Genomic DNA, 66,387 nt, shown 5'->3' with positions numbered 1-66,387 from the left:
GTGGAAGGCATTTGTGGCGAAGACGAGGATCGTGTCTGACCCCAGTCAAACCCATCTGGTCATCTTCGACGACATGTTAGGAAAAGACGAAGAAGAAATTAAACTGTGGTTTCCGCGCAAAGGGCATCATCGTAATGGCATTGTCATTTACATCACTCAAAATTTGTTTCAACAAAATAAAGCCCATCGCACCATCAATCTCAATGCTTATTACGTGGTCTTGTTTAAAAGCTCTACAGATAAATCGCAAGTGCAAGTCTTAGTCAAACAGTTAGAACCGCCGACGATGCCACTCAAACCCCTCACGCCTGTTTACTCGTGGATTTTAAACCCACCACCACCGATTATTTGCAATTTTGTACCCATTTGATTCACCACTGGTGCCAAGACGGAGGGCCTGTCGTGTACACGTCCCCGTCTCGACTTAACAACAACATCTATAAAAACATCGGAAACTTTGGGTCGGTCTCACACAGCGTCAACATGACGTCCCTTCAGTCTGATCTTCCCGTCAAATTGAAACGTGCATTGTCGGCATCAGTCGCGAAAAAAATCCACAAATACGTATTCGTGTCTTAGAAGCCAATCTCAGTGGATAATATAGTGTGTTTGTGTGTGGATAGTGGAATGTATGCGTGCGCGTACGTTTATGTGAACAGTATAGTTTTATTGATAGTAAATGTTGGGGTATTTTTGATAGTAGATATTTTTTTTTTTTACCCTTCCCTTATGTGTGGATAGTCGAGTGTGTGTTTGTTTGGATAGTAGAGTGTGTGTTTGTGTGTGTTCGCGTACGTTTGTGTAGATAAAATATTTTGGGGTTTGTATGCGTGTGCGTACGTTTGTGTGGATAGCAGAGTGTGTGTTTGTGTGGATAATAGAGTGTGTGAATGTATGCGTGCCCGTACATTTGTGTGGATAGCATATTTTTGGTTTGTGAGGATAATAGAGTGTGTGTTTGATTGCGTTCGCGTACGTTTGTGTGGATATTAGATATTTGTTTTTCATAGTAAATATTAGGGTATTTTTGATAGTATATATTGTTTTTTTTTACCCTTCAGTTCTGTATGGATAGTAGAGTGTTTTTTTGTGTCCACGTCCCTCTGTGTAGATAGTATATTTTGGGTTCGTTTGTTTTTATTCTCTCTGTGTTGTGCTTGTCTGTGTATGTGTGTGTTTGTATGCATGCGCGTACGTTTCTGTGGATATTAGAGTGTATTTGTGTGAATAGTAGTGTGTGTGTGTGCGTGTGCGTATGTTTGTGTGGATAGTAGAGTGTATGTTTGTGTGGATTGTAGAGTATGTGTTTGTATGCGCGCGCGTACATTTGTATGAATAATATGTTGATTTTTTCTCCTCTTTCCGAGTGTGGATAGTAGAGTGTGTGTGTTTGCATTCGTTCGCGTACGTTTGTGTAGATAATATATTTGGGTTTGTTTTTCCTTCTCTTCCCATGTGTGGGTAGTAGATTTTGGGTTTGTTTCTTCCTCTTCCCTCTGTGTGGTGTTTGCGTGTATTTGTGTATATGTATGCACTTTGTGTGGATAGTAGAGTGTGTTTGTGTTGATATTAGAGTGTGTGTTTGTATGCGTGCGCGTACGTTCGTGTGGATAGTATATTTGTGGTTTGTTTTTTCTCCTCTTCCCGTGTGGACAGTAGATTTTGGGTTTGTTTTGTCTCCTCTTCCCGTGTGTGGATAGTACATTTGGGGTTTGCTTTATTTTGCTCCTTCCCGTGTGTGGATAGTATATTTTGAGGTTTTATTTTTTTTCTTCCCGTGTGTGGATGGTTAAAATTTTTTTTCTTCTTCCCGCGTGTGGATAGTAGATTTTAGGGTTTGTTTGTTCGCTCCTTCCGGTTTGTGGACTGTATATTTTTGATTTGGGTTTTTTCTTTGCTCCTTCCCGTGTGTAGATATTATATTTGTTTTGTTTTTCTTCTTTCTCTTATTCCCGTGTGAGGATCATTTATTTTAGGGTTTTTTTCCTCTTCCTGTGTGTGGATAGTAGAAACATATTTTTCTCTTCTCGTGTGTGGATAGTATATTTGATTTGGGTTTTTTTTGGCTCCTCTTCCGTATTTGGATAGTATATTTAAGTTTTTTTCTTCTCCTCTTCCCGTGTGTAGATAGTATATTTGGGATTTGGTTTTTTCTCCTCTACCCCCGTGTGTGAAGAGTAGATTTGGGGTTTGTTTTTTGTGCTCCTTCCAGTGCGTGGATAGTATATTTTGGGGTTTGTTTTTTCTTCATCCCGTGTGTGGAGAGTAAATTTGGGTTTGTTTTATCTTCCTCTTCCCGTGTGTGGATAGTATATTTGGGGTTTGTTAAGAAAGGAGGAGAAAGAATAAGAAGTTGGTGGAGAAAAAAAAAGAAATTAAAAAAACAAGAAAAAGAAAACCAAAGGTCCTTTTCAGGACCACTGATATGGCTCGAAAAGATATTTATTATCTTTGCCTAAAAAATTTTTTAGCTGATTTTTTATTAATTCGGTGTTGCATATATGTTGTTTAATATGTCTATGTATATATCCCGCCAGTCCCCCTCCCGCCATGCGTCTTTTATTGATATAGTTTATGAACTAGCTGGACTTACCCGCCACCCGCTACCCGCTGAACTAGTTGAACTTACCCGCTTCCCCCTGTCACTGTTTGCTGTTTGGCCCGACTGAGGTCAGCTCCTTGCCACATTATTGCCAATGTCTAGTACAGTGACGCCACTTCACCTATTCCATTCCTATTATCCCTATACAAGCCCAGTACTTTTTGTCCCTCTATAGGCCCATGTTTAATTTCCATTGTCCCTATAAATATAGTCCCTATACAGCAAGGGGGGGGGGGTATTTTAATAGTAAGTCTCATTGTACAGCCCCCATTCACTACTGATATATGTCGGCGCAATAATTTACAGAAATTAGTACATTTTGATCGCGAGAAAGTTATTCGCAACAAAACAAAACAAAACGAAAAAATTTTTTTACCCCCCTCCCCGGATTTTATTCCGACCACTTTGGTTATTTATACGTTTGGATGACTATAGGTTTGACAGAGACGGACTAATAAAAAGCAAAACAGTTCGTTCATTCGTAACTTCTCGATCAATCTCTTATTTCATAAAATTACCGTAGTAGTCAGAATGGCAGCAACCGGAATATCCACGGTCTTTCTGTCTGGTCCTGAATAATGCATCGGATATGATTAGACGTCATTTGAGAACTATATTCTGAACTTCTTTAATTCCCATGGAACAAGACGACAAAGTCACAATCAGAACACGTTTGTCCTTTGCTGTAGTAACATGAGGCGATTCACTAAACACATCAAACTGATGTCTATTCCTACGACTACTTTTTTCACTTCCTGACGGATATGGCCGAGAAATTCCGATCGATGCATTCGCTGTTGAGCCGTATTACTAAAAAGATTACCTTAGTTACTTATGTATGAGTAGATTCTAACTTTTAGGTCGCCTTCAGTTTGATCCTCGTCTTAAGGAAGTTTGCATACATAATATAATAAAACATCCCAATCATGTAATGACGTTTTGCGTATCATATACAATTTTCAGTTTTACAAAGCAGAGAGTGACAAATTCACATAAAATATTAATGAACGTAGATCGTGTAATTCAAAATATGCAGTATGAAATTATAAATGCAAAAATTATGATAAATAGTGCACATGGAAAAATAACAGCGTGTGATATGATAAAAATGCACAGTATACATCTGCATATCATGTATTAAACACATGGATCATGTAACAAGAAATGAAAAACATATAGTAAAACACACCCAGCATGTAATAAGGAATGCAGACCATACAATAAACAATTTACAACGTACTATAGTAAATGCATGTATTAAAAAATGAACCATGTAAGAAAACATGTGCACAAATAATAACAGTTGTATGCTTTCGTTCCTATCAATGACTGAGAGACCTTTCAGTTATGATTTTCTGTTTTAGGAAAATTGTGATCAACCAGAGACAATGACGTTGATACTTTTAAGTAATGATTTTCTGGAACGATATCTCAACAACTTATTTCATTGCATTTCTGTAAAATAAATCAAAATAAGTGAAAACTTCTACAAAATATTCTATTTTTCTATTGAAAAAAGTTGTTGCTGTTTTGACAAAACAAAGTCTGTTGCATATCTTGTGAAACTTAACACCGAATACAATAAGTGTCGTATGTGTAAATTAGACTCCTGTTCTGGGGATAAGGGTTTTTGTTACAAAGTACACTCATTCAAGACGTAATGAAGATTCTGCGCGTACAATAATTCTTAGACGACAGGTTCTTTCAAGATAAATTTCATAAAAGGTTTAAAGTGTATTAATAAGTAAATAAATATCAAAGTAAGAACATTCAACAAAGCTTATGAAGTTTTTTATGGTTTCGAGGTAACCCTAAATCAGGAAAACTTTTATACAGCTGTTTGTCTATATCACTTTGTCTGGTATCCTCTGCAGACAGTTTAGATGGCGTGATCATTTTCCAATTCGCTCCATTGTGCCTTTTTTTCATTTGTGACAAGCTTGAACATTTTGAAAGTTTTACGCCATTTTAATATTTTTACGCTGATCAAGGCAGACTTTTTTTAAATTTCAATTTTAAATTCGCAGCGATTTCGTATGGTAAATGAAGTCTGCGTTGCACGTTCAATTAATGATTTTCAATGAAAAATTATAAAACAGTATAACAGGGACACAATTCTATTAATAATAAGAATATGTACTACTAGGAATTTTAAATATTTCAAAAGCAAAATAAAATGGAAAATTAGATAAAATAGTACCAAAACTTGAGTTACTATATACTAATAAATTTACTGTACACGGAACATTTAAATAATGATATAGGTAATATTCGATTAGAGAGAAGACATTAAGTTTCTGCCTTGGTCACGCATTATCCAATCGATGGCAAGTGTAATCTTCATCATTAAAATATAAATTGCCATACATGGAGTGTTATGATTTCTTATTGTTATTTTAGCTGTAGCCGTAATCATCTGTATTTCAATAGATCATGTGCTAGTAAGATTTGCTCTTTATGGAGTTTTCGTTTTACTACCACAATCGGTCACTACATTAGACTCCATATGATAAAGTATGCATTACGTGTCAGTTTCCTCATAGATAAATATAGAATGGTGGCCATAAGTACATGCAGAATGTATGACAAAAAGATGCCTGGTCTTACATATTGGTCAGTTTTGTCAATGAGTTTTTATTATTTAAAAAGTTCTTAATTTCCTTAATGTGATACAGTTCGCATAAACAAATAACAAAACTGGATGTTTAAAGGATGCGAATAACAAAACAATCCATGGTTAAATAATGTTACATGTTCAGGTAGCCAATCTTTTCGGCTAATAATTCTAGCAAACGTCCCTGGAATCATCTCTTCGGCTACGTAATTCTTAGAAACGTCACTGGAGTAATCTTATCGATCGGCTAGTCACTCTTGAAAACATCCCTGGAGTATCTATCAGCTTCATAAATCTTAGAAACGACATTGGAATCATCTTTTTGGCTAATAACTCTTGAAAACTTTCATGGATACATCATTGAGGCTGAGTAACTTTTAGAAAAGTTCATGGAGTCATCATTTCGGTTACGTGACTCTTAGAAACACCCTTCGAGTAATCTTTTTGAATAAGTAACTCTTAGAAACATACACTATGTCATCTTTAAGGCTAATAACTCTCGAAAAAGTCCTTGGAGTAATTTCTTCGGCTACGGAACTTAAAAGTCCCTTTATTAATGTTTTCGGCTAAATATCTCTTTAAACGTCATTGGAGTCATCTTCTCAGCTAAATAACTCTTGAAAGCATCACTGGAATCATCTTATCGGATAAATAACTCTTAAGAACGTCTTTAGAGCCATCTTTTTGGCTAATAACGCATGAAAACGTCAATGGATGTATAATTTTGGCTACGTAATTCTTATTAACATCCCTGGCGTCATCTCTTCGGCTGAGAAACTCTTAAAACATCACTGGGGTCATAATTTAGGCAACGTGACTCTTAGAAACATCGCTGGAGTAATCGTTTTGGATAAGTAACTCTTAGAAACGTCAGTGGAAAATATCTTTCATGCTAATAACGCTTGAAAAAGTCTTGAGGTAATCTCCTTGGCTAAGTAACTCTTATCAATGTTTCTGGATTATTTTTTTTCCAGCTCAATAACTCTTTAAACGTTATTGGAGTTATCTCCCGGCTAATAACTCTTAAATACGTCCCCTGGAGTAATCTTTTCGGCTAAGCAACTCTAAAAGCATCGCTTGGGTAATCTTTTCGGCTTCGTAACTTCGGAAACATTCCTGTAGTCATCTCTTTGGTTTCATAACTCTTAAAAACGTCTCCTGATTTCTTTTTCGGCTAAGGAACTCTTTAAACGTGATTGGAGTTATCTTATCGTCTAAGGAACTCTTCAAACGTCATTGGAGTCATCTTATTGGCTAATAACTTTTAAAACGTCCAAAATGCAGTAGTTTTGTGAAACAGTGCAAATGACGGAACAAATAAATCGACAAGTTGTTACTAAACTCATCACTGAGGTATTCAATGAGCGAAATAGGCAAGCGACATAACGAAATTATCAAAAGTGTTGAAATTTATCGCCGTACAATAATAATGGTCATCATTTTAATAGTAAGTTGTGATTTTTCAGACTTTTTGTGGTAGAAGTTTTCTCCCTCAGTACCTATTTCATTTCTTTAAGACTTTATGTATTGTGAAATAAAGACTATTAAAAAGTGGAATCAGTTAAACTTTAGAAGTTGGGTTGGTGTGTTTTTAGTTCAACTCAGGAGTATAACTAAACTTACAAATGATTCTACTGTTCACATTATTTAAATAAAAGATTTTATAAAGTTCTTTTCAAAATCCACATACAGTCAATACTTTCTCGCAGCAAATATGAAACTAGAATGATTACACTTTCTTCACAATTTCCATTAAAATATTTTTAGATATTGTTGTTAGGTGAAAGGTAAATAGCTTATAATGAAATAAGCTGTCTTAATTATTTTTGTTGCATATACATATTAACATTAATTTAAAAATGCCCACCGTGCATTTGACGAAATTTCTTTCCAGGATCTCGTTAAATGGTATATGGTTATTTTGAATAGTCCATCCAAAGTAATAGCAGGTGTGTGACACTGAAGAGGACTTTACAATTTTAGGTGAAAAGGTGAAATGAATATCTGTTATAAATACACTCGAGAGCTCTTGTGCTTTTCACCAATATAAATCCGTGTTTGCTAATTCTAATTAAGTATTGCGACGATTTCCTACTACTCCAATAACACATTTTATGTGTCAAGTTGAACAAATAATCGATGGGAGGTTAGACGTATACAAATATGAAATACTTAATTGAAATAAGAGCCAGTAAAATGATATTTAATGGCACGGTGTTTGCAGTTTTTATAATCTAGCAATGTGGCGTAGGCTGCGATACCTATGAAGGTAAGACTGCATTACAACATACAAATCGGTGACAAGATAACAAAAGATTTGGACCTGACATTAAAAACTCGACCAGGATTGGCACTTAAAGCGAGTAATTGGTAGCTAGGCTGTTGTTTGTGGCCTCGAATAAATATTTGTTAGCCCCTTTAACAAGACCCAACTCCATGTCCTTTGCCACACAGGGAAGTTAGTTCAAACTTTCTCTCTCTCTCTCTCTCTCTCTCTCTCTCTCTCTCTCTCTCTCAAGTTTATCTCTCTCTCTCTCTTTATTTTTATTATTATTATTATTATTATTATTATTATTATTATTATTATTATTGTTATTATTATTATTATTATTATCATTATTATTATTATTATTATTATCATTATTATTATTATTATTATTATTATTATTATTATTATTATTATTATTATTAATACGTATACGTACGTAAGAATCTGGAGTTTTTAGAGAAAAAAGAAACATGCGTTTAATGTTAATAAGTCTTGGTTGGATTGTACTGTATAATGCTTGGAGAATGTATTATCCTTTATAATATAAAACGTGAAGAAAATATGTCACTGTTTCCTTGACTTTAAGTCCGTTGATCCTTACTGACGTAAAATTATTTATGAATGAGTTAAGACAGAAACAATATGTCTTTAAATACATTCAGCTAATTGAAAATAATATAAAACAACAAATGGACAATTTAATTAAAAGTAAATGACCTCTTGCTTCACCTGGTTATCGTTATTGCAACTTTACTAATCTAACATCCATCAGTTTCGTTGCGAAAATATCTACTCGCTTATAAATCGAATCAAACTGCAAACAACAACGATTCTGATCTGTCGTAGCATAATGCGAGCGCTAATCATGGTACATGTTGCTTATTCTACTGAGTACTCCCAACAAACTGCACAGACCCAGATCTGCCGGTTTTCTAGGATACCTTTCATCGAGTTACCGTCAGTCCTTTCTTTCTAGATGCTCCATCTTATCTTACTCCTAACAAGACATTACAAAACCTCGCTAATTAAAAATTGTATTTTATTTTAAATCTCTAACCATTTGAAATAATATGGGAATATAAAGTTGTTCTTTCCATAGCTTATATTGTTTACTTATTGTTTGTCATTCTTTTTACCATCGGGATAGTTTTAATCAGAAAATTTTGTAACGATTTGAGACTATTTGACATGGGACTGTTAATTTGCAGCCCTTGTACTGTAAGAGTAATCTCCCTGAGACCTCCATTCCGCAGATACGTTACTTCGTCGTTCAGTTGGTAGAGTGTCTGATTCGTAATTCAAGACTTGCTGGTTCGATACATGTCCAGGTCATCCCAGAAAGAAACACGGTTCCATTTTCCTTGGCATGATATAGACAATTGATTGGTAAAAAAATAAAGTTGAACCACCACAACCAACAACTAAATTATTTCGTCCTTTTGACTGCAATAAAAAAACAAGAACTGAATAATAATTTCGATTTCGTCAAGCAACATCGAATCGCCTGTAAATTAAACACTTTATAAATTGCAAATGAATTGGGGTCAATGTTCCCAGAACAAATCTTGAAATTCGCTTAAGGCATATATATATATATATATATATATATATATATATATATATATATATATATATATATATATATATATATATATATATATATATATATATATATATATATATATATATATATATATATATATATATATATATATATATATATATATATATATATATATGTGTGTATAACAGGCTGTACTGGTTGTTTCGATAGTTTTTAAATGAATACTGGAAGATACAGATATATTTTGGGCTGTAGACAGACACTATGATCAATGATATAAACATTATCTGCCAATATCTCTCTTATAAATTACATCTTTAAAAGATTTGTCAGATGATTCTAGAAGTGTACTATGTATATTATTCATAAAACAAGTTTCTATGCATTCGCATAGAAATATATATATTTATATATATATATATATAGGGGTATGCTATGGTGGAGATTTTAGTATATGCCCTGTTGGAGTTTAGTGATCTAAGTTGGTGCGCAGTTTCCCATGTATTAGGTAGAACTAAACTTCATTTACGTGAGTTGTTCAAGTAGCCATGTGGATCGTCCATTTTTAGAAACTATTCAGCCATTGACTCTTTATTATATTGACAATAAATTTCTATTTTTAAAGGAGATACCACACTGGGTTGGCAAATTGCGCTAAATATGTCATTTGCAGAGTCTATTGAAAGGGGAGGAGCCGATAACACTCGAAAGTAAATGACAAATAGTTGAAAATCTGATTAAGTGCCATATAACCGTCTTGCGCTAACCATAAATCAACGACGACTTTTGTGCGGTTGTTTGCTTGTGTCACTTTTTTGTACCCCATGCAGACAAATAAAACAAACAGACCAAAGCCCCATATGTTTCTTGTGTGGCCCTCTTGCTCTCATTACAAACTGAGCATTTGCATGGCTTTCGAGTATGAGAGGCAGATTTCTCGCTGTCTAATTTGACAGGACATGTAGTGCTTTTGTACGGTTTAACGAAGTCCATGGTTTACGTCTCAGGATTAAATTACGAGAGATGATTATGACGCAGCATACTGAACGTGTAAATCCATCAAACTACATGTTCCCCACTTTGAAAGTAAAGTATCTGAGATGCAGACAAATGTTTGATGTATAAAAAAAAAACATAAAAAAACAACCGTGACAATGACATTAAAATTCATATTGTCCACATTTCCCAATACAAAAGCCTGCAAATGTACAAGAAAACTTTTCTGTACCGTTTCGCATAATATGCTATCCTTTTTTCCCCAATCTTAGACTGGCTTAATGAACATTATTGATGTTCAGAAACACATACGAAATTCAACATTTTCTCTTCGTGTTTGAGTTTCAGGTATAATACCGTACATTATTGATTTATCATTTATTGTCTGATTTGCTATTTTATTTAAGTTTTCTTTCCGTTCTAATAATGTTCCAATATAAAGGTGGACTTTATTTACGTTTTATTTTCTGGGTAAATAAACTCAAGCTGCATGTACCACATGGGTACATTTAAATTGTCATTCTAACTCTATTTGACGTCTGAAAAAGTCTTTAACAAGATAACGAGGTATCAATTAAAAAAGATAAATAAGAGTGTAAATTTTAAATGGATATTTCATATGCAGTTATGTAGATAAATATAATTTAGGATCGCAATTGAAAGTTAGCAACTCAACTTCTAAATAATTTAAAAAGAAATTTCCGATTCCGAATTGAAGGGTTCCAGGTTTGTTAAATACAGATTCTGCCAATTTAAGTATATTTATATTTTTTATCTGTCTAACGATTGTCTGAATACGCACACAGAAGAAAATAAGAAAAACGTAGTTTTTCTACTTTGGTAATGATTACACAACAATACATACAATTAACCGTGCACACTGACAGCAACAACGAGTAGGAGCTACAGAGAACATTAAGATAAAATAAAAGCATTTATTCCATTAATAAGACCATGTTACGATAAAAGAGATCATGCTTATTTTACATGTTTCTTTTACAAGATAAATAGTTTTTCTCATAGCCGTCTTCATTTATATTCCTTTGATCTAAAGAGATTCACAAGCCCTGATTGGTTTGAAAATTTTCTGTGTCTAAGTTCTAGTCTTCTTGGAATGGTCACATTCTTTAGTAGACAGCGTTATTGAAAAAAATAAGGATTCAGTCAGAGGAGACCCAAATGGCTCAGTACAAAGTTTATTATGAGCAAAATACGTGAGCGATATACCCAAAAATAGTAAGCGTTGAAATTTGTCGCTATATGCTTAATTCTGTATGTTTCTTTTGTTATGTGTTTGACTCCAACAGATCCTCTTCCGAGATGACCGGAAATTTAATTTTCCCTTCTTGTCAATTATTTTAAATATGATTATTGGAAGGTTTACGAAAATTGATAAATAAAAACAGTTGTCAGAAACAACCGGAAACATTACAATATTTATTTTATTTTACAATTTGCTTTCTCAAAACATTTTGCTCAACACTTGACTTCTCGGATGAAGTATTTACTTTGATGACAAATTTTAATCAGTACACAAAGCTAATCCGATGTCCAAATATAGTATATATAGTTAAGTAAGTCCGATGTCCAAATATAGTATATATAGTTAAGTAAGTCCGATGTCCAAATATTGCATATATAGTTAGGTAAGTCCGATGTACAAATATTGCATATATAGTTAAGTAAGTCCGATGTACAAATATTGCATATATAGTTAAGTAAGTCCGATGTTCAATATAGTATATATAGTTAAGTAAGTCCGATGTCGAGAGATAGCGAGGCAGTGAAATGAATGAATGAATGAATGAATGAACGAATGAACGAACGAACGAACGAACGAACGAATGAATGAATGAACATGTACCACACCAAAGTGTAAAATAAATAAAACATTACCAGAATGATATTGTTTTGGAGGTTAACACTTAGGAAATGACTCATAGACCTTATATTCCTTCCACATGAACAGATTTTAGGAAGGAAAATTATTTATGGTTATTCTTGGAGAAAATGTCTTCAGTAACCTTTGTTTTCAGTTGCATGAGTGAAGACAATAATTTGGCAAAAAGGGGAGATAATTATTCAAAGCAGAATTGGCATCTGATACTAAATAGAAATAATAAATATTGAAATATTAGCAGACGCTATAAAAATAGTAGGACTTTAGAATTACCTCTAATAAACAGTTTATTGAAGTTATGCAGCTTCTTTGTTGATAGTGTCTGACCATAAATGAGAGATTAGCTTTAAAATATTTTCAGTCATATCGCTACGATGTCTGCAATATGGCAGATTTATAGTGAAGTCTAGCACTGGGACATCATGCCGCAGACATGTAACATGATGTCCCAACCAGTCACATTATCCTGACATTAGGCTGATCAGTCCTAACACTAACCTCTTAACGCCTTGCAAGGCAGCTGTTAGTTCCATTTTTATGTCTTGGGTATGACTCGGTCGGGGTTCGAACGCGCGATCTCCCGCATCCGAGGTGGACGCTTTAACCACTGAACAATATGAATAGTTGAGACAGTGCCGCGCCCCTTTTTTTATATTGTCTATATTGTAAATTGAGTCCAGATATAAACTGCACATAGCCACATCTGCTGTCGAATAATTCGCCTGCCGATCTCAGTCTATGCAGTTTTGCTTGGAGTACTCAATATAATAATAAAAACATCGACTCTGATCTTCCGGCGTATAAAAGGGGGGGGGGGGGCTGATTATAGTCTATGTTGTTTGGACTAGATTTACAATTAGGGATAAATTGCAATGTGATTGTAAAGGTCATTAAAAAAACAAAAAAAAAAAAACAATGCGTTCAAACTTTTCAGGTTTGGCAAAGTGTGCGAAGAGCGCTTGAGTTGTAAACTTTGTAACTTTGACATTGACATCCGTTTAATACTATTATGAACATATTCTATACATAAATCAATAACTGAACATAGCACGTGCAGCCTAATTAGGAACAATGTATGTATGTGGAGACACACATTTCGGATTTCTCCTTCTCGAGAGCTTCTGCGTTCTCAGAAATCAAGATATACCCTTGAACTCACGTTGACCTGCAATGATAACATATGAAATCTTGTTTAAAGCCACTTGTTACAAGATCTAATTTTAGATTCAATTCAATATAATGGATTCAGATTTCTTAATATTAAAACAACACTGAAACCAAAACAACCGAGATATCTTGTTACAATAAAAATTTAAAAAGGAACAAGTTTGTTTTCAATTTCTGCAAAATTTAATGTTTCATGTTTTAATTCCTTCAGTAGGTATAATAATTTCAACTAATTGTGGAATCATTTTAATAAATATATAAATTGTAACACACGTAGTTACTATATTTTGACCATAAATATTTTGCAGCGAATTTCTTTTAAGCATAAGGTACATGAAATTAATTCAGAGCGTTTGAGGGTAACTAGTGATTGAGTTACTACACGACTTACTGTTCGAAGGTACATACTGGCTGAATTTCTACGTGAGTGATTAATTGGAAGGTAACCATTGACTTAATTTCTACTTGACTGACTGATTGGAACGTACCCAGTGACTTAATTTCTACTTGACTGACTGATTGGAAGGTATCCAGTGTCTTAATTTCTACTTGACTGACTGATTGGAAGGTACCCAGTGACTTAATTTCTACGTGACTGACTGATTGGAAGGTACCCAGTGACTTAATTTCTACGTGACGCATTAGGCCGAAACATATGTTTCCTATTGCACTGGTTTTTAGATTAGGGTAGGTGTTTTTTTTTTGTTTTTTTTTTAACACTATATATTATAGTGATAACTATATATAATGTACAAAGCACTTAAAGTACTGGGTAAAACCAGCTTAGTTCAATGCACAAATCAATTTAGAATGGGTTATTATTATTATTATTATTATTATTATTATTTACCCGGGGGATGTGCTGGGGTTGGAACCAAAAAACAGGGGGCGGTCGGCCGACCGGAAACACATTTTTTGGCCTTAGGAGGTACCTAGAGACTGCATTTTGACGTATCGGATTGATTGCAAGGTGCCAAGACTGAATTTTGATGTGCTGGACTGGTTGTGTGTTACCTAGAGACTAAATTTGTATGTGCCGGACTGGTTGCAAGGTACCTAAAGACTGAATATTGTGTGGGACTGGTTGGAAGGTTACTATAGACTTTTTCCGTTACTAACTGTGGGAAACTATTCTTTTTTTTCTTTTTCTTTTACATACAAGGCATTTATTACGTACTATATACTTTCTTAACCTTGTATATTCAGCCTTCTCAGCAAAGTGTTATATACTTCAGTCTTTGACTTTTTAGAATTCATCGACTTATAAAAATCTCGTGACTTCTTCTGTTTTTAAGGGTTATACTTTTTCCTTGGTAGTTACAAAGACGCCTGTGTTGTATGAGGTCATAGTTTATACCTGATCAGTTATAGAAGGTTTTGTTTACATGATTTTTGTGGCCAGAAACGTTTCCAAACTTTTTATTTACTATATATAGATTTAGAAGATCAGTATCGAGTGTTCTTTATAGTTTAGAAGGTGAAAAAATCTGTGAAAAATAGTTGTTAAATTAGCCATTCCATAATTTTAAAATGGATACGTATACTCAGATGATAAAAATTAAATGTGAACATAAGAGTATGATTGAATTTTTGTCAATAAAGAAAATCTGACGGTCAATTTTCTTAATCTAGTATCACCTTTTTAAGTATCAAATTTCAATGTCATCTGATATTTTTATATTTTATTTTGCAATTACCATATTTGGTGCAAAATAGAGATAGGTTATTTAATACATTTAAGGGTATAGTAGATACTACCGAGCTCATTTTCGGTAGCAACACAGAATACAAAGACATTGACAACTGATGAAAATCGGCATCCAAGCTTGAAGTAAAGAAATAATGACTGCGGAAAGATTTATAATTTAATATTACTTTTTGGAAATATAATTTCGGATATTACTAATATATTCTTGACAGACAATAATTGAAAAGGTAAATTTTTCAAGTGCAACGCACAATGTAAAGTCAACTACTTCATTAGCCAATTTTACGTTCTGTGGTACTCGTGCAATAGTTGGCACGTCAAAACTAGTCATTTACATGTCAGGTGAAAGAAAATATAAGGCTTCCAAGACAGATCATGATTGCTTTGTAATATTATCGATACAAATATACTTGAATTATAAGGGCGTTATTAGGTTTTCTGTATTAAAGTAAGGCGTGAAGTGCTAATATTAAATAGGTAAACAACATCCGACCGTGGTTCTATAATTATCAGATCAAAGAGAATGTTCGTTTACTGAAGAAGAAAAGTCCAAGGATGAGAGGAAAGGACTGGCTAAAAGGTAGTCTTTTGTAAATATATTGAGGAATAGAGGAAGTAATTGTATCAAACACTACTTTAGCAATATGTTCATCAACCTCATTTCAGTTCGTTGAGCAGCATCTGCATATTTTGGATTTTGAAAACGTTTACAATCGAAGACTTCAAAATTCTAAAGACACTTCAAACATTTTCACATACGGTCTTAACGTATATATATATATGTATGTATGTATGTATATAGGCAGTCAGACGGTTATACATATTGGGATACGTCAAAAAGGTAGATAATAAAAATACAAACATAGGTATGTTGGAATGTTTGCTTTTAGCTGATATATATTCAAATGTGCTTGGAAGGGGGGGGGGGGGGGAGGGGAAGGGGAGAACAGGCAAAACTAAGCATTGCTACTGTGTGTGGCAAAAGGCGTGGAGGAAGGCGTTCCTGAAGAGTCGATTTATTTGAGGCCACAGACAATAGTGAAGTTACTAATTACCTGTTTTAAGTGATGTTCCTACCGGAGTTCTTCATTCTCAGGTTTAAGTCTTTTGTTCCATTGTCAATGATTTGTATGCTATAAGGCAATCTTACCGCAATTGGCGTCGCTGCGCACGCCAACACCATATTGCCAGATTATTAGAACTACAAGCACTGTGCCATTAAATATCATTACACCAGACCATTATTAGAGTTGATTTCAATTAAGTATTTCATATTTGTATACGTCTAACCTCCAATCGATTATTTGTTCAACTTGACACATGAAATGTGTTATTGGAGAAGTGGGAAATCGTCGCGAGAGTTTGTTAGAATTAGCAAACATGGATTCATTCTAGAGAAGAGCTCAACGGCCCTCAAGTATATTTATAATAGATAATCGTTTCACCTTTTCACCTAGGAAGATACCGAAATTTTCTTATAGGTTCTATACGTGTGTTTTGAATAAAGATGCTTTATATTCAAATATTCAAAATACCTGATGGACAGATTGAGAGGATCTGTAAACAGAAGACCGAAAATATGTCAGGCTATTTCCATTGTTATTATATCAAATTGATTTAAAATGACCTAAAATTCACTGGTTTTGGGTTCATCTGCTTGTAATTGTTATAGTGTAATATGTCCACGTATAATAATAATAATAATAATAATAATAATAATAATAATAATAATAAAAACAACAAAGGACAATTACCTAACATAATTTGGGCTTATAAATGATAATGTCTAGTTATCTCCGTATTGATCTATTTTACTGAGATTGTTTATTATCATGACAAATTATTTTATTATTTAATTATATATTAAGGTAGTCGTTATTTAACTCTAATTGTAAAATTACATTTTTAATGAATGTACGTTGACTTTATTTACAACTCTGAAATAAACGTAAGTGCAACTGATTTTATGAGGATGTTAAAAGTAGCTATCCAATTCACAATAAATAAAAAAAAATGCAAGGTATTACATCATGAGAAAGAACATTATACGTGCAGTGTTTTTTTCTTTCTATTTGATCGACACTTTAAACACATTATTGGAAATATATTGCAGAGGAAACACTCAGGTAGCCGACCAGAGTTGGTCTGAGCTGGTTTTGAAACCACGATCTATAGCCAGTAGTATTATATAAAATTAAATCGCTTCACACTGGCATATGTTACAGTAATTTCATAATTACTATCAAACCATTATTACTACGCAAAAACGTGGTAATTGTAGGCATTTCGATAAGGAGATTTTAAATGCACAAATGTAATGAAGCATTTTCTTTTTAAATTCTGGAAAAACAGCAGTATCGATTTTACTGATCATCTGCTATGAATACAACTATGTGATGTGCAGCTATGAGAACTGTCTAAAATCAATTTTAACACTATGATTTTTATTTAAATATATTTCTTTAATAAATTATCGGATAAAAAAGTATAGAATCTATTGCCAGAGGTATGTATTCGGTTAAGATGCCCGGGTTGTGTTATTGTCAATTAATTTTGGTCTGCTATCGTCAAATAATTTCGATCTTTTTGAACATTTCCTTATTTTTCATTTGAATTACTTGCAAAATAAAAATGCTGTTTCAGAAATTTGCTAATAATAATTTTCCCAGAAAAGTAAATGTTACTTAAGCATATGCCTACAGAATTATTAAAGAATTCAGCTATTGAATAAATGCTGCTATCGAACCGATTTTTATGCATTTAGTCTGTGGTGTGAACGAAAACTGTACAATTTCTGAAGAAACTATGTGCAAAACCTACATTTACTTCATGAATAAAGTCGAATATTCCCACATAAAAGAACGTTATTTATCTTAATATTGATTTAACTTCTCTGTCTGCAAACATCATTTTACTATAAAATCCGATTTCATTAAAGGATGTTCCATTAATTTTGTTTTTCCTTAATTTCCAGATTGTATTCTCCGCAGGACTGGTTAAGTATTTTAATGCAATACAATCACTTTGGTATATGGAAGTACAAGCAAATATCGCATTGAAAAATTCAAGTTACACAAATGTTCGCAGCATATGTAAGTATGCTAGACTATTTTTGTAATTCTTTACCTTCAAATAGAAAGCATAGAATTCTCAAAAAGAAATCAAAGACTGAGTTGGTCATAATTTCCTTTCCAGCAAATAACGAAAATGTCAGTCATTCAAATGATACATGAAAAATGCATGAAAATTCCAAATAAGTTGAAGTGGATATAAACTATGAGAGAAACGATTTTTTATAAAAATGTTTAATTATATAAATTCATACATACTCTTATTAATTCAAAGAGTAACTGCCATAAGCGGACTGTTTCCCACAGAACAGTTTCTTCCGAATGAATTTATATATAAGACGAGAAGTGTTCCTTATCAAATATTTGTCAGGGTGCCCAGTGTTCAAAATGTCTTACTTCTTCCTTAAGTGACTCCAGAGACTATAATCCACGTATATCCGTATGTCCATGTATGTTTGTTAGAATTCAGATATATCCGTATGTTTATGTATATTTGATAAATTTATAATATTATTTTCTTGTTACGTGCTATTTATTCATCCTACTCAAGAGACTATTTAGGGATTTTCGAGTGGCAGCTTTTGCAACATGTAATAAACATTCGCGAAATGCAATAACAAGAAACGAAATTAAATGGTTAGAGATCTGCACAGTAGCCTATTAGTGTAAAATTAAATATTTCTTCATATACAGTACCGAAATGAAATTGTCTCAATCTGCATGGGTTGCATTGTTCTGATTTCTTGTGTCGCTCGTGACATCAAAGGAATCAATCAAAAAATAATAATTCGAATTAGGAAGTTTTAAAAAAAGTTGTTTGCATAGTAGAGAACGAATTTATATTAAGCTAGATTTACATGTATTTATTGATTTTGTTTCAAATCTATTTGCTTTGACACAATTTATGTCTGTAACACTAGACTATTCCGTTGAAAAACTGATTTGCCAAAAGGGTCAGAAAAATCGTTTTAGAGCAGTCAAATAACTAGTAAAAAATAACTTTAGGTCTTGCTAGAATTCCATCTACTTGAACAAATATTCTCTAACGTTTTTCTTGACAGTACTCAGCAAATACTCTCTTTAAAACTTTTTTCTTGACAGTACTCAATTGGCACCATTGTCTCGTAGTCATTCTCTGCAGCATTTTTATTAGCGTGACCTTGGTTGGTTCAACTCAGCCCTTTTGATCGATCACATCAAGATTCGTATTTCGAGTCAATTAGATGGCTGTGTCGGGTAATGATTCTTTGATTGTTCAATTTGTCAAGACTTCAACAGGCAATATTTCAAAGGTTAACCTATAATTAAGACAATACCGGTGGGTTGCAAGATACAATTTGTTTAGCCCGGTGTATTCACTAACTTTGTTTTATTTTGAAGAAAATTATCACTCTGTAAGCATTATTTTGCAGGCAGTATTTAAATTTAAAATGTATATATCATTAAATCCTTTTGAAATATTCCCAGTGTCAGACATAATATTATTCAAAGAGTAAATTTGGAATTTTGTTTTTGTATGAAGATTTTATATTGACATGCTGATAGACGATGCATACACATTGGTAGAATATTTCAAGTATTTTTGTTCCATGGACACATCCGTTCTCTCTTTTCGCAAGTATAGCAGGGAACCACGACGCAAATGTGTCTTCAGTGCTAATGATATAAATTAAAGTTAACCAGTAAACATCATTTATTAGAAAATAATATTTACAAAATGTTTTAGAAAATTACAATAACACAATGGTCGCCACTTATCGTGTTTTCCGTTTTGAAATCTTTAATTTTACGTGAAAAGTCGAATCTGCTTCTGAAAACAAAAATGTATGTTCCCAAAAAGAGCTTTTTCTTTCTGAATGTATGTTCATATATTAAAATATAGTAATGAATATTTTGTATCATTTTTTTAAAGAGAAGTGTTCGAAATCTATTCCACCAAAAAAATTCGTTCGGAAACTATACATAAACAGGTATTCTGACGAAATTTGTCACACTATTTATAAAATTATATTTACAAATCACAAAAAGGTAGATTAATCACCTTTCTGAGTTAGTAATGATAACTAGCCACCGACAAATTTCTAACAGCTAACCTGTAGGTGATTGTGATGTATTCTTTATGGCAAATAGAGATAACATTATAATAGATCTATCTTTTTAAATAAACAACGTTTAAAAGACCGATCTATTTACTGATATTTGTGTTTAATATGGAGAATGCAGCAAAATAACTGGTGCATGCACACACAGACACAAGCACACACACCCCGCACACACATATGTGTGTGTATGTATATGTATTCATATATGTGAAAAGTGTAGCTTTGAGTTAGTTTATTACAATATAGACTTACAAATATGGAGTTAAAAAGCATAATACAAATAAATGTATTCCATATAAAGGATGTTCATTATTTATTAGCTAATTAATTCAGCCAATGAATTCTCCAATATCTTTACAAGGCTAATGTATATAAATTTTGAATTGCTACACACCTTTTGTCTAACCTACTTGACTGATTGGATAATATTCAATCAATTGTAATGATATTCTCCAAGATGACAGATCAATATGTTTGTATTGATGTATTGTTTAGAGTTGAGTTTCAAGTTAATGACATTCAATGACTAAATGCATAGGAAGTGGAAGACTATTGGTAAACATAGCTGAGTCAATTACTTATCGACCTCAAGATACAAAACAATACTACGAAAATCTTCTTAGTAGATGAGAAACAGAACCCATCATGTATTAAAAATAACATCTTGCGATGTAATGATTCATTTCATTGTAGATTGAATTATTATTACTATTATTATTATTATTATTATGCAAATGATTTATAATAAAGTAAAATTTTACATCAAGCGAGCATAAAATATTTCATAAACGTGATTAGCCAATAATGAGCTAACTTTTTTAAATCTTAAAACTGAAATAAAATTCAATTGGTTCCTTCATTCTATTTGTATTTTTCACGTTGCTCCTTTTTCTTTATTTTCGATTCGAAAATCTGATATTGTACAATTTACAGTTTTTGTCAACATATTTCTTTTAGGGTATGGAAATGCAAATTATATATATTTCTTCATATGAGTTGTGCTATTTTAATAACCGTGTTTTCTTCATTTTTATCAAAACTGAACATTTATTTTTACAGATGTCATCGCAAGTGTAGAAGTTAATGAGCAATTCATTATCGCGACTAAAACTACATCTCTACATTTAAATTATTTTTTGTAAGTACATTCACAATAACACATTACAGAGTTGATATTATGGATTTCAAAGTAAAAAGGATGAGAACATAATTCATGCTATCTCCATTATAACTGGAGAAACATTAGTACGTAATATCATATTTTCCAACATACATTTCATATTTTCAATTCTTTCTCGAATTCAGTGAAAAGAAATAGCTAGCTGAATTTGCATTTCTTCTAAAATATTAGTTTGTTTACGGATGTGTTATTTATGCTTTCAACTGCCAAGCAAGGAAATAAATAAGTTATATACTCTCATAAATACTATCTACCTTACAAATTATGACGAGGCAGTTTCAAATTTGCTTTATTTGTATTCGCATGATATATAAATATTTTTATCATAAGCTTTTATTGTGGATAACCTGTCCTGCAACAGCAGGGTAAGATTCAGCAACGTGTATTTATGATAAGTACCCTATAATGAACGATAGTGTTTGCACTTCGAGTAAATTGGCGGTATCCTCTTCTACGGAGAGTTTGACTAATGCTGTTAATTACATAGGACAAGATGTAATTTAATCGAGCGAAAATTGCTATTTGAAAAGTTTTACTTCTATCACTTACCTCTATGGAATTTAAATTATCATTTTCTGCTTTTGGCCTGAGGCAGCAATATAATCCCGCCATTACTGTCACATTTATCAATCATCCCCTGCGTCTCTCTCTGCATCTTAATCCAATCGTTGTGATTGAAGAAGCTCAGCCCCCTTTCTATTCTTGGTTTCCTTGGTAGCATCAAAGTCGGGTTCGCCGTCATGTTTGATGACTTTCTCTCAAGGCGCGATGAGCGTTATGATTGGTCGCAGGGGCGTCCTCATAATCTAAGCCGTCAGCATTGACAGTCGTGTAAGGAGTGACAAATCTGGCTACTCAATAATACTACCGGCACAGCTAGTGATCAAAATTAATACTTACTATTTCTCTGGATACTTATGAAGGAATAATACAATCATGAACGGGCCTTTAGGGCTGCTTCAACAGTCCCGTTATGGGTACGGATTTCGTGTTGTTCATCCGTTCTCTGGATATTCTCACTTTTTGGATCCTTATGCAATTGCCTCACTTGGTTTTCCTAAAACGTCTCAGTTTACCAACGGATGTTTTACTTCAGTAGGAAACGCTTTGGAATACGCACCGGACATTTTTCATACATCAAGATGTGCTTCAAGCCCATCGTCAAAAGACCAAACAACACAACATAATGGAAACTCGTCCCAGGTTACCAGATCACAAGGTATGTAATCACAGCCTTTGATCAGGCTTTGCCTCTATCAGCGGAACAGTCTAAGTTGTAATTTTCGTGTTCAACTCTCGGTGTGGGCATCAAGTGTAAAGATGTTCTAATCTAATTCGATGCTTCTGCATAAAAGATCGTGTATTTGGCACAAGCTAGGCGATTAATGTTTCACTTAATAGTCAGTTTCGTTTTGGCACAAACAAGTAGAACATTTTCGTAACTCTTCTTGAATTGGTTCTTTATATTTCTTCGCCATGTTTTTTTAATATCTCTATGACGGCCACGTGTCTTCGTAAGAAATTATCACGCTGACACGGGCTTGGGATACAAACGACTGTTTCTAGTCTACGGTCAGACATGTGTTCGAAGTATTCGTTAAGATGCAGCTTGAGTCTGAAAACTCAAATGTCCAAATTCGCAATTTGTATACGGTAAATTTAGTAAAATTGTCCTCTTTTCAACAAAATATTCTCTGTTCCACGCAATTGCGACACAAAATTGTATCTGTGTTATGCTATATGAAGGGTTTTACTTTAAAATAAAATTAATGGATCGATTGAACTTTCGAGTCTTTTGAATCTGGAATCATTAAATTATTTTCTGCCAATTTATCAACATTTATAATCCCTGGATTATTCTATTTTATGTCCACGTAAGGTATTCGATTTCAGGTCAGTATTTTAATGGCTGAAATTAGACGTTATGATTCATGTCGTCCGGAAATTATTTTGAATTAAATCACTGTCATATGCAATGAAAGGGCATGTATAACTTTGACAACGACATGACCAGAAAAGAAAATTTAAGATCTTGAGAATGTCATGATACAATAACAAAGTTGTTCATTGATAATGTTTACCTTGAAGACTGTTTAAGCGCAGAATTATTAAATATTTGACCCTAGTATTTAGGATAATTAAATAGTTATCTACAATGTACGTTTAAGGTTGATTACTTTCTGGGACGAAAACTAATAAATCTATCTCGTTTTCTTTAATTATTTTCAAATTGCTAGAGAATAATTATTTATATCATACGCAATGTTCAATAAATAAAAATTAGCAATTTATCTTCCTTCATAATGGGAAATATAAATAATTCAGAATAAGTGCTTAATTTTAATGTATTTTAGTTCTTTTCTGTGATATTCAGAGTATATGTTACGTAAGCTGTTGTTCATTTCAACAAAATCATTGTGGACACTGGACATTTCTTATTTTCAAGAATGACATCCCTTATATAAATATGCAGAATTGCTCGAAACACAAGCCCATAAACCGATTACAATATAAAAATTAGAAGTTAAAATGTACATTTAAAATCACAATATAAAAATTTACAGTTTACTTTTAAATCATATGATTGGTTGTTGTACGTAATATAATGGTAGCATTGACGTGTCCTTCATGATTAGCTAGGTTTTGATTTATTTTCAGATCAATTTACACTATTAAGAAAATCAAGTTTTGCTAGAAGACAACCTCATCCCACCCCTACCCCAAAGCAATTATTCCAAGATAAATCTTGTTGCATGGTCTTCAGATATAAATTGCACTCTAAGAAATGGATTTGTACTATTTGTTCCAAATGTTATGTGTTTATCATTTTATGAATGTCACTGTCACACATACATGATAGCGATGATATCATTTTATGAATGTCACTGTCACACATACATGATAGCGATGATATCATTTTATGAATGTCACTGTCACACATACATGATAGCGATGATATCATTTTATGAATGTCACTGTCACACATACATGATAGCGATGATATCATTTTATGAATGTCACTGTCACACATACATGATAGCGATGATATCATTTTATGAATATCAGTTTCACAGAAGCATGATAACAATGCTGTGTCATTTATGAGTATCATCAGTATCACAGTCACATGATAATGTTGATAGTGATGATGAAGATGATTTCTCTTAATTTTAGCACAAAATGAGGAGAACATAAAATTTATTAAACGGATTATCATGAGATCATTAAAGAGAAATCCGATTAAAAATTAAATCTAGAATGCATGACAAGAATAATATAAAGAGGTGAGTAAATAATTATTTAGTATTCTCAATTATACAACATTTTAAATCTATTCTCGGTTGTATGTTTTTCCAGACTAATATTTTTTTAAATATAATTTGTTGAATTTTCATGTGGCATGTTTACTTCTTTAGTAATACATGTATAATTTTGATTTTATGAAAGTTGTGTTAGAATTTTTTCAAAAAGTCGTTGATGAGATCTTATGAAATGCATTTTTCACTTTTTCAAACCATGGTTCCTATACATTTGGACTCCATACTTACAATAAAACAGGAGTTAAATGCTTATTGCATATTCACACACACACACACTCATATATATATATATATATATATATATATATATATATATATATATATATATATATATATATATATATATATATATATATAATGATCATTAATTTGGTTTCGTTTTCAAAACTTGTCCGTGAGACATGCGATGAGTGTTACGTTGTAAGTTTTCACCAGTACGCTGTTCTCCATGCATTATGCGGAATATTACCTATTAGTGCACATGAATTTCTAATTTTGCTGTGTGAGAGATTCCCAATGACAATATAAGGGATAAAAAAATTTATGCATTTCTGATGAAGATAAGCAGCGGGATAAGTTTAAAGCTTCATTTTAAACAGCTCAAACTTCAACCATGTAAAACTTCAAAATTTTCTAACACATATGAATGATTTAAAAGTAAGGAACCAGATTTGTTTAATTTCATTTACAACACACGATTCTGATCGAATACTGCAAGTGATATTCTCCATGGTTGAGTGCATACTTTGAACACTATGCAATTCAGCTTGAAAAAAAATAAAGTATATAATTAAATAAAATTGGAGCTCGAAAAAAAAACAACTAAATGTTCTGCTATAAAAAAAAATTGTTATATTAAAAGATAATTGCAGACACCATATTAAAATATAGTACCAACAGGTTAAAAATGATAAGAATAAGCCCCAGAAAATTAAAGGACCGTTGGAATTCATACGTTGAACAGAATAGTAATGAAGAATGTTGATTGGACAACTTAAATGAGTGTCACATATGACTTTATTCTTAGTTATTGCAGAACTTTAACAGTCCCCAATGCCTAGCTCTGCTCAAAATCGCAGTCTGTCTTGTTATCACCATACTATGGTGTCGTCTGTGCCTTCTTTCAAAGGGACACATTATGGAGACCTGGTTAATTACAAATCATGAGCTTGTATGTATGTATGCATGTATGTATTGTGTGTATGTATGTATGTATGTATGTATGTATGTATGTATGTATGTATGTATGTATGTATGTATGTGTGTATGTATGTATCGCGAGAAGATCATTCATAGGGCGCTGTTAATTTTCGCTTATATAATTACATCCATGATATAATTTCTACTTTGAAAAGCAAAAATATGAATGTATTTACATTACAACGAAATATGGTGGAGAACTACCATTTCTTCTTCGTCTTCTTCTGCTACTACTACTACTACTACTACTACTAGTACTACTACTACTACTACTACTAGTACTACTACTACTACTACTACTAGTACTACTACTACTACTACTACTACTACTAGTACTACTACTACTAGTACTACTACTACTACTACTAGTACTACTACTACTACTACTACTACTACTACTACTAGTACTACTACTACTACTACTACTACTACTACTACTTGTAACTTAATCTCACTAGAGGAGAGTGAGTCCGAACAAAGAGACAGGAAAGAAATTATATAAAGGTATAATGGAATCTGTTTTAGAGGACACCAGATATGAAGAACGCCTGGTCATTCATATATATATATATGGGGTGTGTATGTGCGATTATTGAAAGTAAAATAACCTGTATTTAAATGTGCAGAGATTGAGTGCATCATTTCTGCGATTATATCAAGTTTCCTTATGATACTGACATTTTGCTTTTCATTTTTCGAAGAATTTTTATCTCTAGCTGGAAAATTTCAAATTAATTAACACATAAGCTGCATATATTATATATAAAAAAGGTGCAAAAGGATTAATAATCGAGATGAAATTGAGATTTTATGAAGATTTTCTTAAATATCTTTCAAAGTGGCATGTATGACACACATTTTCAAATTGTGCAGGTCAGCTTTATCTTGACGCTGGATTCTTACTTACTAATTTGGACATTTAATAATAATAATAATAATAATAATAATAATAATAATAATAATAATAATAATAATAATAAATCCATTTTGATCAGCAATCAGACCTATTGTCTTCTAAGGTATGCCTGAAATTATTTCTATACTGAATGACTGCATTTAAATGTTTATTTATTTATTTATGCTTGCTAAATTTGTTTATCTGAGTACAATAGATACATTTATAATAATTATCATACAGTAGAATATACAGAATACGTTACATATAAAATCATACCGTATTGTATAGTATAATCTCGTATCATACCATGTCATATCATATGATACCATGATGTGACCGTGAATTTTATAAATAGTTGTTTCACGTATGTTAGTGCCCTTCAATATTGATTACTGATAAAATAATTTATAAAAATATCGAATAACCACTTTACCATTGATTATGGAGACTAGTTGTGATGAATCCTGGCAATCGTTGGGTTATAATAACAAGGGGTACGACTGTCTGGATGCTCACACATATCAGAACTGTTTATTTTGCCAAGAAGAATGTACACTTCAAATAATATAATAACATTAAAATTTCTTTTTAGAAGGAAGCCTTTTTTAAAACTAGTTTTATTTTGTTGAATACCGCGTATAGCGCTTTTAGATTTAGGGAAATTTCTGAGCAAAAATAACGATACAAATTCTTCTGTATATATTTATAAAGTACTGACCGTAATGATGAACGAAAATTACAAAAGAAAAGAGAAATGATCGCCGGTCAGTAGTCGTTCCATATGAAAACGCTGAAAAATAGAATCATGTGATACGGTGCAATATACTGGTATAATGTAAGGATATAAATATAAACATGTGATAGACAGCAATGTACTTCTGGTATAACGTAAGGAATATAAATATAAACGTGATAGACAGTAATGTACTTCTTATATAATGTAAGGGATATAAATATAAACATGTGATAGACAGCAATGTACTTCTAGTATAATGTAAGGGATATAAATATAAACATGTGATAAATAGCAATATACTTCTGGTATAATGTAAAGGATATAAATATAAACGTGATAGACAGCGGTGTACTTTTGGTATAATGTAAGGGATATAAATATAAACATGTGATAGACAGCAATGTACTTCTAGTATAATGTAAGGGATATAAATATAAACATGATAGACAGCAATGTACTTCTGGTATAATGTAAGGGATATAAATATAAACATGGTATAGACAGCAATATACTTGTATAATGTAAGGGATATAAATATAAACATGTGATAGACAGCAATGTACTTCTAGTATAATGTAAGGGATATAAATATAAACATGTGATAGACAGCAATGTACTTCTGGTATAATGTAAGGCATATAAATATAAACATGTGATAGACAGCAATGTACTTCTAGTATAATGTAAGGGATATAAATATAAACATGTGATAGACAGCAATGTACTTCTAGTATAATGTAAGGGATATAAATATAAACGTGATAGACAGTAATGTACTTCTGGTATAATGTAAGGGTTATAAATATAAACGTGATAGACAGTAATGTACTTCTGGTATAATGTAAGGGATATAAATATAAACATGTGATAGCAATGTACTTCTGGTATAATGTAAAGGATATAAATATAAACATGTGATAGACAGCAATGTACTTCTAGTATAATGTAAGGGATATAAATATAAACATGTGATAAACAGCAATGTAGTTCTGGTATAATGTAAGGGATATAAATATAAACATGTGATAGACAGCAATGTACTTCTAGTATAATGTAAGGGATATAAATATAAACATGTGATAAACAGCAATGTACTTCTGGTATAATGTAAGGGATATAAATATAAACATGTGATAGACAGCAATGTACTTCTGGTATAATGTAAGGGATATAAATATAAACGTGATAGACAGTAATGTACTTCTGGTATAATGTAAGGGATATAAATATAAACATGTGATAGACAGCAATGTACTTCTAGTATAATGTAAGGGATATAAATATAAACATGTGATAGACAACAATGTACTTCTGGTATAATGTAAGGGATATAAATATAAACGTGTGATAGACAGCAATGTACTTCTGGTATAATGTAAGGGATATAAATATAAACATGTCATAGACAGCAATGTACTTCTTGTATAATGTAAGGGATATAAATATAAACATGTCATAGACAGCAATGTACTTCTTGTATAATGTAAGGGATATAAATATAAACGTGATAGACAGTAATGTACTTCTTGTATAATGTAGAACATGTATTAAATAAGCCCATTTTCTGTAAGTGTGGGATGCACAACAAAGAAGAAGAAGAAGAAGAAGAAGAAACGACACAAAAGACTAATTTAAATTTAAATGGAAGAAAGAAAACATTAATTTTGTAATGGACAAAATGAGACCATATACGTAAATTTTTCCATACATATATGGAATATTATATTCTTTTTTAAAAAAATCACGTTGGCATTTTTCCTTAAGTTCAAATAAAATATCAGGAAGCATCAGTAAATAAACTGGAGCTAAAATTGAACATTTGTGAACGCACATTGTGCAACTTATCCACCTTATTGTAACAAATTAACTCAGCTTAACACGCTCTGCTACTTTTCAGGAACACCGAAACCAACCACCATTCTATACTGTGTCTTCAAATCAGCAAAGATAAACTTGACATGTTTTATTTTTGGGAAAACTAGCAATGTGTAACAGTTTTATCCGCAATGCCAAAGGAGTCTCGAATAATCCCTCCTTTGCAGTAGCAATTTATTACGATTATGTAATGAGTTACTTAATAGATAACACATGATAAATGATAAACCACATTTCTGACCCTTCACCAGAAATAGAAAACTTCTTTTCTTCTTCTAAATTAACGAAAATATCTTAGACATAAAAACTTTAAGTGTCCATTATGTGGTAGCGACATTTTTTGAGTTTTGTAAAAATGATCATGCCCACATCTTTAATATGACGTCTACAAATATATACAGTACATTTACTTATATGTCACAAGGAGACCAATTTATGAATCAATTTAATATATTCCTTAGCAGATCAATTGATGTCACTAAATCTTTTCAGTAACTTAGGATCTTTCTTTGTTTTGTTACATCTACATCGATGGAATAGCATGAGATTATATAAATTCGAATTATAATTGTTTTGATGACTAGTCGTAAAGATACAAGTGTTTAGTAGATAATCAATACGTTCTTTTTTCTGATGCTATTTCGGTGTAGTTATCTTAAATTCTATTTGACTATGGATAAGTTCCAGTTGTACTTGTATGATTATCTGCTCATAGAACCCCATGATGAAGATGGAGAAAGTGCAGGAAGCAGCAAAAGACGCCGGACTCGGACCAATTTCACTGGATGGCAGCTTGAAGAGTTAGAGAGGGCGTTCCAAGATAGCCATTACCCGGACGTCTTCATGAGGGAAGCTCTAGCCATGAGACTGGACCTCGTGGAATCTAGGGTACAGGTGGGTGCTTATATATATATATATATATATATATATATATATATATATATATATATATATATATATATATATATATATATATATATATATATATATATCCTAGGAATCAGTTTAATAAGTAAGTCAATAAGTATGTAAATATATAAGGAAGGGCGGATGGAGGGAAAAAACAAAGTAATTACAGATCTCTCTTTGTCGACATATATTTAGTACGATGCTCCAGCTCACACTCCTTGTCCAAGAAATCGGAAATCCCCTGTAATTTTTGTTTTAGAAAATGGTGGTATCATGGTACTTGTAAAAATGTATAACTTTGATATGTTATTTTGTATGGATCCATTTTGTCTTGGAAACTTTTATAAAATTAACATGAATAAAAAATACCGGCACCGTTCAAATAACGAGGGGCTATTGATGTAGTCTAAAGTTTTTGGTTAAAAGAGAAAATTCATACAGATGGATGAAATAAATATACTGCAGGGGATTAATAATGTTTTAGATGACAAAACTATTTAAAAAATTATTTGAAACTATATCTTCTGATAGTTTTCAAATAATTTAAATATTTCATACTCATAACCTTTCCGTCCGTTGGTCAGTCTCCTCTCTCCTATATATATATATATATATATATATATATATATATATATATATATATATATATATATATATATATATATATATATATATATATATATATATATAATATTGACTTAAAAAGATGTGCACATTATTCAATAATAATAATAATAATAATAATAATAATAATATCTTCTGATATGTTTCAAATGATTAAAAATATTGTATTCCCCTCTCCCTCCATCTGTCTTCACTCCCTTTCTCTCTCTAATAATAACAACAATAAAGAGAACGATAACGATCATGGAAATGATTACATCAGATTATATTTGTACAGTTTTATTCGAAAATTGTTTCTATCTTTAATGTAATGAGCAAACTTCAGGAAAAAAAACCAAGATAGAGTACAAATGTTTATTTTCTGTCATTAAGGAACAGGTGGTAAGGGATCGTTACATTTTGTGTCATATCGTGATTGCAAATTACCAATTGATATATTTCAAATATATACTTGGAACATACAATTAGTAGTTCACAAAACTTAGCTAAATACAAGTACTCAGTCAATGGAGATATTTTGCATTATTAACGTTTTGACCCTTTCATCAATGACTGAATTTTTTATGGCCATATTTTTGCCCAAAGGGATCATCTGTTTGATATTATATTATTGTACATTTTTTCCACAATATCAGGTAATTGTCTATAATTTCAAGTAAATCAGTTTAGAATTATGGGTGAAATTAGAAAAGAAAAAACGGCATCCACGAGTTAATGTAAGAAGCACATTAAGAGCGCATGCCTAGTAAATTATAATAGCTTTTATGTTAACATCCAAGCAAGCTGTCTGTAATAGCTCATACAATAACTAGGACTATGGTTCGCGGCAAAGAAGGCCAATGATGTATCGCTTGATCGTACAGGTAAACCTGTCCAAGCAACACGTAGATCTCACACCTCATACATAACCCTAGCAGTGCAAGGGATAACGACAATCCCAAAGAGCATATCCCGACTTCGCAAGCATAAAGAAATGAACTCGGTGCTTAAAGTGACACTGAGGTGTGAAAATGTGTATAGTAAAGAAATTTAGGCAAAATTAACATTGAAAATGAAAATGAAAATTATTTAAGAACTTTTCTAGATGTTTAATTATAAAATGTTAAGGGAAGTTAAATTCTCCCACAGGCATTAAATAAAATTCCTAAAAACTGATACTGTCATAGAGAGGATTGATATTTTGTATACAAAATTGAATGTTTCTTTCCAGATAATATTAAAGTGAACAGACTTGAAAAATAGAGAAAATTATTTGCGTGCAAATTTGGATAAATGTCAGCGCATAAGAGTGTAACATGAAATAAGTTTGATGAAATTTTAACTTTTTCTTTGAAAAGCAGTTCTTATTTTAAAAAAACAACACTTTCTTAATGCTGTGCTTAAGATAGATATACAAATAGAGATGTACACTTTTCTTTTTTAAGGAAATTCAATTGTAATATTTTTAAAACCAATTATTGGCATTCAGTTGTTTAATTATATACCCCACTAATATCCCTCAACCCCAAACACCCAAGCATGTTCAGTGGTATGCCAATACCAATGCAGAAATTATTTTAAAATAAATAAAAAAGAAAGTGTTTATTTCTTAGCTTTAAATAATATTTTAGTTTGTTTAAAAATTTTCCTCAGTCCTGGCATCACTAAAATGAAAAAAAAGTTACGAGTGTAAAATAAATTTCCACCCTGACAAAGTGGGTCTGTGCAGTTTGAAAGGATTAAACAGTACCAAAAAAATAGATCCGCATATGCAGGCGCATTATGCTATTGCAGATCAGGACTTTTTTCTTTGCAGTTTGACTCGATTTATAGGCGAGTACATACGGTACGATTTTTTATATTAATACGTGATGTAGCTTTTTGTTGTTGTTGTTGTTGTGGGGTTTAACGCCATTTTTCAGCACACGATAGGCTATGTATGGCGGCCAGTATTAATGGTGGAGGAAGAACCCGGGAAAACCCCGGGAAGAACCACCGACCCACGAGAAGCTACTGGCAAGCTTTCTCACATACCCACATTGGCCGAATCCTGGACTCGAACCCACGCAGACAGAGGTGAGATGGCAGTGATCCGTAACGGAGAGCGCTTTAGACCACTCGGCCACTCGGGGCCCCACGTGATGTAGCAGTATTTGTTTTAATAACATGTTAACATAAGAGCATCATCTTTGTTTTACTTTCAACATTCAACCCTTCTACAGAATTATTTTGCTTACAATGCATCCTTTTTGTTCTACAAAGAAAGAAAATAGTTCTCTTTCCTGTACGGCTAAGTTTTCAGATCATCAGTACGAACTAGATAATTTGTTATCATAATTCTCACCTTATTCCATTGTAGGTTTGGTTCCAGAATAGAAGAGCTAAGTGGCGGAAAAAAGAACACACAAGAAAGGGACCCGGTCGACCTGCTCATAACGCCCATCCACATACTTGCAGTGGCGATCCCTTACCGCCAGAAGAAGTGGAGAAGAGGGAACGAGAGAAATTAGAAAAGAAGCGAAAGAAGCAAGAGGAACGTTTGCGCAAACTAGATGAAAAGAAAAAGTCATTTCTTAGTGGAAAACCTTTTAATGATACAAAAGACACTACCTCAAATTCTGGTAATTCTTCGGACTCCAGTAATATAGTAACAGACGAGAGTAATGAAAGTGCTTCGAAAAAGAACACAGAAAACAAACATCCAGGAGAAGTAAAAAAGAAATGCCCTTTCAGCATTGATAGTTTGCTGGAAGAACCTAAAATACCACGGGGAAGAAGACCAAACTCAAAGTATCCCCGAGTTCAAGCAAGCAAATCTGTGAATTCACCTGGACATGGACTGGGACCCTTGCATCCACTAACCCAACCAATCGGCTTTGAGGTACAAACAGAGGCATCGATGGGTGACAATAATGAGTCACTTGATCATCTAATGCCTCTCACTAGCGGTGACAGTCTCAGTGATTCTCTATGCACAGAGACACTGCTCCATGTTGTATAACGAGACAGAAGTTGATGTTTCTGGCAAAGTTTTCATATTTGTTATAAGTGGAGGTGTCATTTCTTACTTGTCAGCCACATCACTGCAACATGATATAATTGGGAAGCTATTATATTTCCTATAAAATCTGACCCTCTCAGGGTTTATGTGTCTCATGTCAAGTACACTAAGTGAATAATCGTTCAGTGGTTTTACATTGAGTGACTAACCTTTCATAAACTATCACCATCGTGGCAAGTTGAAAGACTACGGCTGTCATTAAGCCTTCGAATAAAAAAGCAGTCCCACTTATAAGATGGCTTTAATTTTTGTCTGTGCTATTTTATGTATTTTTTTCAGTATGATTGTTAAATTAAGACAAGTATTTTTATTACTTATACCTCAAAACCTTTAACGGGACAGTGCATATACGATGTTATAGTTTCATTTCTCATCTAAAGGCAATGATTACAGTTTGTAAAATTGACCATGAATGTCTCTTGATAGTAAAAATGCATTAAACGTAATATTTGTGGATTTTTTCTTATTGATTATTGGATAAGCTGTTTTTAGAGATAAACTATGAACCCCTGTGGCAACATTGCAGTGCATAAGTGCACGTTTAATATCTAAGCCATGAACCACGACAGTACAGAGTACAGGTTCAGAAAAATGTTACGAAATCTCCAAATCGGACAAAGTATTTAAATTCCAATGAATTGAGAAAGAAAAGCTCCTTACACTTAAAGACCGTATATATATATATATATATATATATATATATATATATATATATATATATATATATATATATATATATATATATATATATATATATATATATGTATGTATGTCAGGCATGTACAACTTCATTCAGTGCGTCGGTTTGATAAAACGATTTTTTTAAAGCCGCAATATATAATGTAAATGCAACCTGATAAAACCAGGCTGAACACTCCTGATGTATGTATATCATATGAATAAAAATAAAAATGTTATTGTTAAAAACTAAGGCAAAATATTAAGAACAATGCATGTATGGAAATAAAAAAAGCTTTTTGCTCTGTTCCAATCAGCTTCAGCACGGTATGTTACACTCGCAGTATTTCCAACGTCTCACCGGATGTGCAAAATATTGGAGTTATTTCCCCTGTATATATTTATTTATTTATTTATTTGTACGAATTCAAATGATTTAAAATAATTGAAAAAAAGAATAATCCTACATTATTTGGGCAGTTCCTTTTGATGGATGGAATGGTTGTTATCAGTTTTGCTCGATTGCTCTTTTACGTTTCATGAATTTATATTGTCTTTCGTTTACATCGAAAACAATGACCACTAATTTAGGTCAATATGGTATTGATTTTAGAGACCTTAGGTTAATGTGTTGTGTCATGATTCACAATTTACAGATTTAAAAAGTTTATCGTAAAGGAAATATAATAATCATAACCGTATATACTCACTTATAACTTGAGTCCAACTGCGAACCGCGCCGCAGATCTGGGTCTATGCAGTTTGCTAAGAGTAATCAGTAGAACAAACAATACTGGTGCTGATCTTCCAGCACATCAGCATGTATATTGTTTGCATTTGGACTAGTCTTCTGAGAGAGTATGTACAGTAATTTTGTATTAGGCATCTGTCTATCAGTACTTGTGTTAGAGTAAAGCTAGAGGCCAAAATATGCAAGCATTACTTTTACTCTTATGTATGTGCTTGTATTTCCCTTTCAAATACAGAGTAAGGGAATTCTGGCTTTCTAAATCGTGTTAATATAACAATTAATTCCTCACCTTTTGTGCAAAATGCAAACCGTGTTGATACTGGACTGATGGAGTTTTCCTATTTACATGCATTATTAATAAATCTTTCAAGGAAACATATGGCTCTGAATTTTCTTAAATGTACACACATGACACATCGGCAATTATATAAAAAGGACTTTCCATACTTGACACATCGCAAATATATAAGAGGGACTTTCCACACTCGACACATTGGCAAGTATATAAAAGGGACTTTTCATACTTTACACGTCGTGAAGTATATAAAAGAGACTTTCCACATTTGACACATCGTCAAGTATATAAAAGAGACTTTCCACACTCGACACATCGGCAGTTATATCAAAAGGACTTTCCACATTTGACACATCGTCAAGTATATAAAAGGGACTTTCCACACTTGACACATCGGCAAATATATAAAAGGGACTTTCCACACTCGACACATCGGCAAGTATATAAAAGGGACTTTTCATACTTTACACGTCGTGAAGTATATAAAAGAGACTTTCCACATTTGACACATTGGCAAGTATATAAAAGGGACTTTCCACACATGACACATTGGCAAGTATATACAATAGGCTTTCCACACTCGACACATTGGCAAGTATATAAAAGGGACTTTCCACACTTGACACATTGGCAAGTATATACAAGAGGCTTTCCACATTTCCCACATCGGCAGTTACATAAAAGGGCCTTTACGTTTAAAGCAAAATGTCAGAGTAAGCTCAGAATTTTACCTAATTGTCCACACAGCAATACTTGCTACAGAGTCGGCAATGCTCTGTCTTAGGCTTATTATTTTGTGCAGATGCAAGTTTTTCGATAGCGCAATTGGAATGTATTATACAGAACGGCCTTTTTATCTCATTAATTCATTCTTAATATTTTATCTTTTCATCCCATTCTCTCTTTTAATTTAATTAGCTATATATAAAATATTTCATTATCTATCTATCTATCTATCTATCTATCTATCTATCTATCCATCCATCCATCCATCCATCCATCCATCCATCCATCCATCCATCCATCCATCTATCTATCTATCTATCTATCTATCTATCTATCTATCTATCTATCTATCTATCTATCTATCTATCTATCTATCTATCTATCTATCTACAAATGAACTTTCAAACATAACACAAAGTTAATGATTGCTTGCTGCTATGACTAAACTTTGCTACAGAAAGATACTCAGTGGCAATCATTAACCTCGTCATATTACCATTTTCCTGGCAATTAATGCCATCTTACTGGCAGTGTTTACAATCCTCCTATTATCATCTTCCTGGAAATGATTACCATCTTACCGTTACCATCTTACTTTTACCATCTTACTGGCTATGATTACCATCGTAATGGCAATGATTACCATCTTGCTACTACCATATTACTGGCTATGAATTACCTTCTTACTGGCAATATTTACCATCCTTCTGGCAATGCTCAACATCTTCCGGGCAATGAATACCATCTTTCTATTACCATCTTTCTGGCAATGAATACCATATTCCTATTACTATCTTACTGGCAATGACCACCATCTTACTGGTAATGACCACCATCTTACTGGCAATGACCACCATCTTACTGGCAATGATTACCATCTACCTGTTACCATCTTACTGGCAATGAGTACCATCTTACTGGCAAAAATCATTACAATTATATATTTAGAAACTTGACCATTACGATGCAACCATGGAAAAAGTCTCATAAAAATGAGCATTCACTTTGTTTGTAGATTATCTTAAGTAGATGGACACTACTCATTCTTTAATCTAGATTGTAACTCTCCCCTGGTAAATAACAACATGGAAATTGAAAATCTTTCGTGGCAAGTAAAATAACGGAATCAATAATCTGCATTCTGACAAACTGTTTCTTGGTTAGTTGCACTATATTTCCTATCGGAGCATGAAACTGGGTATCACTGTTTCAGCTTTCAATTCAAACACACACCAAAAAGACATAAAAAATCGATTGTGTGTTGACAGGAGAGCTTAAGGAAACCTCGAGACGTGATTGATCAGAGATTATAAATAAACTCTGATCTTGTCAAACACTGACAAAGAATATTTTCTTTAACGTCCCAAATGTTTTGTGAATCAGACGTAATTCGATGAAAGTTAATTGATAACTGAATGAGTACTGAACGAAAACAAGTGGCAACGCGATTGGGGTTTGGAAGGGGCAACTGACTCAGGGCGCCAGGCCGAATTGGGCGCCGTTGGGAGCTTTATTTCCAGCTGAAATCTTTATAGCATTTCACCTTCACCTTAGTGGAACAAGGGTGGGGTGGGAGTGGAGCAGTTCTTAACATAACTTTCATATAGGATGGGTGCATGGGTTGGCAGTTGACACAAACACTGTTATCTGCAGCGAAGTAGGGGCGTCACTAAAGAATAATGTCTCCTTATTTAGGGCGCCAATAAAGGCAATTTCCGGGGGCCACAATCCTTCACTGACGAAATCCGTAGCTAGAGTGACAATTACACATAGTTATCAGGTATAATTATGTCGTCTTTGTTTAAAGATACAGACTCCCTTGAGAGAAAAAAAATTAATGTACATTGACATAATAGCGTCGGGCGCAGGTACCTGAACGACTGGACCATTTGCATTGAAAAATAATGCACATAAAAATTTGTTCAGTCCCAATGATATGCGCTATTATTGTCTCTGCTCGTTTTCTCAGATCCAAGCATTTCATTTTCTCTAGAGTGTGTTAAAAAAAGTATTCCGTGTTTCACCACTTGTGACAATCTCATACAAACTTCTCTGGTGACTATTTTCATAACTGGCTAGTAGTTTAGCGATTTCATCAAGAGTCTGTTATTGATCAGTAGTTAATAAAAGAGGGACTCATTTTGCACAGGCCTTACTGAGCTTCGAATGATTCTTTAATGTATTAAAACAGCAGAAAAATTAATGCCCGTGATAATATATTTTCCACTGTGTATCCAGCATCTTCGTCAATCACAGCAGCCACTTCCTGCCCACCAATCACAGACAATGGTTTTCCAGAACGTGGGTCCTCTTCCATGGAGTCGTAACCCTCTTTGAAATGATGAAAACAATATTGTATTATATGACAGGGAATTATATCTATAATCTCTATCCAAGTCGGTCTTGATACAGAATTAGTTAGAGAGTACCCTACGAGTGGCCGCATTTTTTAATATGCTCCTTGCTCGGTAGATTTGTTTTCCTTCAGCAACATTGTTATTTACCATTGGTCTTTACCTATGTTACGTCACACGCATCTCTCTGCAGATGTCAGGTGTGCTGCATGTGCAGCTACATATCATTTTACAAGACGTTATTTTGTCTATCAAACAGTTCAAACTGACAAAAAGGTATACCAAAATATTCAGGCCTCTAAAACTACCCCATAAAAGAGAGAGAGAGAGAGAGAGAGAGAGAGAGAGAGAGAGAGAGAGAGAGAGAGAGAGAGAGAGAGATAGGTTGACGGTTCGCTTGAACGTGATTAATCCACGTGCATTCCGGAACTGTCTCTTTGTGTCAAATGTGTGTTTTTCATGAAGGATATTGATAGGAAACTTGATGTCTTGTTAATTAAGTTCGAAAATAAGATTTTCCAATTTAATTCAGTTTACTTTATTAAACACTTTTACCTGTTTAACCAAGATTCCGCTGGAGGTTTTACGGATCAATGACCTGTTATGCATATTTAATTTGTGTTGTGTGTTGGGGTTTGTCCATGATATAGATTGCAAGGGTCATTTTGTAAACAATGTATTGCCTAAATAAATTTTAGTTATGCTTGTAGATTAAGATAATTATTACTTGTAGGTTAAATGTCTACTTGAATTGGTGTTCAGGACATTTGTTTTTCGCTTGATATTTCCTAGTCTAACCGATGTTTGCAATGTTCTTTATTAAAATTTGTGTAAGAGACATGACCTTGTTTGCAACTTAGAATGTTCTGGAAATGAACTTTTTGACGCTCATCCTGGTCCTCAATTTGTGTCTTAGGTTCATATGTTAAGGATGTTTATACCAGAATGATGTATTCGTATTTTTAACTTCAGATGTGTTGAGATGATTTATTTATCTAAATTATTCCTTGGAATTACAAAGTGCTCATTAATAATTTCGGACTAAATCACTATTTTTGGATGATTGTGGATTCATTTAGAGACATTTTGGATTATATAATTGTGATAAATAAAGACTTTCGCACATTAAGATTATGCTATTTGTACATCAGCACATTCAAGATTTGAATTTATTCGGAATATCACTGGAATTTATTTGGAATACTATTTATGTTTGGATATTTGAAAGAACTTTTAAGATTATATGGGATTTAACACATAATACTGTAAGTTCTTTTTTTTTTAAATTTTCGCTTTCAATTCTAGGGAGTAACTTATTTTGTTGAATTTTACAAATCTTACTGGTTTTCGCTCTTTTCTGTTACTTAGTTTAAGAACTTAAAGTCGCAACAGACCGCAACAGTATCTAGATTCTTTAACAAGGTGACGTGTATTCCAGAATCTGACTCGTGACTTTAATGCTCCAATAATTTTAGAAATGACAACAATGTAATCAAGATTAAATCAGCAAACTTCCCCTTCCATAAGCAGCTTAGTTTATTCGTACTTAGATTTCAATAAAGATCAGTTGTACATGTACATCAAGTTAAAAAAATGTGTACAATATAAAAACATGTTATGACTGCAACATATTTTTTTTGTTTTCTCAGTGATTGTGAACAGTTCGGATACATGGAATAATGGATTTCAGTTGCAGTAATGCATACGAAAGGCACACAGTACTAATTGTATGGGAAAATGGGAGCCAGTCCAGAAATGGGAGAACATAAAATAGAGAATATATGGGTTTGTCTGGCCAGGATTGGTTCATAATGAAAGATAGAATTAAGTAAAATAAATATTTTGAGAGCTTATCATATTTGTAACTGAAATAATATAAACATTATTTTATTGATGGAATTTCAGTCCTTTAACAGTCTAGAGTTTGAAACATTCGTTACTGAAATTAGTATCCGACTCTTTGGTGTGGAATTGAAAGCACGTGTTTCAAATACAATTAAGGTTCAGAAAATGCCACGGCTCATATTCTTTTGTCTGCAGAGAAGCTGTCATCTAGGTTTCATATATATTGATAAATATAGGTTTGATCATGAGCACTCAGAAATTTTAAGTTATTGAAGTTGTAATGCCATGTTGCTTGCATAGGTTTACTATGGAAACTGCATTAGTACCGTGAGTTCTGAAAAAAGAACAATCATTAAATAAGATCTTCCCCACTAGTAAAGTCAACAGCTTGGCTCTTGCGCCCTGCATTGAGGTAATCTAAAAATCATTAAAGGAATTGCATAGCAGACAAAAACATTTTGGAAATTGCTGGTTATACTGGCACATTGTAAAAGGGGTTTACTTTGCATACAATCTTTAGAATCCCTCCCCTCAAACTATAGTAAATAGACAGTGATGACGTACTTTCACAATAACCAGTTTTTCAAGACATCACTAAAACATCACTTAAGATTCAACACTGGCGACTGAAATGCGGACATTGAATGTTGGGTGAGTACATTTTTATAAGAGACCATGTTCTAACTTTAAAGACTTGTGTATAGCTATCAAGTGGTTCTCATCATACCACAGGGTCTGAAACCTCTGTAGGACTCACGGTATAGTTCCATTGTACATTTACAGAAGCACCATTACAGTAAATATTCAATAACGTTAAATTCCCAATTTGTATGATAAAATCTATATTTCTCTGTACAGACCCATCCTTTATGCAAGCTTCTGTTTGCAGAAAACCATATGAGCCATATGACCATAGAACCATATGAGCCGCGGAATTTGTTTAATTTGTTATGTATAAGTGATTAAGCGTGCTTTAAAAAAATTCCACAAGTATGGTATTAGGTGCTAATTTCATTAACGAGGGTTCCAAAATCATGTCTGTAAAAGGACTGAAATTTCATTGCTTTTATGAAATTTGTATTTACAGAAAAGATAAACTCTCACCCATTTCTAAACCAGTTGCCTTTTGTCATATAATTAGTGCCACGAGTCTTGGATGGCTCAGGTTATATTCACCTCTTTGCTGCTGGCGTAAACAATTGTAAAATACTTACAAACTAAGATCGGGACACAATGTTAGGTAGTTTTGTCATGTGCTTTATTTATTCTTGAAGCTGAATGTAGATTTGGAAACATATAAAGCGCTAAGACGGAATGATATCGTTTACACGTGTAAACTTGACTGCCATTTATACATTTTTAGATATGATCTGGTGACAATCATTCCTTTCTTCGTAAGCTCTCTGTATTCAAATAATTATATTAATTCATCCGTTAACTATATCTAATATATTTAGTTTCTTGACACCAAGTTATTTTGCTTGTTATTATTACAAAGCGGTCATCACATGGAAAAAGCACCATAATTAGTAGCAACAAAAACATGCCACGTGATGATGCCTACATTTAATTGCGTTATGTCGATTTCGTCTTAGATCGTAATCCTGACAGCGTACAAAAACAGCAGTAGGTATTTGTTTCATTTTTTTCTTAAATTCATTTTTTAAAAACGTCAATCCATGTATTTGAAAAAAAGCAAAGGGAAGTTTGTATTGACAACATGATAGCTAATATTTTTCGAATTTCATTACTCTTCACAGTTAGAGATATCATGAAATGATTATAACATATTTGAGCACAGATGTATAGATGCACATGTACTATAAAAGCTTTAATCAAAATAATAATTTACTTTTTATAATATTTCTAACTTCAGAAATGATCCATTGACTATGAATACATTTTTAATGACATATTCATCAACTAATATGTATCTTTTTATGTACAAAACTTACTATATATCCTTCAATTCACAGTCACATAGAAGTTAACACACAGATTATAATGTTCATTACCGTGCAATGTTTAAATCTACCTTTCTACAAGTGTACCATTCTGCTAGTCTAGCAACCAGACAGCATGACAAACTTCATCATCCTATGTATGTACGTATGTATGTATGTATGTATGTATGTATGTATGTATGTATGTATGTATGTATGTATGTGTGTGTGTGTGTGTGTGTGTGTGTGTGTGCGTGCGTGCGTGCGTGCGTGCGTGCGTGTCTGTCTGAATGTCTGTCTGTCTGTATGTATGTATGTATGTATGTATGCATGTATGTATGTCTGTCTGTCTGTCTGTATGTATGTATGTATGTATGTATATGTGTATGTATCTATATATGTATTCATTTATTTATACATGCGTGTATGTCTCAGGCAGTAAATCATGGTATATACAGTTTAAATAAAATTTGTTATAATTAGTTAAATGAAAATTAATTGCATAGCACGAGATTAATTAGATTGTTCGTACATGGGAAAAACATAAGAGTGAATACTTAATGTAATATGCATAGCTATAAAGAAAATTAATTTTGTAAATGAAAATATTGTTTAAATAAAATAAAAATTGTATGACATTTTAAAGATCGTATTGGTTTGTACTTGTGATAACACGTATAATAAAATGTTGATTGATTTAAATTTATATATTACATTAAATAAAAAGTAAGTTACTTTCGATATCGACGATGTATTGTGAGTTATTTATCATGAGAAATAAATTTAAACAAATTTGTCTACAGTAACATCACATTTCTTATGCAATTAATAAAATAAAACTCACGGCAGGTCCAGTTATGTATTGTTCTAAATCAGCTATTATAAGTTGTTATTAACGATATCAGCTTCACATATCATCCCCTGAACACAAACAGGAAAATAATTTGTTTACGTAATACTAAATAATTACATAACGATTGAGCAGCAACCGATTAGACTGGTGAAAATGAAAATAGAAAGCTAAATATTATTAAGGCCAAGATGTATCTAATGCAATGTTAGCAGGTAGCCAATTGTACGATCACGTTGTGTCTTTTTTGTTTAACCAATAGTACGATCCCATCGTGACATTTGTTGTTATGGTTTCATTCTTTGCTAAGAGTGTTCTATTAAGTTACAGCCCTCTTAACTAAACTCGTACAAATTACATCTAATTTTTGTGATGGGGTCATGTGAAGAATGACCCTGGCATACCACGTGATCAGAAAGAAATTGGAGATATGATATTTATATGAGTATAACAATGACACTTTCCGGCAATTAGAACGAGCTTCCGTGCCAACAATTACAAAGCGTGAAAATGAGGTATTCCAGGTATTGCCATGTTTCCTTTAAAGGAGGATATATTTCAGGGGTTATTACATTACAAAATGTTTGGAACATTTCATGGTATATTTCTTTTCGGTGGTTGCATACATTTGTCTTGAACAGAAATTATTGAATTTGCTATGATGTAAATGTAATGAAAAGATAAATACAAATCGTTCAAAACGAAAACATCCATTTCACCGTACATTTTATACTGAGTTTCAGTAAACTTTAAAGTATTCTTTATTTCACATTTTCATTATTGAATAATGGCTATATTTCCCCGTTCAATTTATTAAAATATATTTATCTACAGTGAAACATGTGCTCAATGAAACATCATCTCGGTAATTCGCGATAAGGGAACGATTTGTAATACTTACATTTTTATCTGCATCATACAATATTTAGTTTCTTGGGTTTGAATACATCATGATCAATTTTCAATCTCAGTTTCGTCTGGTCTATCAAGTTTAAGTACTCTAAGTACTGTATGCTAGCGTACGTACTCTCTTACAAGTCTTGTCAAACTTACAAAAAACACAAAGGTCATAATATGCCGTAGTATAATGAACCTGCAGATCAGGGTCCATGTTGTTCATTCTACTGATTACTCCTAACAAACTGCTCAGATTCAGATCTGCCGACGCATTATTCGACCGCAGATCTTGGTCTGTGCATTTTGTATTTGGTTTCATCTTATAAGCGAGAATAGACGGTTTATACATACGTTCAGCTTGATGTCTCCGAGTTTATGCTTGCCGGATAAGCTATAAGCCCATTGCTCGCAGAAAAACACCACATACACAGGACCCTTCTGAATGACCCTTCATCAGCCTCTATGATGGCAGCCTTCACCAGTCTGACAAGGACAGTTAAATCGAAGATTCACAAGATGCAGGACTCCTGGTTGATCAGTAAAGCAGACGAGATTCAGACCGATGCAGACAGAAGAGACTCTAAGCACTTTTACAACACCCCGGAAAGATGTTTACGGTCCCCATTCCTCTGGGTCTTCTCCCGTTCTCAGTGCAGATGGGACAACGGACCAAACACTTAAATGACGTTATGAACCCGTTCATCATCCATTAACCACGAAGCCATGAAACGTTTCCTCTGGTGGAAACAAATCTGAGCTGGACAGTCCTCCCTGAGAGCAAGAGGTTAATCAAGGACCTCTTCCAAAGAAGTCAACTGTCCTGTGGAAAAACCCCAGGATCAGATGCGATACCTGCCGAGGTGTGCAAAGCTTATGGGCCTGTATTGGTGCAGAAGTTCAAGGACCTCTTCCAAAGAAATAAGGAATGAAGGAGTCCGTCCACAGGAAGGTAAAGGCTCTAAAATAGTCAACTCCTAAAAGCGAAAGGGCAAGCGCCAGTGCTACGACGACCAGAGAAGAATCTCCCTCTTGTGTCCTGCTGAATCGTCTCATTTTATATCTTGATCAAAATCTTCTACTCCCAGAAAGCCACGTGGTTTCTGCAAAGGACGCGGAACGATTGACATGATATTCGAAGCACGACAACTCCGAATAAGTTTGTCACAGCTATTCGCCAGTTCCACGACTGCATGATGGCCCACGTAATTTACTACGTCGAACCTTCAAAATGCCTTCCAGTCACAAATGGCATCAAATAAAGCTGCTTTCTGGCGTCTACACTCTTCAGCACCACGTTCACTGAGATAATCACAGATGCGTTCCAAATTAGTGACGAGGACATCCATGTCAGGTTCTGGACAGACGGAAAGTTGTTCAACCCCAGGCAACTGCAGGCAGTCACAAAGGTGAAGGAAACAGTCATCATGGACTTTCCCTTTGCTGATGACTGTACCCTCAATACCAGCTCAAAAGAAAACACGAAGACCTGCACGATCAGAACCAAAAAACTGAAGTCATATGCCAGAGAGATTTGGACTACAGCAGACATTCCCGACAACTCAATCAATTCCACATGAACTGGCTCTGAATGATTAAGCGGTGTTACGAGTATATGTTCTTAAAATAAGTAACAGAAAAGAGTGAAGGACAGCAAGTTTTGTAAAATTTAATAAATCTATTTATTTCCCAAGAATACAAAGTGAAAATGAGAAAAAACAACTTACGGTATTGCAAATTAGATCCCAAAATAATCCAAGAATTACAGATACAAGTCCTTAATAAAATTTATTAAAATTCCAGAAAAATCTCAAAACTGAAGTCGATGACGTGTCTGTGGTAGCTATTAAAGTGTTGATGTGTCAATAGTATTTTGTTGAATCACATAAATATAATTCCAGGTTTGAATATACTATAAATTTCATTGAATGTCTCTATCCAAGAATTTTATCAGATCACTTTTGTATTTCCAGAGAAAATAATCACTTGAATTCAATAATTTGCACAGAAAGATTCCAACCCAAAACTACTAGACAAAACATATAATACAACTTTAAAGTGCTAGACGTTAAAGTACTAATGACCAAGTCATCACAATTAATAGACCATATAGTTCTCTACTTGACTTCGGGTCATAATTAGCATCTTCTAGTTAAAAAAGTACCTAATGGAAAATAACTCTCTAGAATGATCCTGATGTTTACAAAAACAAAACCCTAACCTGTAAAATTCACTTAGAAAAGTCCAAAATCGTGACCCAAATAAACATATTTACTTCTATTAATATGGATCCTGATATTAAACCCATACACATAGAAAATATTTTAATTATGTATTAGTTGTTTACATACAATGAAATAAAAAATTTAATCAAGTCAATCAGAAATGAAATCAATTTTGGACAAGGTCGAGTACATCATACAATGTTACAGTAAAATTAGGTTGGTTGGCATCCGTTAGTCTCGAGAGACGATGGCAGTGCTCCTATGAGAGATGTCTCCGTTGGTGGTTGTGCAGCGTGTGCTGTGGCTGTTTAGCCAACACAGGAGTGGCAGTACTTGATGAACTTGAAGGTTGAGTCTGGTATGGGTTAGAGCTGCTTCTTCTTCCTCTGCGATCGGTTTTCATCAGCTAGCAAGAGTAGCTTGTCCTCGACGGCTTTCAGACCAGTGATCAGAGCATGTCGCGAACTGGACCTGTCTAGAGCAAGTACTTCCCAAGTATTGACATCGATGTCAAGGGCTTTCATGTCGCGCTTGCAGACATCCTTAAAGCGAAGATGTGGCCCTCTGATCGACGTTTTGCCAGAGGAAAGTTTGGAATGAAGAATGTCTTTGGGGATCCGTCCATAATCCATCCGACGTACATGACCCATTCATCTGATGCAACGTTGGTGGAGTGTGACCATGCTGGGAATCTCGGCACGTCCAAGCACCTCGTTATTTGTTACTTGATCGCTCCAGGTGATCCCAAGTATGCGTCGGAGCATCGATTGTGAAAGGCGCTCAGTCTTTTCTCTTGTATGGCGTACAGAGTCCAGGTTTCACTGGCGTACAGGAGAGTGCTTAGCACGCAGGCACGGTACACGGAGATCTTAGTGTTTGGGACCATCATGCTGTTGTTCCACACTCTGCGACAACCTGGAGAGAGTTATTGATGCCTTTCCAATCCGCTTGATGAGCTTTGCATCGAGCGAGAGGTTATAGCCGAGGTACGTAAAGTGACTGACTACCTCAAGATTGTAGTTGTAGAAGATAATGCTGGGGGTGGGGTCGGTAGGTATCCTGAGCCATCACGTTTGTTTTCTTTAGGCTAATGGTCAGCCCAAACTCAACGCATGCTTTAACAAAGCGGCCCATCAGGCGCTGTAGCTCAGCGTCTGTGTGAGTGGCTAGAGCATGTCCCTGATGGTTGCTTCAAGCATTTTGTTCCTTTCCTTCAGTCGTGCCAGGTTGAACACCCTGCCGTCTGATCGCATGTGCAGGTAGATCCTTCTGTGGACGTCCCAAAGGCGTGCTTGAACAGTACAGGGAAGAAGATGCCGAAGAGCGTGTGGGGCAAGGACGCAGCCCTGTTTCACTCCGCTGCGGATGTCAAAGGGATCGGACGTTGAGCCATCGTACTGCACTGTGCTTACGTGTCATCGTGAAAGAACTGGATAATGCTCAGCAGCTTTGGAGGGCATCCAACCTTCGCCAGGATCGTGAAGAGTCCGTCTCTGCTGACCTTATCGAACGTCTTGGTGAGGTCTATAAAGGCCAGGAAGAGGGGTCTGTGTTGTCTGCATTTCTCCTGCAGTTGTCTGACGGAGAAGATCATGTCGATTGTGGACCTCCCTGCGTGGAAACCGCACTGCGACTCTGGATACACTTTGTTAGCAAGCGTCTGAAGTCTGTTCAGGATGACGCGTGCGAAGACTTTACCCACGATGCTGAGAAGGGATATGCCCCTGTAGTTGTTGCAGTCGCCTCTGTCGCCCTTATTCTTGTACAGGGTTACGATGTTGGCGTCTCTCATGTCCTGAGGCACTGCACACTCATGCCAGTACTGGTAGAGGAGGTCTTGCAGGTGTGTGATCAGCACGCGGCAGCCGCACTTGATAACTTCTACTGATATTCCATCTTTCCCCGGGGCTTCCCCTAAGGACAGTTTCTCTAAGGCCTTCTTTAGTTCGGCTAATGTAGGTTTCTCATTCAGTTCGGCCATGGGAGAAATATTTTCAATGGTGTTCAGGGCATCGTTGGTCACGTGGTTCTAAAGTAAAATAGCATGGAATGAAATGAAAAATTCAATTAACAAACAATTAAGTGAAACTACATAACAACAGATAAGGTGGCAAGACAATATTCCTGATAGTGAGGCTGTGACGAAGACCGGCATCCCATTTGTCTTTATGTTACTCTAGAGGACCCAAGTTAGATGGACAGGACACATAGTCTGCATGCCCGAGGAACATACAAAAAGCCTTTCAATGACTCATTGAAGGTGTCATTGAAACAACTGCATATCAACAATGCCCTCATGGGCAACCTTTGCGCAAGACTATCCCTCTAGGTGTAGCACGATCACATATGGCGCCCGCGCAACATAACAGCAGAAAATTTCTGAGGTGCAGAGAAAACGTGCCATTCGTAATGAAAGACCTGTCAACACCTCTACTCCTAATATCAACCTTTGTGTGCTCCACATGCCGGAGAGATTTCCGTGCCCAGATTGGCCTCTGTAGTCATCTCCGTACACACCGCTTGACAACAGATAACTGAAGCTGTGGTCGTGATCAACACCGATGGAAGAACATTTATCACCGACCAATAATAGACAAAAATATTGACTAACATATAAACAATACATAAATAAACACATGGCGGGAAAGAAGGGTACCGCTCAATAGGTTCAACAGGGGTGAGAGACTGTGGTAAAACTGATATGCTGACAGAACAACTAAGATAGATGAACTTAGAAAGAATTCGTTCTGTGGTAACTGATGACTTTTTCATATCTGTATTTAGTCTGTTTAATTGAAACAGTACAAGTCCCTAATGTTGAAATTTCTTTCCATGCACCGTTGATAAATTATCCGCAAAGAATATGTTGGCAAACGAATGCTTGCGAACACATAGCATATATCATCCAAAATTCAAAGGAATGTTCTCATCTTGCGGAATCAGTTCTTTTAAACGTACTTGATCATGAACTAAGTCTTAAACAGTATACTTGACCTTCTTCCAGAGACAGAGAGAGAGAGAGAGAGAGAGAGAGAGAGAGAGAAGAAAGGGCTATATCATTTTTTCTTCCCAGTGAATTTGGGGTTTGTTAGAAGTGAAGATTTTGTGTAAAGTTGCAAATTTGCGTATGCGTGTATTGGAAAATGGCAAAAATCATATAGAAAGTTCTCTCGTGACACATGTGAATTGGAGAGTGCAAGTTTCACAACTAAAGTCACATAGCTTTCTATTGTGTCGCAGACATTTCAACTTTGACAAATGTTGAGCATACCAACTCATTATCACAAACATATGTAGAGATAGGTAGTGACAGTATTTTTTTTGTTGATACATCCAGTAAACTTTGTACCATACCTGCTGTCTTGCACTTACATTGACGACACAATATATTTTTATATTTTTCATACACGTTTAACGTTTCAAGAGATAAATAACTAGGCACTTCAATAAGATACAAATCAAAATGGTCAAAGCTAGATATCAAGAAGTCAGTATAAAACCTTGTCGATCGAAAGGTGTCTCAGGATTTCTAGGGACACGCTCAAATGTTCTTTTACCCTTTATACCATTCACAGTCTCACATTTTTATCTCCAAGAATGGCCTTTCATTTGTTTCGATGTGGACGACAGTATTGTCCAGAACATGGTTTTCCTCCCTGTCGGGTTCTTCTACCCGTTTCTAACATGGGTATGAATGTTAGTAACGTTCCCCGTGTTAAATCTATGGACCGATTTAACATAGGATGTCCCGTTTCAGGCTATAGGGGCGCTCCATGTTAATTTCCCATTTGAGGCTTTAATGCCTTTTCGAGGCTAGTGTGCTGTCCATTACAACTTTCAACCCTTACACACTGTAATAATCATTCAACCCTAACAATGGCGAAAAATTCTCTGATCTGTTATCTCACTGTAGTAATCATTGAACCTTGCAGTGTCGCCAAGTTCTCTGAGCTAGTATCACACTGTATAAATCAGTTAACTCTTAAAATGGCGACAAGTTCTCTGAGATAATATCACCCTGCAGAAAACTTTAAAATCTTACAATTGCGACAAGTTCACTGAGCTGGTATCACATTGTCGTAATCATTTAACATTTTTTTTGAGTCAGTATCGCACTGTAGAAATCATTTAATCCTTAAAATGACGCCTAGTGCTCTGAGAAGGTATAACACTGTAGTAATCATTCAACCCTAACAATGATGACATTGTCTCTAAGATGATATCACACCGTAGTAATCATTCAACCCTAACAATGGTGACAAGTTCTCTGAGCTGATATCACAATGTAGCAATCACTGAACCATTACAATGGAAAAAAATCATATTCTACGAGTATCTTTCTATCTTGTCAAACATTTTGACCATGAATGTACGAAAATAAAAAAAAATACACGATCAAAGCAGAATGAACAAAGCCGTATACTGTATCGTAAGGATATATGACATTAATCTTTCTTTATACTGTCGACATCAGGTATACTATGTTTGTGGAAATTTTGGAAAAGCGATTGTGACACAGTATATGCGTTTTGTTAAAATATGATATATGCGAACAATGAAGGAACACTAAAAATGTAAAACTTTGGAGGCATGAGTCGTTAGCCAGGACCGACCACCGGACAAGACGAGCAAGGCAATTGCCTTAGGCCCCGCGCTACAATTGATACAAAGTTAAGCATACTACCTTAACTCCAACGGCCGACGAACCCGGCTACCAGAGTGGCGTCATGGTCCTCGCGAACTATAAGTCCGCGTCTGGAATTAGTAACAAATACGAACTACGCGGAAATAAGAGCAGTGTCAAAGACACTCTATTTTCTACTTCGTCAGTATATGTGAAAGGAAAAAAAAAAAGAAAAGAAAGAGAATAAAAAGACAAATAACAACAGGTCCACGTATGAAGACTATCCTTTTTTTTGTAGAGACAAGAGAATGATAAAACAAAGAAAGAACACTATAGATTGACCCTGGTTTGGTCAAATATTCCAACAGCGCTGTCAAGTATGACTATCACATGAATCCAACAGGAAAAAAAACCCCACTTAATTTCATGCCATATTCTGTCTTTTCAATTTTTTTATTTTTAACATATAACGCATTATTATTTTCGATTTTTTTATGATTAAGATATGAAAGTGTAAATTTTTATTTATCTAGAAAGCGTACTAGATAAGTTACTAATGACCTTTATGTGATTATGGTTTGCTGAAATGTTCGGCCTAAGTAGGTTGTAAAGGTAATGTAATATTTGGGGTATCATTCTATTGCTTGTGGGTCTACATCCTAATGACATTTTTGTATAGGTTATTTAGCACCGAGGCAATGGGAGTAAAGTGCCTTGCCGATGAATACACCACGGCAGCTCACACCGTCTAGTTCAATGGTAGCATTCGAACACGTACCCTTTCTGTCGTTAAGTTCGGCACAAAAACCACTGAGCCACCGTCTAATGAAAGGTTAATTTGAGTTTATTTTACAACGCTAATTGTTTAGGTTGTCTTTCCTTATAGAGATAATGCAAACACAACTTAAAATGTGTCTCTGTAAACCAATTTTGTTTTTTTAAAAAAAACATCTTACATAAAATAATGATAAGAAATTATTTTCCAACGAGCTTCATGTATATGGTTTCATACTCTAGACGACCCATAATAAACCTTGATCTTAATTGCCAAATTTGGTGATATCCAGTATATGCCCATTATACTGAATGCGGATCTACTTCAAGCACTAAGGCTGTGTTATAGACCGTAACATTATGGAATTAGGAAAGCGAAATTATAACTATGCAACTCTTTTTTACTTTCCTTCGATGGGTATTAATTAAATTTGTTTGCTTAATTGGCAATTATCGTACAATTTGTACATTTAATTTGTGCCAGACGAATAAAATATACATTACGAACATCCATGCCACGTTTCGAATTAATGACAAACGCGATAAAGACTGAAAATTATGGATAACATGCAAATGCAATCTCCTCAAATAGATTTCACCTGCTCGAACGTAAACGTTGCTGAGCGTACTTTAATCTCATGAAATCGATGCAGAAAGAATGCTTCATACTATTACCATTCGGCCATAATAAAAGTTTAAACTATATGTTGTTATCGATTAATTTTATATAAAAAAATAACATAAAATAACCGCATTTTAGTTTTAGAAATCCAGTTGTTTCGAATATTTGTATTTGTTTTCCATTAGGAATGTTGCAAAGTCCAGCTGTTTCTAGTATTTGCATTCGTTTTTTATCGCGAGTCATGTGAAGTCTACAGTTGTTTCTAATATTTTCATTTGTGTCTCATCTGGAGTCTTGTGGATATAATAAAGAGATCTTTTTCAAACAATGTCCTATAAATTACTCGTTTACTCTAAAGGATCTAGTTGTCAGAGTTCTCGGTTTGCAGTGCTTTTTGATGATGGACTGTGGTGGGTGAGGGTGCATTGTATCATGCTAAAATATTGTCAATTCCGATATATTCCTTGCGAATTCTTTTTGTTGAAAAGTTATTTTATCTTTCACCATCAACGACCTTAAATGTGAGCCTGTGATAGAGCATGTCAGAAACGAAATATTGTTCTTAAGAAAAACATTTCCTTGATCAAATAACTATGTGTGTGTACCTTTTCAATATTTATGTAATTATAACAAATTATTATAGCGTCTTACGTTGATAAATGCAAGGCAATTGCTGATTCAATTATTGTCGATAAGAATAGAACGTCTTCCGATTAACAGAGCAGTGGTTCCTGTTTATGTCTCTTTTTGGAAGAGGGTTCGTTTTGCAATATAGTGTTCTGAAATGAGGTGGTTCATAACATGGCGCATCGCTGCTGGACACCTGTGTTCTTTCTATTTACAGTAATTTGCTTTAAGATAAATTGTTTTGTACTAAGTGCCACTCTGTTAACTGAAATGATTTTGTTATCAACGGACCTACAGAATTTCACGGAGAAATATTTATCACGCGTGTGTTGATACTTTTTGTAATATGCAACCTTCCAGAGATCAAAACCATGGAGCTCTTGGACAAAGAGGTTATCTCTTGGAATGCCTAAGATTAAAAGATGATCTTCTGGAATGCCTAAGATTAAGGAATAAATCCAATAAAAAAGTTGTATGATGACATAGAACCTTAATTTCTTAATATGTGAGACGTCGCTCGAAAAAGCACGCGTCGAAACTCCTCCCAACAGGGACTCACTACAAAGATCCTCGCTGTAGGTATTTACAGACAGTAAAGTTATGTCTCATTAAGTAGTCAAGTATGCACTTCCTTTATTGTTCACTAATTAATAGGTTGCTCTCTTTAACTGAAATTCTTTGTAAATGTGTAGTTACCGGTACCAATTAAAGGTTTGCTTCTTGCACACGCGTGTGCCCTTGTTCTTTGAAAGAAACCTGTTTTGCACGAGTGCGTGTTAATTAGGAGAAGTTATCTTGGTTTACTCTGTGCTATCTCTGGTTACCATCGTAATTTTTGCGATTGATTTCTGTTTGAACAACATATAAACCAATTTTAAAGGACAAAAAGATCTTTATTTTGCAAATAAAATTATTTTGCGATTCAGATGAAAACTTTGAACTCCGAAAATAATTAGTGACATAGGTCTTGCCTGTGTCTTTTAACCTTTGCTTTTTTTAAACTTTTTTTTAAGCTTATGTCGTTTGCTAATAACACTACTAATAAGAAATTAGAAATATGAGTTCTTAGTTTTTTTCACAGTAATCTTGAGAGAAAATAGTTATGTCAGGATGTGTGTGCGTGTGTGAGTGATTGAGAATGTTAACGTAGCTTTAACAAATGTTTCTTCAATCATATAGCTATTATGTTTGCAGTGTGGTAGTATATAGTGATGTCTAGCACTGTGGCATTGTGTCGCAGACATGTGGCACCATGTTCGGCCCAGTCTAATTATTTTGACACCAGGCCGAACAGTCCTGACACAAATCTCTTAATCCTGAGCGTACGCGAGGCAGCTGTTAGATTTTTAAAAGTCTTTGGTAGGACTCAGCCGTTGTTCGAACCCACGACTTCCTATCTGATATACTCAAACCGGAATAAAGAATTCTACGTCTGAAGTTTCTTGAGCTAATTATATTATTCATAAGCATTTCCATAATGTAGCTGTGTTTTATGTTAGAAAATTAATAGATTAATGATACCATTTTATGTTACTTATCACATATTTATCATAAGAAATCATAATATAAAATCATATATTGTTCTTCAGAGTGTAGCGGATGAAATATTAATAAAGTATCGCTAGCTTTTTGTTTTTGGTTAACGCCACTTTTCAGCTGTGATAGGCTATGAATTTCTGCCAGTATATCTGGTGGTGGAAAAAACCTGAACAATCCCGGGAAGTATCACAAACCCGTTGGAAGCGGTCGGCAAGCTTTCTTATATACCCACCGTTTGCTGAGCCTGAGACTCGAACCCATGCAGACAGACGTGAGATGTCGGTGAGCACCTTAGATATTCGGCCACCCGGGCCCCTGATACACTTGTGTGCGTGGAATCATACCTCGATGAACATGATCTACTCGCTTGCCCTTTCGTTAGAATAGTATTTGGGCTGGTCCACTCGATAATTAGGTTCGGCGGTTTGCATGCACTATGCAGAGTTTACTTCAGCGATTTGATTCTATCATACTTTGCACGCATTAAGCCAACCGCACACAATATGAATATTCCACTGAAAGGCTAAACCGTCAGGTCATTTTCATCGACATCTACCTTGCAAGTAAGTAAAGAACGAATATAAATAAATCCCAATGAAAAGGACACGAAAATTATAAGGCCGTTTTTCTTATTTTAGAGATCTATTTGGCACGTGCTCAGCAATAGAAAGTGCCAGGGTAAGAAAATGATGTTAGGTATCACTTGAGTAGAATTAAAAACACGTGCTCAGCAATAGAAAGTGTCAGGGTAAGAAAATGTTAGGCATCAATTGCATATAATTGAAAAACACATTTAATACATCTTTCAAGTTTAAAGGCATTTTAAACTGTCTTTTGTTCTAAGTAATGACTGAAGGAAAACAAAAGCTAGACGACATTGCTTAGTATACATTCTTCTGAATATTTATACAAGCACGTGCATAAATAAATAAATTTACACAAAATGTAAACGTAATATCATCAGAGTTTTGGGAATTCTGTTACTTGTTTACGGTGATTAAAACTTTAGAAGCATCCATTTTTGTCATAGATATGATCAATGTCAATATTCAATTTCTCTGAGTTATTAAACATTGCTGTACACCTCCCATAACTTATTATGCATACTATTTAAGTGCTTTATATAACCCACAATCTTTGTACAGTTTATGCATTTGCATGTTTATGAGGCATTTCAATTTCAATTGCAAATTTTATTTTTTTGGTGAATCGTAACAACGGGGTTCGTAGCATGGATGAATAGTAACAGCGGGGTTCGTAATAGCATGGTGAATCGTAATAACGGGGTTCGTGATATCATGGTGAATCATAAAAACGGGGTTCGTAATAGCACTAGGAATCGTAATAACGGGGTTCGTAATAGCATGGTGACTTATAATAACGGGGTTCGTAATAGCACCGTTTTGCGATACCTTCACATCTTAGTTGCCTGCTACAGCAGGTCCAGTTAAGACGACTGATTTACACTGGACAACAAATTTTTACAAAAGTCATGTTACTGAAATAAAATTAGTCAATTCTTATCAATTTTTATGTGCTGAACACGAATATGACAGTCAAATTGCAAAATTGGCTCTAGTTTTTTTGTAATCTGCAAGAAATTAATGTTTACATAACGAAATGCATTCCAATAGTAAAAGGTCAACTGTAATAGCCTACCTATAAAAAATCAAGTCATTGACTACATCTTAGATTTCTTCGCCTGTCTCTTGTACAGCTGTTCGGGAGCATCTCTGAGGAGTGTCCAGCAGTAGTCAGCCAGCATTGTAGTGGACCATTTTCCCTGGTATCTTTGTTCCATTGTTGCGATATCTTGATGAAAACGTTCGGCGTGTTCATCACTAACAATACCACAGTTGCTAGGAAAGAAATCCAAATGGGAATGAAGGAAGTGAATCTTTAGAGACAGATTGCAGCCAAGTTTCTTATACTTCATCAACATGTCTTCTACTAGTTCCTTATAGTTTTCTGCCCTAACATTTCCGAGGAAGTTTGTAGAAACTAGGCAAAAAGCATTCCATGCTTGTTTCGCGTCACCTTCCAGCAAGTTGTTGAACCGGTCATCTTTGAAAAGCTCTCGAATCTGAGGACCCACAAAAACTCCCTCTTTAATCTTTGCTTCGCTGAGTCGAGGGAATTTTTCATGCAGGTATCGGAATGCTGGCAAAGTCCGGTCAATGGCTTTCACGAAGTTCTTCATCAAACCTAGTTTGATGTGAAGGGGTGGTAGCAAGATTTTCTGAGCCTCAACCAGAGCTGGGTGTTGGATATTCTTCTCTCCAATGGCTACATTCTGCCTGTGAGTCCATTCCTTCCTCATGTAGTGCATTTCCCTTGCTCGGCTATCCCACTCGCATAAGAAACACATGTATTTTGTATATCCTTGCTGCAGTCCCATTAAAAGGGCAACTACCTTCAAATCACCACAGAGGTGCCAGCTGTACTTGTTATACTCAATGGAATTCAGTAGCTGCCTTAAGTTATCGTATGTCTCTTTCATGTGGACAGCATACGCTACTGGAATAGATGGAAGAATGTTTCCATTGTGCAAAAGCACAGCCTTGAGACTCAGTTTCGAAGAGTCCACAAATAGTCTCCATTCTTGTGGGTCATGAGTGATTTTTAAAGCATTCATGAGGCCCTCAATATCGGAACAGAATATCAGATTACTTTCCTTTCTGAAGAAAGGCTCCAATTGCTGGTGGCGCTTTCGATATGCAGTAATTGTGACATCTTCTTCTAGAAGATTCCATTGTTGGAGTCTTGATCCTAGCAATTCTGCCTTGTTCTTTGATAAGTCCAAATCATGAATCAGGTCATTTAGTTCTTCCTGTGTTATTCTGTGTGGGGTTGATGATGCACCACAGTGAAAATCTGGATCACTGCATGCTGATGGACCAGGAGAAGAACAGGTCGACTCACCTTTGTCTTCGTCAGATGAATCAAGAGAATATTCTGCTGGAGGTTCTGGAATAGGAAGTCCCTCACCATGTGGAACTGGTCTCAATGCAGACGGAATGTTTGGGTAGACTATTCTCGACTTCTTTCGCTTCGTTATTCCGCCGGAAAGAGGAGGAACCAAGCAGAAGTAACAGTTATTTAGGTGGTTGCTTGGCTCTCTCCACACCATTGGGACTGCAAACGGCATTGATGACCTTTTGCAATTCAACCACTGTGAAAGCTGTGTTGTACATGTAGCACAGCATATATGCGGAGCCCAAGGCTTGTCTTGGTCACCAACCTTGCATCCGAAGTAAAGATGATATGCCTTCTTCACTTGAGAATTGATACTTTTCTTCTGGTTGGCAAATGTCACTTCCCCACAAATATAGCAAAAATTGTCCGCGGTATTAACACACTTTCGAGGCATTACTGTTCTTTATTGTACGTAAATGGATAAAATAATAAGTTTTATGTAACAGTAGCTTGAACTGTCTCGCACAACGTCTAAAATATTTTAAATGCTGAACCTATCTGATTGGGCTTTATATAGTACACTGCTTACGTCAGCTTCAGCAGCCGCCTGGCATTAGTATAATAGGCCTACACATGTATAGTACACTGCTGACGTCAACTTACTTCAGCAGCCGCATGGCATTAGTATTGCATTGCATCAGAAAATGATGCAATCAACTGTGGATGATGTGAGCATGATGGTATTATGCAATGTTACATCATTATTCCGGATGTTGCTGCAGTCCTACTGGAGAAATTTACACAGTGAAACATAGAAAATGAGGTATATGAATATCTTCAAAACGAGAGCCAATACAAATTTTTCACGGTTATATTCGTGTTCGGCACACCAAAATACTACAGATTAGGGCCTTTTCAAGTCAGTAATGATTTCACTGTTGACCAGTGTTATCAACAAATGGGAATAGTCATGGATGCAGATACTTCATAGAAAGGAACAACATCTAATGATTATGCAAATCGAACATCAGTTATTAATTAATTATTTAATTAATTAATTTACTTGTTTATCATGAAGCAAAATAAAATCTAATTCTAAAGAATACTATTAGATAAAGAATAATACCTTTTTTGCAGAGACAACTATACATTTATACGGTAGTACAGTGCTGTCCAACCTGAGGTTCGCGTGCTGATTTTAAATGGCCCGCCAGAGCTCGAGCAGCTATATAGTCGTTGCTTTTCAGTTTTCTGCTGCAGCCCTCGGCTTCAAGAAAAACATTTTTCAGTGGCCCATGGCGTCAAAAAAGGTTGGATAGCACTGCCGTAGCAGAAACCGTTTTCACGAACAATCCCCGATGCATTCCAAAAACGATATAATTGTCGCAGTTTCTTAAAAAAAATAGACATGTTTTAAGCTGTTAAGAATATTCTCAAATTTCATAATTTTGGAGTCTTTAGTTAAAATGCTTGTGATTTAGTTTTCAAGAACGAAAGGAAGCATTTAATGAAGGCATTATCTACATAAATAAAATGAATATGTTGTGGAATCGTGTGTTTCTTTTGTATCTTGGCATCATGAATGTTCAAAAATATGATGATGGTAAAATAAACTAAAAATTGCAGTAAAAGTGATGGCAAATGAAAAGGTTGAATCTTATTTCAACTAAAAAATCAACTTTATGTGCTGTTGAAGTTGAAGGTAGTTCAATGATGAAACCGTGTTTTAGGTCAGCTGTCAAAGTTAATACATACGCAAATAAAAGAAAACTAGAAGAATATGTTTTCCTTGATAATTGTCAAGAATAAAATATTTTATAATGCTGTCACTATTACCGGATTATATGCAGTTAACCCTACATTACATTTAGTTAAATTTGTTTCAACCAATTTACTAGTACAACCTAATATTGTTTAGACAGTAATTTGAGGGATCAGATTGTCAAGAAAATGCGTGATAATGCATAAAGAATAATGAACAAATATTTTCGATTTAGAAAAAAATTTGTCTTGAACTTTTGGATCATAGCATTGGAGAAAATGTTAACTCATCCCTTTGTGTTCTCTCAAAAATATTATCTTGTAAAGAAGTAGGAGAGGAATGGTGAGAAAAAGGATATATTAAGTTAAAAAAGGGAAAAAAATCATTAAGAAAACTAAATTTGCGGAGACATTGTCAATTAATTCATTTAAACGCTTGCAGGGGAAAAATATTAACAATATTAGCCATTGCATTAGAAATTGAAGGAGGTATAAGACCTAACTAAAAAGTCTAACTAGGTCATTAGCACAAGCAAATCTTTTCAAATAATACATTTCCCCATTCTTTTCTTAATAAACATAATGAATTTTATATCGAAATATTCTCATATTATTTTTCAGTTTTCAAAGTTTACTAGTAATATTTCAGGGCATCTTAAAAAATTCCATCCACTGCTATTGTTGCTTTGGATCTTAAATAAAATATTTCATAAAAGTTATTGTTCTTTGTTTATGTGCATTATTCATTACTAATTCAATTGTCCTTAGTATTTCTCACTAATTAAATAGAACAATTGGACATTATGTCGTAAAATCTTGCGGTTAAAGAAATGAATTTAAAATCACTTACAATGCAATATGATTCAATAAAACAAAAAATCCTGCAGAATGTGTTATCAATTTGTTTGCTTCATAATGTGTGTATATTCAAAACGGCCTAAATATGATATTTACAGAGTTCATGAGCAATACTTGACCTCTTTCATTTTACTCAAGGGGCGTGGCTAATTAGATTCTTTTACCATTCAAGCGCGCTAGGTTGTAAGCGATATAGCTGTTTAAAGCGCTCGTCGCCCAAGGAGGTGATATATTCGTGCATTATTCCTGGCTAACCGGGTGGCACTAGATCGACTCGATGACCTATGTGGGCAGTGCATTTTTGACGCAGAGTGACGTATTGCATTACTTAGTTGTCGTTTTAAGCTTAAATCTATACAATTGTTGGCATGCTAATATCCCTCATTTACGTATCAGTGATATTCAAAACCATCGGTTAAAGGTCTTGTTAGCTTCCAAATCAGCCATAAATCACCAGACGCAAAAGAAGAATGTTGATTTTTCGATTAATATGGGGGCAGTAGCCAACTATGACAATTAAGACATTTTTTTGAGTTTCAAAAATGTAAAAGAAGGTTTGTACAGCAGTGTTAACTCTTTATCAACGTAGGGATGAATATAAAACAAAACAAATGAACATAATGTACTATAGTTACCTGTGGCAGAAGGCCCGCCGTTTGTTTTCATTTTGTTTCTTTGTTTAACCTAGTGTTGGGTATCATTTAAAGCAAGATAGGTACCGTTTATATCCAAATATTAAATTAAAAACGATTATGCAAAGAAATGTTTTGAATCAACTAACAAATTTACAGTTGGTAGCAAAAAGGTATCAAAACGCTTATTTTATAAAAACAAGGACTATGTCGCCGAATACAACCCATGTCTTGTCGGGTTTAAAAGCTGTAGGTTGTAGACAGTAGGTTTACCGGAACTTGTCTTAAAAAGAATTAAGTACCACCAAGTGGTTAAGGCTGTGACAATACAAGTAAGGTTAAATATACAGTTAGAGAAATTATTAATTTCATGCAGAAACACATTCGGGGCAGGTCATATGATGCTAGTAAATTATTTATTTATTTTGGGTCGAATGCCGAGGTGTGGTCCCTGTATTAATGTTATTGATTTATTTTCTAAATTTTTACACATATATATGTTCAAAGCCAAAGAATTATGCATTAATAGATTATCCTTAGCTAGGATTTAAAGTGAACCTTCAACGGAAATGAAAGTTATGAGGCCTACATCATTGGCAGCATGGACTTCGAAATTATTGCAAATCTTTAACCTCTTCAAGCCAGTAATTAAGGACCTCATAAATCCTGTCTAAACGTCAGTAATTATGGACCCCCTAAATCCTGTCCTAAAATTCAGGTATCAAATTTAAGGCGAAATTCACTGGATAGCTGGTGCATCTTAATGACAGCCCGGAAATGGTTAGTCTAGAAAACGTCCGTAATTAAATTCTGACTCAGTTACAGTATACGCTAGCCACGTTTATACAGGTTACACTCGGTCACAGTGAACATAGATTCAGGCTTCTACCTCAGTATCTTGTCATCTTTGGTAATGCATTTGAAGAATGCATTTAATTACTTTAGACAACACTAAGAGAGTTTGTACTCAAACCCTAATATACCTTTTTACACGAGAGGAGAGAAAACATTTTCGTCAATCGTTTATCTGACAAACTTATCAAATGTGCGGTTCTATACCATCCACCCTCTTATACGTATAAACTTACAATTATTAAAAAGCTGTTTGGGCTAAATGCATTTTGCTACAATCTAATTATGGAATATTTAGTAAAATTGTCTGCGTATGGAACAGATGCAATGTTGATTTGTGTGTATTTACATAAATGTCCCTTAAACTAATGTTGCTAGTTTACCTGTGACATGACATAGCACAAGGTCATTTTCTAAGTAGACCTGGGTACACAGTGAAAAATTTCGCATTAATTATGAAAGTTTATTCTGAAGATGAAACATGAGGTGCAAATATCTACATTATTTTAAAATATTTCATCTATTACAATTTATTGTTTTTATCAAATAAATCTGTTATAGTTATCTGATGTTACACCTTGAATTAAATGGAGCAAATAAACATTTCTCTTTAAAAGTTGGTGATATATCTATATGTTCGCCAACATCCTGATCTCTCCTCTCTCTCTCTCTCGTGGGTCCAAAAGTAGCATTTTTATTGAATTTAAGTTATATCAATGATATGTATACGAATCATGTATCCAAAGCAAGAATAGTGGAAAGCTTAACACTGTACCTACACTGTCAGTAATACTCAGATGCCTTATTGTGGTTATAAGCAGTGTTTAAAATGGATTGTTTTTCAAACGGGTAGTGAACTTACCACGATACTGGCCAGCAGAGATCATAGACAGTTCAAGCAACTGTGTTAAAAGTAAGAAACTAAGCCTCCTCTTTGTGGATAGCCTAGAAACATTTATCATTTCCTATGTTACGCGTTTACATGTTTAGGCTCGAATAAGCAACAACACAAGAAAAAGTGAAAACATCAAGCTTTGAAAAATATAACAATAATTTATTTCCCTGGAAAAATACTGTAGAAATGAAAAAATAAGATTTTACGATTTTAAGAATCAAATCCAAAAATAATCCAAGAATAATCCACGAATAAAATTTTAGAAGTCCTAATATTAAGATGTTCTATTAAATTCAAGTTCGAGTCCCGACGAAGAATCCAAGATGGAAGGCGATGACGTATTCTGTATCCTCTTCAATGTTATTGTCTACAGTTCCTTGTAGAAACTCAAGAAATAATCCCGTGTTTGAAATCCGAATAAGATTTTAAAGAAATGTCTTTGTTCAAGAATTTCGTATGAGTACACGTATATTTCCAGGAAAATAGAATTAATCCTTTTGAATCCAAATAATTGGAAATAATTCCAAACTGACACAAAAGAACACATTGAAATCAAGTGTTATAAGCCCAGACTGAGATCTCTCCCTCTAACATCACTATTAAAGCTAAGAAATGCGCAATTTTGGAAATGCCTAATTACGAAATAGAGGATCACGTGATCATTTTTACATATAAAAAATTACGTAGCCCCTGTATGTCCTTGATAAAAACCAATCATTTTACTCCGAGAAAAAAGTTGTTTACTTCACTAAACTGTTTACAGGCCTGGGGTCACGTATTCAATACAGCCTCAATTTCAGCCTTATTATTCCCACAATAAAAATAAATTAAAAATAAACTGTTCACGTGGCTGTTACTAATTTTGAATTAGAGTCGGGAACCAAGTCAGTCTTATGTGTTTGCTAAAATGAACAGTCAAAGTCAAACTATTTTTCTGGAAATGTATCGAGTTCCTAGTAAACAGAACTAGATTACTTTGACATGTAATGAAATTAAAAAAAACCAAAACAAACTTACAAACAATTAAATCAGATATACGTTAAATCAAATATACATGACACCTTCTATTTTCCTGGTCCTTTAAAATCACCACCAGTCGGATTTATATCTGGTCTTTGAAACAAACCCCGTTCCAAATAGAAGTAGAAATGATGCACCCTGGTCTTTCAATCAAACTCTGAGCCAAATAGAAATATAGATGATGCATTCCTCTTTTGTACAAACCCTATACCAAACAAAAAAGTAGATATGATGCATTCTTCTTTTACACGAAACCCTGTACCGAATACATGTAGAGATGACAGACGCCTATACCAAAGAGAAGCAGAGATCATGCACCCTGGTCTTTTAAACAAACTCTGAAGTGTAGATGATGCTCTACAGTCTTTCAAACAAATCACGTACGAAATAAAAGTCGAGATCATGCATTATGGTCTTCGAAACAAATCATGCAACAAATTGAAGTAAATGTGATGCACTCTGACCATTTTCAACAAATCCTGTCCCAAACAAAAGTAGAGATGGCACACACTTATGTTTCACACGCGTGTACAAATTAAAAGTAGTGATGATGCATTCCTCTTTTACACAAATCCTTTACCACATAATGATAGAGATAACGCATTCTTTTTGTATACTGTTATGTATATTTGATTTAAGTTATAATTTAATTGTTTGTTTGTTAGTTCTAATTTTTTTAAAAATTCCATTACATGCTATTGTAATGTAATTTTATTTACTGGATTTGAAATTTTCCAGAAATACATTTTCCAGAAATTCAGTTCAGTTTGACCTGACTGCTTTTCGTAAACCCTAATAATAGAAACTTTGTATCTAATGCTGACCTAGTTCCTGACCTTGATTTAGAAATCAGTGAGTTGAAGTAAACAAATTTAAAAAAATTCTTTCTCACAGTAAAACTAATAAAGTGAAATCGAGGCCATACTGGTAGTACGTGATGTCAGGCATGTAAAAAGCGTCTATGTTGTTTTAGAAACATTATCATGTGACCCTCATACGGGAATTTGTTTTGGGTCGTAAATTAGTGTATAATTGTTTCCTATAGAGAATTTAGTCAGTCGGGCTTTAATCCATTGCCACTTAAAGGTATTTTGTTTTGACCAGTTTGAATTGAATTTTTAATTTTTGTTCAAATTATTTGGATTCCAAGAGATTATTTTCCCCTGGAAATACGTGTGCTCTAAATTAGTTCTTGGACAAAGACAGTTATATAAATTTATATAGAATTCAAATTGGAATATTATTTTCTGTGATTCAACAAAGAACCGTTGACACACCAGTACGACACTGACATCAGCATACGTCATCATCTTCCATTTTGGCTTTCATCGGGATTCGAACTCAGTTTTATTAGTACATTTTATTACTAGGACTTTTACTTTTTAATTTTTGGATTATTCTTGGATTATTTTTGGGATTTGATTCGTAGAACCGTAAGCTATTTTTCTAGTTTTTACCTTGTTTTTCTAGGGAAATAAAATATTTGTTAAATTTTACAAAGCTTGTTGTCTTCATTCTTATCTTTTAATTTTATAAGAGCCTAAACGTAACAATACAAACCCTGTTCTGAATATTTGTAGAGATGGTGCATTCAAATCTTTTAAATAACCATTGTACCAATAGAAGCAGAGACGATGCATTGTAGTCTTTTAAACAAACATTGTACCAAACACAATTAGAGATGATGCATTCTTCTTTTGCTAAAATCCTGTACAAAATAGATATAGTAATGATGCATTCTGGTTTTGGAAATAAACCCGTAACAAACAGGATTAGAGATAATGCACTCTTGTCTTTGAAATAAACTCTGTACCAAATATGAGATGATGCACTATGGTATTTTAAACAAACCCTTTTCTCAAACAGAAATCAACAATTAATGTAGAGATTAAAATAGATGTAAAGATGATGCTCTATAGTCTCTTTAATAAACAATGTATCAAATTTAGTAGATAACAAACAATGTATAAAACTCTAGTAGATAACAAACAATGTATCAAATTCTAGTAGATATGGTCTTTTTAGTAAACTCTGTACCAAATGTAAGTAAAGATGATACATTGCCCTTTTAAACAATCCCTTTACCAAATGTAAGTAAATATGATACATTGCCCTTTTATACAATCCCTTTACCAAATGTAAGTAAATATGATACATTGCCCTTTTATACAATCCCTTTACCAAATGTAAGTAAATATGACACATTGCCCTTTTATACAAACCCTTTACCAAATGTAAGTAAATATGATACATTGTCCTTTTATAAAAACCTTGTACCAAATGTAAGAAAAGATTATTCATTGCCCTTTTATACAAATCCTGTACAAAATGTAAGTAAATATGATACATTGTCCTTTTATAAAAACCCTGTACCAAATGTAAGTAAATATGATACATATCCCTTTTATACAAACCCTGTACCAAATGTAAGTAAATATGATACGTTGCCTTTTTATACAAACCCTGTAGCAAATAGAAGTAGAGATTATACATTATGGTCTTTTAAACAAACCATGTACCAACAAAGAGAAGAGATGACACACTCTGGTCTTTAAAACAAACCCTCTTCCAAGGAAAAGTAGATAAGACAAGACACATTCTGGTCATTTGAACAAACCCTGTAACAAATAGAAGTAGAGATGATGCACACGAAGTTTTCGAAACAAACCCTGTACCAAATAGAAACAGAGATGATGCATTCTTCTACTACTAGAACCCTGTATCAAATAGAAACAGAGATGATGCATTCTTCTACTACTTGAACCCTGTACCAAATAGAAACAGAGATGATGCATTCTTCTACTACTCGAACCCTGTACCAAGTAGAAACAGAGATGATGCATTCTTCTACTACTCGAACCCTGTACCAAATAGAAACAGAGATCATGCATTCTTCTACTACTCGAACCCTGTACCAAATAGAAACAGAGA

General features: G+C 34.1%; 1 protein-coding gene and 1 long non-coding RNA gene across 3 annotated transcripts; one reads left to right on the top strand and one right to left on the bottom strand.

The window, feature by feature from the left end:
- Window positions 1-11,469: 11,469 nt before the first annotated feature.
- Window positions 11,470-21,856, bottom strand: LOC149802597 (uncharacterized). Its single transcript, XR_016420068.1, has 2 exons — window positions 21,723-21,856; window positions 11,470-13,110 (listed from the first exon to the last, which is right to left on the bottom strand). It is a non-coding gene; the product is annotated as an uncharacterized LOC149802597 (long non-coding RNA).
- Window positions 21,857-21,974: 118 nt separating this feature from the next.
- LOC149802596 (uncharacterized) lies at window positions 21,975-34,229 on the top strand. 2 transcript variants are annotated; one of them, XM_089951874.1, is made up of 3 exons: window positions 21,975-22,392; window positions 29,918-30,090; window positions 33,074-34,229. In XM_089951874.1, exons 1-3 carry the CDS (start codon window positions 22,110-22,112, stop codon window positions 33,713-33,715), a joined length of 1,098 nt encoding a protein of 365 aa, XP_089808000.1. In that variant the 5' UTR covers window positions 21,975-22,109; the 3' UTR covers window positions 33,716-34,229. The 2 variants fall into 2 exon arrangements, with proteins under 2 accessions (XP_089808000.1, XP_089807999.1); XM_089951873.1 differs by having other exon boundaries at window positions 29,918-30,096.
- The last annotated feature ends 32,158 nt before the right edge of the window (window positions 34,230-66,387 follow it).

This window comes from Sinohyriopsis cumingii, chromosome 3 (genome assembly GCF_028554795.1).
Source record: "Sinohyriopsis cumingii isolate HCF-2022 chromosome 3, ASM2855479v2, whole genome shotgun sequence".
NCBI lineage: Eukaryota > Metazoa > Mollusca > Bivalvia > Unionida > Unionidae > Sinohyriopsis > Sinohyriopsis cumingii.
Note: the sequence above shows the minus strand (reverse complement) of the source record. Positions and strands in the feature narration are given on the sequence as shown.

What these genes read in the sequence shown, in the direction of transcription:
- LOC149802596 (XM_089951873.1), top strand. Translation starts at nt 22,110, where the DNA reads ATGAACGGGCCTTTAGGGCTGCTTCAACAGTCCCGTTATGGGTACGGA. An exon ending in CCAGGTTACCAGATCACAAG is followed by an intron (nt 22,393 to 29,917) that starts GTATGTAATCAC and finishes ATCTGCTCATAG; the next exon opens with AACCCCATGATGAAGATGGA. An exon ending in TCGTGGAATCTAGGGTACAG is followed by an intron (nt 30,097 to 33,073) that starts GTGGGTGCTTAT and finishes ATTCCATTGTAG; the next exon opens with GTTTGGTTCCAGAATAGAAG.